The sequence below is a fragment of the Chenopodium quinoa genome, unplaced genomic scaffold (genome assembly GCF_001683475.1).
Source record: "Chenopodium quinoa cultivar QQ74 unplaced genomic scaffold, ASM168347v1, whole genome shotgun sequence".
Lineage (NCBI taxonomy): Eukaryota > Viridiplantae > Streptophyta > Magnoliopsida > Caryophyllales > Amaranthaceae > Chenopodium > Chenopodium quinoa.
In genome coordinates this window covers 2,806,303-2,872,960 of record NW_018744662.1, presented here as the reverse complement: position 1 = coordinate 2,872,960, position 66,658 = coordinate 2,806,303, and the positions used below count along the sequence as shown (strand labels likewise).

At 39.5% G+C, this 66,658-nt stretch overlaps 3 protein-coding genes and 1 long non-coding RNA gene across 5 annotated transcripts; 3 read left to right on the top strand and 1 right to left on the bottom strand.

Annotated features, from left to right (window-relative positions):
• Positions 1–20,634: 20,634 nt before the first annotated feature.
• Positions 20,635–23,868, top strand: LOC110702060 (chalcone synthase 3-like). The gene is made up of 2 exons (XM_021879702.1): positions 20,635–20,867; positions 22,531–23,868. The coding sequence occupies exons 1-2, from the start codon at positions 20,690–20,692 to the stop codon at positions 23,517–23,519; spliced, it is 1,167 nt and encodes a 388-aa protein (XP_021735394.1). The 5' UTR covers positions 20,635–20,689; the 3' UTR covers positions 23,520–23,868.
• Positions 23,869–25,505: 1,637 nt separating this feature from the next.
• On the top strand, positions 25,506–28,282 carry LOC110702057 (chalcone synthase 2-like). The gene is made up of 2 exons (XM_021879700.1): positions 25,506–26,041; positions 27,110–28,282. The coding sequence occupies exons 1-2, from the start codon at positions 25,864–25,866 to the stop codon at positions 28,099–28,101; spliced, it is 1,170 nt and encodes a 389-aa protein (XP_021735392.1). The 5' UTR covers positions 25,506–25,863; the 3' UTR covers positions 28,102–28,282.
• Positions 28,283–28,756: 474 nt separating this feature from the next.
• LOC110702059 (trans-resveratrol di-O-methyltransferase-like) lies at positions 28,757–33,495 on the bottom strand. The gene is made up of 2 exons (XM_021879701.1): positions 32,631–33,495; positions 28,757–29,295 (listed from the first exon to the last, which is right to left on the bottom strand). Exons 1-2 carry the CDS (start codon positions 33,426–33,428, stop codon positions 28,990–28,992), a joined length of 1,104 nt encoding a protein of 367 aa, XP_021735393.1. The 5' UTR covers positions 33,429–33,495; the 3' UTR covers positions 28,757–28,989.
• Positions 33,496–39,691: 6,196 nt separating this feature from the next.
• On the top strand, positions 39,692–42,483 carry LOC110702056. 2 transcript variants are annotated; one of them, XR_002507437.1, is made up of 3 exons: positions 39,692–40,354; positions 40,841–40,963; positions 42,180–42,483. It is a non-coding gene; the product is annotated as an uncharacterized LOC110702056 (long non-coding RNA). The 2 variants fall into 2 exon arrangements; XR_002507436.1 differs by having other exon boundaries at positions 39,692–40,374.
• Positions 42,484–66,658: the final 24,175 nt, after the last annotated feature.

Here is a 66,658-nt window from a genome sequence, read left to right as displayed (position 1 = left end):
GACCGCTGGGTCAAATGGTGGAAAAACAGATCTTGACAATGTCAAGGAGAGTGCGCCTGTTCAAGAAGCAGGCGACAAGAAGAGAAAGGCAGCCCAAACAGGGGCCACAAGAAAAGACAGAAAATAGCAATCATTGGCAGAGGAGCGGTCGGATGAATTCCGCCCTCAGCTGGCTGGTGAGCATACAGACCTGATCTTAGATGACTCGCGTCTTGACAGAACAATCAAGGTTGGGACGATTGCCCTAAGGGACTTGGGTGATGATTTTCACAAACTTTTGAAAGAATACAAGGACATCTTTGCATTCGAAGTCCATGAAATGCCAGGCATTAGTCCTGATCTGGCGGTACATAAACTGGCCGTGGATCCGAAAAAGAAGCCGGTACGGCAGAAGAAGCGGAACCATGGCGAAGAAAGAAGTCAGGCGGCAGCCGCCGAAGTTAAAAAATTACTTGATGCAGGGTTCATTCGGCAATGTTACTTCCCAGACTGGGTTGCAAATGCGGTGCTTGTTAAAAAGCCGAATGGCACCTGGCGAATGTGTGTAGACTACACAGACTTAAACAAGGCGTGCCCCAAAGACAGTTACCCTCTGCCTAAAATTGATAGCCTGGTCGACTCAACAGCCGGCCATGCTTTGATGAGCTTTATGGACGCCTACTCTGGTTTCCATCAAATTCCTTTATGGAAGAAAGATCAGGAGAAGACGGCCTTCGTCACTGATCAAGGGTTATACTGTTACACGGTTATGCCATTCGGTCTTAAGAATGCCCCGGCCACCTTCCAGCGAATGATAAACACTGTGTTCTTTGATCAAATAGGGAGAAACATCGAGGCATACATTGATGATATGATTGTCAAGTCTAAACTTCATAAAGATCATCTGTCGGACCTCCGAGAAACTTTCGCCACACTCAGGCGGCACCATGTCATGCTCAATCCCAAGAAATGTGTCTTTGGAGTTGAGTCTGGGAAATTTCTCGGATTCCTTATCAATCAGAGAGGAATAGAGGCGAACCCTGAGAAGGTGCAGGCGGTCATCAACATGCGGTCGCCTCGTACCATCCGAGAGGTTCAGAAGTTAACAGGTTGTCTGGCGGCCTTGGGAAGATTTCTAAGCCGATCAGGCGACAAATGCCTATACTTTTTCCAGGCAATTAAGAAGAAGGCAAGGTTTGAATGGGGGCCGGATGCTGAGGCGGCCTTCCAGAAATTGAAAGTTCACTTGCATTCCTTGCCGAGGTTGGTCAGCCCCCTACCCAAAGAAGTACTTTACATGTACCTGGCCGTCTCTGATCATACGTTAAGCGCTGTTCTCCTTGCTGAAAGAGACGGCTGTCAGCTCCCGGTCTACTTTGTCAGTCATGTACTGAAAAATGCCGAGTTGAGGTATCCCTTAGTGGAGAAATTTGGTCTTGCACTCTTCATGGCTGTTAAAAAATTGAAGCCATACTTTTTGGCACATGCAGTCATCGTGTATACAGACCAACCTATCAAGCGGCCACTGACCATCATGGAGTCGTCAGGCCGAATGATCAAATGGGCCATAGAAATACAGAGCCTCGAAGTTACCTTCGAGCCTAGAAAAGCAGTGAAGGGGCAAGCCTTTGCTGACTTTATTGTTGAGATGACTCGTCCTCCTGACTCTCAAGTTCCAGACCAAGTCTGGAAGGTATATGTGGATGGAAGCTCTACTTCAAATGGTTGTGGAGCAGGCGTCATATGTCAGTCGCCAGAGGGCGACAGGTACGAGTATGCTCTACGCTTCAGTTTTCAGGCCTCAAACAATGAGGCAGAATATGAAGCCTTATTAGCCGGAATCCGCATGTGCAAGGCGGCAGGGGCAAGAAAAATAGACGCCTGTTCCGATTCACAACTAATAGTGAGTCAGTACAATGGCGAATACGAAGCAACCCATCCGGCCATGATCAAGTATTTACAGGCGGTCCGACAAGCAGTCGTCTCCCTTGAGGATTTCCATCTGACCCAAGTGCCGAGATCAGAAAACAACCAGGCAGATGCACTTTCAAAATTAGCATCATCCGCCTCCTGTGATACTCCTCGAACTGTTTTTTGGGAAGTAATGGAGAGGAGAAGCATTGAGGAAGACCCTATTGGAATCTTAGACAGAAGCTCAACCTGGATGGATTCAATCAGGGCATATCTGACAAACGGTATCCTGCCGGATGATCATCAACAGGCGGCAGCACTGAAAAAACGGGCAACCAGTTTTGAAATAATAAAGGGAGAGCTTCACAAAAGAAGGTACCTTCAACCCTTCTTAAAGTGTGTTACTCCAGAAAAGGGACGAGAGATACTAGACGATCTTCACTCTGGTTACTGTGCTTCCCATATAGGCGGTAGGACGCTTGCTCAACGGGCAAGGCGGCAGGGCTATTTTTGGCCTACTTTAGAAGCAGATGCGATGGAGATGGTGAAAAAATGTGACAAGTGCCAAAGGTTTGGCAAACTAATTCACCGTCCGGCTACAAACCTCACTACCATTCATAGCCCACTACCGTTTGCTAAGTGGGGCATGGATATTCTGGGTCCCTATACGCCTGCTACAGGCGGAAGGAGGTACATACTTGTTGCAGTCGACTACTTCACTAAATGGGTGGAGGCGGAGGCTGTAAAGGGAATCAAGACGAAGGATGTAATTTCATTCATCTGGAAAAATGTCATCACTCGGTTCGGGGTTCCCATGTCTATGGTTTTTGATAATGGTCCCCAATTTGAGACGCCTGTTCTCAAAAGCTGGTTGGGTGACCAAGGAATCGCACACTACTTTGCATCTGTCGGCCGTCCACAAGCAAACGGCCAGGTAGAAGCCTTTAATAAAATCATCTCAGACGGTCTCAAGAAAAAGATTGAATGAGCAGGCGGCCTATGGGCGGATGAATTACCACATGTTCTCTAGGCCATTAGGACGACTGAGAAGGGGGCGACTGGAGAAACTCCATTCCTCCTAACTTATGGTGCGGAAGCTGTTCTTCCAATAGAACACTACGAGCCGACTCTTCGAGTAATGCTATATGACGAAGAAGCAAACTGGGAAGCCATGCGCCTGGCATTAGACTCACTTCCTGAAAGGAGGGGCAATGCTGTCTTGCGCCATGAAATTTACCGCCTGAGAATGACTAGATCGTACAACAAAAAAGTACACAGGCGTCCACTCAAAGTGGGGGACTTTGTACTTAGAAAAATGGAAGCAGTTGGAAGGGCTAATGAGTCTGGTAAACTAACTCCCAATTGGGAAGGACCCTACCGAATCTGTGAAGAAGTCAGGGACGGTACCTACCGTCTGGAAACACCAGACGGCCAACCGTTGCCTCGAACTTGGAATGTAGATAATCTTAAAAAATATTTCTTTTGAATGGTGTAAATAGTCAAGGGCTACTTAATAAAAGTTTGCCTACTTGATATTCAATTTAGTACTAAGAGGGGCACGCCTACTAACAAACAGTCGGCTACTCTCCATAGTTTTCATTTTTACTTAAGAGGGGCATGCCTACTGACAAACAGTCGGCTACTCTCCATGTTTAATTTTTATTCTTACTTAAGAGGGGCATGCCACTTGTTTCACTCAACCGGCTACTCTCCCATAATACAGTTCACCAAGAACTATCAAAGATCATGGCTAAAATGATCAGACCAGGCGCCAAGCCAACTGGTCCAATCTTTAAACCAATACGACCTGTCCCAACATCATAGCAGGCGTCCGACGGCATCCCTCCGGATAAAATTCGTCGCAGAGAGCAGCTCCCTTTGGGGTGGAACATTGCTCTATAAACTAATTACACGGCACCTATACGACTGCCCCCAAGGGCAACCACGTAGCCGTTTTTGAGACAAGGATAACTCTATTACTAACCAAACCAGTGGTAGCAGTTGACATCTGAGTCGGATGACCCCCTGTATTACTTGGGATAAATTCAGGGGGTACCTCTTGAGTTAATAGCCAACAAACATTGGTGAATCAAAAGGTTCAGCCGGCCTTCGCCGCCTGGTACCTTTACTACTCAAGCAGGAGTGACGGTGACTGAGTAACTCCCATGCTAACTCATAGTCACTCTCTTAAACTTAGTATGGAGCCTAAAAGGTATGATTCGCCCGCCTGTTTTTAGCAAACAAGGGCTCTCAACCACTACCCCTTCTAGGTTAACAACCTTTGAGTTAATAGCCAACAAACATTGGCGAATCAAAAGGTTCAGCCGGCCTCCGCCGCCTGGTACCTTTACTACTCAATTTAGAGAATGACGGAGACTGAGTAACTCCCATGTTAACTCATAGTCACTCTCTCAAACTTAGTAAGGAACCTAAAAGGTATGAGGAGTCCGCCTGTTTTTGGTAAACAGAGGTACTCGACCACTATTCTTACTAGTTTGTCTGTACTAAGTACCAAACTTAGTATATTGAACAGACGGCCTAGACGGCCTAAAGTCTCTAGCCTAAAAACATGACGAGTAGGAAACCACGTTCCTACTTGGTTACTTTTACAAATGACAGGACCGCCTGCCTAAAGGGGATCCGGTCTTGAAAATGGTTAGAATACCGATTGGATAAATGGCCGACTGATCGTCTAGCCTGGAAATAGACGACCAGTCGTCCAGGGGCATAGGTGGCGTGACTAACTATCCGTACCTATCTGCAACTATCGGCCATGTAAAGCAGTCGGTATAGTGTACAATTGGATATCTGAAAATTCAATACTTAAACAAATTTGAGACAAAACAAAAATATTCATTAAAAGAAAGCCGGTCATTAAAGACCGGCAAAATATTCAAAGCCCCGGCCCCAGGCCGGGTAAATACAACTAAACGGCACGCAGGCCGTGGAAAGAAGACATAAAGCTTAAGAAGGGGGCAGATCTTCAATATTAGCAGCTGCCGCCTGGTCAGCACTCTTCTTGCTGGACTCGGCTTTAGCTGCATCCTTCTTCGATGCATTACCCCCAAGCGGCACAAGCGCCACTACCGGCTCCTCCTCCTCCTCCAACGCCTCTTCCTCAGCAGCCGCCAGGATCTCTTAATTATATCTATCAGAACACTGGCGGTACGTTTTTTCCCAAGAGGCAAAGTCGGCATTGGGGAAGAGGCGGCCCCAAGTCATGCGCTGGATTTGAGCCGAGTCTTCCATCATCTCTCGGACCAGCTCTTTCTTTTCTTGCTCGGCCTTTTCCGAGAGCTCCTGAGTGAGACTCTTCTCCTGGGTCACCAGGCGTTCCTTTACGCTCGCCAAGGATTTCTCCAAGGTTTCGTATGAGGACATCTTTTGGCGAAGAGGTCTCAGCTCGTTCTTCAGGTTGTTGATGGTCGCCTCCAGCTCGCTACTCCTCTTTTGGGCCGCCTCTAACTGAGCCCGGACAGCGGCGGTAGCCTGCGCCTGATAATAAAGAATATCAATTGTCAGAACTTCATTTTGGGCAATTTGAAACATTGCCTTATCACAGTCAGAGGCGGCCATAGCTTTTGCAGCCTTTACCTCTTTGTTCTTCCGTTCAAGCGGCTTGCGAAGGCCGTTCACTCGGAGCAGGGCCTTAAGTAAAAAGGGGAACAGGCGTCAGTTTCCAAACAAAAAGAAAACAGGCGTCCTGGAAAAAGGGGAACAGGCGTCAGTTTCCAAACAAAAGTATACCTCAGCAAGGACCCCTGCAATCCCGTCTAGGTCAAGGGTGCCGACACCCCTGACCGCCTCCCTTTCAGCTGGAGGTACGGCCTTGATCATAGACTTGGCCATTTCGACCAAGTCAGGCTCCTGAGGGCCGGCTGCATCAATAAAAAACAAACAGATTAGACTTAGTAAAGAAGAGAGCAAGTCTAAAATTTACAAGGCCAATTTCATACTTCTAGGCGGCCCAGTTGGAGTTTTAGAAGAAGTGGCCGGCTGTTTCTCAGCCGCCGCATGTTTCCTGGCAGAGCCAGGAGAGCTCGCAACAGTCGTCCTCCGGACCTTGGGGTCCGGCTGTTGGGAAGAAGAAGCTCTTTGAGCGCCCGTCTAAAAGAGAAGAAAAGAGTCAATATATGCATGAACACAACTCCAAAAAGAGAGTGAAAGGTTCGAAGCCCACCAAGGGTGCCCCCTTGTTGGGGGAATCGGTTGAAGATTGTTGCATAATGGAGGCCCGCAACATGGCCGCCGCAGTCTTGGAGGCGGTAATTTTGCTCATGGCGTCCGCTGCAAAAACAAATAGCAAAGTTAATTAAAGTCCTAACAAGAAATGCACGAAACATTAGAGTATTCGACAGGTCGGCTACCTCTTGAGCACCGACTGCTGAGGCCACAGGCGGCCAAAAAGTACTCGTCGTAGAGCCACTTGAAGCTCGGGACGCAGTGCAGGGGTACTTGCTCTCGTACCCCTGAAGTAGAGTTCACCTTCGACTCTACTTTGAAGAGTCCTTTATCTAGGATCTCTTTCTTAGCCTTGGGGGGAACAGGCGGCATGCTACGGCCGCCTGCAAGAAGGGGCGGATTCCTGTTCCACCTGTTGAAGCGTCTGTTCAGCTCTGTGTCTGAACTCTCAATGATAAGAAAGGTGCTCCGCCAGTCCTTCCATTTGTTTGCTTTACCTCTTGTCATGAGGTAGCCCCCGTGGCTCGTCAATTGATACCAGCCGGTACCGCCTGTCTTAGGGGTCCGGCTGAGGTAGTTCATGTGGGCGAAAGCCTCGAAGTTCGGCTCCACCCCGTGCAGTTCGCACCCGGCCACATAGCCGAGTACGTTGACCCAGGAGTTCGGGGCTAACTGCCATAACCCCAACTCATACCCATCCAAGATCCGCTGAACAGCCGGATGTAGTGGGAAGCGCAGCCCAGCCTTGATGGCCGCCTCGTAGCAGCCAAAGCAGGCGCTATCGTAACTGGTACCAGCCGGCCAGACGACCGTGTCTTCTGGATCCGGCACGAACACTAAAAAGTCGGGGCCCATTGTGTGGTTTGCGATAAAGCTCTCCACTTTCTCTTGCATGGCCGTGATCCGGCCCCGAGGTACCGTGCAGTAGTAGGGGGTATTTCGCTCTCGGTGAGAGGCGGATGGCTCCGCCCAATCGTCCCCCTTCTCAACTGCGTGAGAAAGCCTCGCCTCTTGTAGGCGACTGTTTTTCTCTTCTGTGTCCAGAGAAGCATGGCCAGAAGAGCTAGACTCGGATTCGTCCTCTGACGAGTCCGAAGAGGACGACTCCTCCCCTCTCCTGGAGGGGCCCGCCTCCTCTCCTTTAAAAGGAGCAGGAGAAAAAGTAGAATTGCCGGCTTTCAAGCCGCTTTCTTTCACTTCCACATCTGGCGCCTGGTCAGATGTTTCACTAATCGGCACCCTGTGGGAGGAGCCGTCTGAGTTTGATATCCTGGCAGTCTTTTTTGTCCTGGCCATCATGCTCTGCATAGACACAGATACAGTCGGACTTTGTATAAAGGGCAAAGATGGGTCCAGAAAAGGGCAGGCGTCACTCCTAGTCCTAGATTCAGCCGTCCCCGGTGACCGGCTGATCACTAACCTAGGTCGTGTCGTGTGCTTCCGTGGTGCCATTTCAAAAAAGAATAAAGTAAAGAGAAAATTAAGAGTAAGAGAACCGACGGTTACCTGAACGAGTGACGATTGATGACGTTCTGAAAGTCCTTTGCAGTCGGCTTGTCAGAGCAGGCGGTAGGCAGAAAGGGTCCAAAATGTCAGAGCAAGTTCAGGGGTCCGAATGTTTTCTCACAAAGTTCTCAAGTGTGAAAATGACCGAAGTCAACACTCCTTTATATAGGCGAAGTGAGAAGGCGAGGGGTCACCTCCAGAATTCAAAATTTTGGCGGGAGAATCTCTCGGCCTCTCGCCGAGTGACACCTGTAGCGGGCCGTCGCCTGTTACAGGGCGACACCTGTCACAGGTAACACGTGACCAGTCACGTGTCACCTGTGAGGGGCAAATGATTAGGGGATTTTGCTCCCACCAATCGGAATGCGCCACGTGGGCCAATCAGGTCCTGCCAAGTGTTCCCCAGTTGGACCTCTCAGGGCTTGCCACGTGGCACACGCTTATTCGTCCACCCTGGACTTATTATGTCATGACACATGGCATACTCCATGCCTAATGGAGAAACCGGCCACCTAGGCCCAACTTCCGAGGGAAGCCCAATCAGCCCAAGGTTAACCTAAACCTAGATTGGCACGTTTCCCGAGGGTATAAATACCTCTCTTAATCCTCATTAAGAAAAAAAGAACTCAGATTACATACATTAAACACTCTCACCTAGAGAGACCCAATCACTTTAATTTCCGCATTAATTACTCCTTAATCAAGTACTAACTTGACCGTCGGAGGCGGATCTCCCATCATCCGGAGCATCCGTTTGTTTTGCAGGTACAGGCGTCCGGTTCCAGTCTCGGAATTGTAACTCTCCCGCAGGACATCAGAAAACCCCGAAACAGTAACCTTATTGGCATTAGAGACCTACTTGTCCAACGTACTACTTTTGGCCTATTGGATAAGATCCCATACATAGGTTATATCTCTTAAATATAAATACCTCTCTACCATATTATCAAAGATAACATAACATTTATTACAACAAAGATACTTGTTAGAACTTTTGTACCCTAATGTCATTCTATTAAGTTTACCATTAATGCGAGTTTCCTTGAACTATCACTAAGATAGTAAGCACGTATCATATTTGTGCAAGTGCAAAAATTAGAATAATAGATGTTTCGGGTGAAAACAATGGGACCTTGTCGAAGGTCCGATGAAGTGGAGAAGACTGGATTCGGTCCAAGTGATGTTGGGCCGAAGGTTTCCTGCACAGTAAACACACGTAAACTAGCCTCGGGGGTGTTGCCGAGGAAGGCCCCTCCGATGCTAAAGTCAGTACAGTGTGTAGAGAGAGAACACTATGCAAGAGAATTAATTGCTTGAGGCTTTGTTGAATTTATGTACAAATGTCATATTGATGGCTTTTATACCTTTGCATATATGGAGAAGTTGGGCCTTAGCCCAATTGGCTTGCCTTGAGGACTGATCTTTGACTTTAGCGCATTTGGAGAGTTGAACCTTGACCTTGGGCTTTTAATTGGATCATTTAATGACTAGGCCCAATTGGACCCAAACAACTTGCCCCCCAGACCCGATTTGGAAGGATGACGGGTCGGGTTTGATTTAATCAGAAAAGGAGGGAAGTGAATGATTTAATTAATCCAAAAATGTGAATTTAAACCGTAATTAAACCGTAATTAATGAGATAACAACGGTTAAGGCGGATAATTGTGGAAGTTGGACGGATAATGGGCGGTTTAATCGCAAGGTCGTGTGTTTAACGGTTACTTAGTGGGGTATTTAAGAGAAATTGAAACGCGGACTCCCCGAATTCCCATTTCTGGAGATATAATTAGAGGCGCGTCATCTCTCCTCACTTATTCACCAACACAACCCAGTATTCTCGAGAGAGCCCAAGAACCCGCATCAAAACTTCGCAAATTCCCCGAGCATTAAGCTTAGAAACTGAGACTCGTCACTACCAATTCGTAAATCGGCGACTTTCGCTTCAGATTAAGGTAAATTCCTTTGACTTTAGTTTATTTTTCTTCAAATTTGAACTCCTTCCCCTTTTTTCGACTTTTTCTTCGAAATTATCAATGACGAGAGGAGTTAGGGGTAGAGCCCGTGCTCCAAGAAGAGCAAGGCCAATTCCCGATCCCAGGGACAGGATTGGGACCTGGAATGGACGAAGAGCAGAGTCTGACCCTGCTGAAGGGATTAGGGCGACTCCCATTTCCTCGGCTCCTCCTCAGAGAACGGAGGGGCCGAGCGCTTCTGGGCGGGACGATGAAGTTCCCGCTGTCCTTTGGGATATCCTTCCCGGGTTTTCAGAGTGGGAGGATGCCGAAGTAGCTTCGGCCATGATAAAGAACCGCCCCTACTCATGGTGGGTGGAGAATGCCGAACAGTATCGGTTTGCCGAAAAAATTGAGTTGCATTACGGCATCCTTGAAGCTGATGGGTATTGGTGCCGAATGCCCGTGGCATCCGATAGAATCCACCGTCCACCCCCGGGGTATGTGGGGGTGTACACAAGACAACTTCAGTATGGGCTGAGGTTCCCTTTGGACGTATTCGTCCGAGACTTGCTGATCCATTACAATATTTCCCTATGCCAGCTAACTCCCATTAGCATCCGAAGGGTGATGACATACTTATGGGTCTGCAAGTTCTTCAGGTATGTGCCGAACCTGCACTGCTTCAAAAAGCTCCATCGGCTAGTGCCAAATATTCAAAGTGGGCACGGAAGTCATGGTTCTGGGTGGTACCGGATTGAGTCTCGGCCCCCGTACCTAACCATGTGGCCGAACGACTCTTCAGACAAGGACTGGAGAGGCCAATGGATTTGGGTTAGAGCACCCACGGACCCGAGCCACCCTTGCGTCTTCAGCGCTCCCCGGTATCTTGCTGAGCCTGATCCCGACATGGGAAGTTTAGGTCCTCCCGAAGATAACGGCCCAGACCCGAACCTTAATCAACAGAACATCTTCGGCAAGCTGCCGAACCGGGGGGCAGCGGCCGAATGCAGCATATCCCGGAGACTTGGCTCCCCGATACGCATTATGTTTTCCAAGAGAACATGCTAGCAGCTGTCGGCCTCAGCCGAAAGTTTAAGGATGGTAAGCTTCTTCGGCTGGGGCCGAGGCCTTTTAATTATCTCTTTTCCTCTTTCACTTCGCTTTTTTATGATGTGCCAACCTAACTGAACTGACCTTTCCCCTTTTCTTTTTCAGAGCGGGACGAGACCAACGTCGGCATCAACTACGCTCGTCTTGGCGTCAACCGAGAACGAGTTGTAACTGATCGGGCCCCCTCTATCACTGAGCCGAGGCACAAGGAAGCTCATCTAGACTCTTCCCACTTCCAAATTGAGGTTGTTGCTCTGTATCAGAGGCAGAAGCCTTGGTGGAAGAAGAGAGATCCCTGGTTTCAGCTACTGGACGAAGAAGCTGAAGCTGCCCGTACGGCCGAAGAGGTTGCACGGGTTATTGAAGCTTGTGAAGGAGGAGAAGGGTCCTCCAGGGCTGCTGAAGAAGAAGCTGCAGCTAGGGCAGCTGAAGAAGACGAGGCTTTGCTGAAGACCTCGGTAAGCTTTTAGACTTTGTCTGTTTCTACTGTTTTTTTTTTTTTTGTTGTTTTTGTACTCACATTCTCCCTCCCCCGACTTTTACAGTCTGAAGAGAGTAACAGACACAGAGAAGGGAAAGCCCCTGTTCGTCCCGAAGACCAGATACAAGAAGAGTCTTCAGACTCAGACATGGACGAGCAGCCGCTTCAGAAAAGGCGCCGAAGAATGGCCATCATCGGCCCGCATGACTTTCAGCGGAGGCCGATGACCATCGGCGTTGAAATAAGGGAACCCAAGGAAGTTAATGGATCGCCGAGGGTTCCCCGGCCACCACCTCAAGCACCTCTGAAGACCTCTCCGCCACCTCCCGAGATGGAGGTGGATTAGAAAACTCCCGAACCTAAGGGAGGGGTCCAAGAAGAAGTTCAAGAGAGTGCTGCTGAGCACAGGAATGAGGATGCCGTGATGCCCAGTGCTGAGGGTTTCACGGCAGACATTGCAAGAGAGGTTGAGGCCTTCGTCCTCACACCTGAAGAAGAAGAAGTCATAATAATTGACTCTTCTGAGAAGAAGGGGGATGCTGAGCCATCCAAAGTTAAAGAAGCTCCATCGTCATCCTTTCCTTCCTTCCAGACGCTGCAATCTGGAGAAATGGGTTTCTCGGCCCCCCGAATTCCAATCCCAGATCACATGTGGGACCTCATATGGGGTCGGAACCGAGAAGGTGCTGCAGCCTACTTCGGCGATTTTGCTGGCCTGTCCGAAGTAGATAGGGCAAGAATCTGGTCGCTGAAGGCCACTGCTGGGATGGGCGAATCCAGCAGATCAGTTCCTGACCCAGCCAGGTCTAACCAACTGCTGATGATGCAGGTGATTCTCCTTGCCTTTATTTCCTTTTAAATTCAGCTCTTCAATTATCATTATTATTATTATTTTTTATTTTAACTTGTGCTCCTGTTTTCAGTTCGTGCACAATCAGACTCTCACTGTAGAGCTGATAGATACCCTACAAGATAGGGTGGACGCTGCCGAGCACGACAAAAAGGTAGCCGAGCAGGAGTTAAAGCTTGCTCAGCTGAAGCAAGCAGCAGCTGAAGAGCAGCAGCAGAAAGGTGAAGAATATGAGAGAAAAGCTGCTGAAGCCCTCAAAACCTTCTGCGATGCTATGGAGAAGGAAGTTTTTCCCCCACTGATGGAAGGGGAAAAATTTCTCCAAGAGCACATGGGAGTGGACATCTCCAAATTCAAGGCCACCATTGAGAGCCGAATCCAGGAAGGAGCTGCTGCACAAGGTGAAGTGCAGCAACAGCTAGAAGCTCTTGAAGCCAGCAGAATGGCTGCTGAAGAGATGCTCCAAGCCAGGGATGTCCAACTCTCAGAGGCTGCTGCTGCTGCTGAAGCTCAGAGAGCTAAGCTCCAAGAAGCTGAGGATCAGCTGATGGCCAAAAAGGAAGAAGTGGCCCAGGCTCAGACTGAGGCTTCCCAAGTTCAGCAGGAGCTGAATGAGCTGAAAGGTTCCTCCTCCAAGCTCGCCGATGAGCTGAAGAAATCCAAGGAAGACTTGGAGGAGACAAAGAAGAAGTTGGCTGATGCTGAGGCTCTACTCAAAGTCCGCGTCTATACCCAGGAAGAATATGAAATGGGTTTCAGAAACGGGTTCAGAGTGTGCCGAATAGTTTGCCTTCATGCTGAGCCGAAGTTGGACTGGTCCAAATGTGCTAAATGGGTCCAGGATCCCGAAGACCCTCATATGAAATATGCAACTCCCATCGAAGCTGAAATCCTTAAGGCTGAGGAAGCCGAAGAAGAAGCTGAGAGAATGGAGTTGGAGGCTGAACAGAGGGAAAGGGAGGCTCGGCAGAGTGCAAAGCCTGCTTCTTCTGCCGCTGGGGCTGAGACCACCATAGGGCCCAACAATGCTGATCAGTCTGGTCCACGGGCTGAAGCATAGGAACTCGGGCAGTCGTCTTCAGAATCTTGCGGTTCATCATGCGCTCAACTTTAGACTTGCCGCTTTCTGAATTTTTGCCTTGTTTGTTTTTTGCTTCAGCTTGCCTTGTCGTACAAAACAACTTATTTTTTTTGCTTCTGTACGTATTTCGGCAGCTGTTATTTTCCGCTTGTGGGCGGCTGCCGATATAGTTTGTTAACTTATTTGAACTTGTAGCTCAATTTCCGAGCATGAATTATTAATTTGATGTTCTTTTCTTCAGCAGCTTTGTTTTTGAATGCTTTGCTGTTTCTTCAATTCTGCTGAACATAACTTGCACTGGTAGTGCTTCTGAAAATGGGTATCCGAAACACAGGGCCAACTGAAGGCAATGCTTCGGATAATGGCTTTCTGGGATACAAGGCTCAGTTAAGGCAATATCCCAGAATCGTCCATGAACTCATGCCTTTGGAGAACAAATCTTTCTGAAGCTTAACTTCAGCTGAAAGATTAGAGTTCTTTAAAAAGACGAGTTTTGTCAGCAATCTGAAACCCAGTTACCCGAAGGCGAAGGTTTCAGACGGGGCTGAATAAACAATTTCCAACTGTTGCTGTTATCCTTGATTTTCTGTCTATCATTGAAAAATGGATATCCGAGACACAGGGCCAACTGAAGGAAATGTTTCGGATAATGGCTTTCTGGGATACAAGGCTCAGTTAAGGCAATATCCCAGAATTGTCCATGGACTCATGCCTTTGGAGAACAAGTCTTGCTAAAGTTTGACTTCAGCTGAAAGACCAGTGTTCTTTAAAAAGACGAGTTTTGTCAGCAATCTGAAACCCAGTTACCCGAAGGCGAAGGTTTCAGACGAGGCTGAATAAAAAACCCTTAAAGAGTAGATAGACTCAAGAAAACTTGAAAGGATAAAAAGTTTGCAAATATTTATATAAATGGTGGCTCCAAGGCCTTGCATAAATTCAAAATGCACTTACAAAGATTGTTCTGCCCCGAAGGGTTTACACATGACATTTTTTCAGTATATCAGCGTTCCAGTGATTTTTCAACTCGGTTCCATCCAACTGCCGAAGTCGGTATGTCCCTGGCTGAAGCTCATCAAAGATTTCATAAGGCCCTTCCCATGCAGCTGAGAGTTTCCCATGGATTCGGCCCTTCTGGACTGCAGCGGCATTCCGAAGGACAAGGTCTCCAATTTTAAGAGGCCTTGCATGGACCCTTCGGTTGTAAAATTTGCTGATTCTCTGCTTATAAGCAGCCATTCTGTCTCGGGCTGAGTCTCTTACTTCGCCGAGGAAATCGAGAGATTCCTTCATTAGTCGCTCATTCTCAGCCGAGAAGTGGTGCACTCGTAGGCTCTCAGAGCCAATTTCCACTGGAAGAACGGCTTCGGCACCATACACCAGTTCAAAAGGTGAATAGCCCGTTGCCTCTTTTTCAGTTGTCCAAAGGGACCAAAGGGTTCTAGGGAGCTCCTCCAGCCACTTGGACTTTTGATCTTCCACCCTCTTTTTGAGGGCATTTAGGATCTGTTTATTTGCAGCTTCGGCTTGTCCGTTACTCTGCGGGTGGCATACCGCTGAATATGCCAGTTTGATGCCGAACTGATCTGTATACCGCTTCAGCGGTAAGTTATCGAATTGCCTCCCATGATCAAAGACAAATACTCTCGGAATGCCGAAACGAGTGATGATATTCTGCCAGATAAATTTCCTGACAGTTTGCTCTGTAATGTTCGAGGCTGCTTCGGCCTCGATCCACTTACTGAAGTAGTCAACACCAACTATCAGCCATTTTTTCTGGTACACAGCCTCTGGAAATGGTCCAAGTATATCCAGTCCCCATTGGGCAAACGGGAGTGGATTAAGGATCGGCTGAAGATCCCTTGCTGGCTGGTGGATAACTGGAGCGTATTTTTGACATTTTTCGCATTTCCGGACCAGCTCCTTAGCATCTGCGATCATGGTGGGCCAGTAATATCCAGCCCTCAATGCCTTGTGGGCTAAGGTCCTTCCCCCGATGTGGTTCCCACAGATGCCGAGGTGAATTTCCCGTAGGATATAATCTGCATCTGTTGGTCCCACGCATTTCAGCAATGGGGCTGAGAAGGACTTTTTCAGAAGCTCCCCCCTGAAGACAATGAACCTTGAGCTGGTTCTCTTCATCTTGGAGGCCAAAGCTCTATCTCTGGGAGTCTCTCCCCGAAGTTTGAAAGCCAGGATGGGATCCATCCAACTAGGCTCTGGGTCAGCGCAGCACACTTCGAGTGCTTCGTCGACACTTCTTACTCGACGTACTTCCACATATACAGATCTGTTCAACTCAGTGAGAGTTGAACTGGCAAGTTTGGAGAGTGCATCGGCTTGAGTATTCTGACCCCTTGGGATCAGCTGAACCTCGAAAGTTTTCAGCTTTGAAATGACTGATTTGATCTTGGCAAGATAAGCTATCATGGAGGGCTCTTTGGCCTCGTAGCTGCCGCTAATCTGATATGCAACTAGCTGAGAGTCTGTTTTCAGACAGACATGATCGGCTTCCAGGGAGATGCACAATTCTAGGCCGGCGATTGCTGCCTCATATTCGGCTTCGTTGTTCGAGGCCTTAAAAGAAAATTTTAGTGCATACTCGAAGGATTTGCCTTCAGGAGAGGTTATCACTACTCCTGCCCCCGAACCATTTTCGGTGGAAGATCCATCCGTAAACACGGTCCAGACTTTCTTTTCATTGTCTAGCGCTTCTTGGTATGAGCATTCGGCCAAAAAATCCGCTAGGGCTTGAGCCTTAATGGCAGCCCTCGGACGATAGCTGATGCTGAATTCGGTGAGCTCAAAAGCCCACTTGGCTAGCCTACCAGATTTTTCAACCTTGCCGAGAACTTTTTCCAACGGCTGATCAGTTAAGACCACTATCTGATGACAATCAAAATAGGGCCTCAGCTTCCGAGCAGCTACTACTACCGCAAAAGCGACTTTCTCGAGTAGAGGGTAGCGAGTCTCGGCATCCGTCTGTGTATGACTGACAAAGTAGATCGGTTGCTGACTTTTGCTTTCTTCCTTCAGCAGTACTGCACTGATGGTGGCCGGGCTAACGGCCACATACAGGTACAAAGTTTCTCCTTCTGCTGGGCTAGCCAGCGTTGGGAGTTGAGCCAGATGCTCCCGAAGCTGTTTAAAGGCTTCTTTTTGCTCTTTCTCCCAAACGAGCTCTTTTGTTTTCGGGAGTTTCAGGGCTTTGAAGAAAGGTAACCCCTTATCCGAAGCTCTGGAAATGAACCTCGAGAGGGCTGCCATTCTTCCGGTGAGCCGCTGAACATCCCGCTTTGTTTTCGGCTCAGGAAGGTCGAGCGCTGCTTTGACTTTGGAGGGATTGGCATCAATCCCCCTCTTGCTGACTATGAACCCAAGGAATTTCCCTGGCTTCACGCCGAAGACACACTTCTTCGGATTCAACTTCATTTGATGCTTTCTTAAGGTGGCGAAAGTTTCCGCCAGGTCTTTAACATGGTCCTCAGGTTTTTTGCTTTTGACAATCGAATCGTCGACATAGACTTCCATGTTTCGGCCCTTTTGGTCGGCGAAAACTTGATCCACAAGCCTTTGATAGGTTGCCCCCGCATTTTTCAATCCGAAGGGCATCATTTTGTAATTGTACACCCCAGCGTTCGTGACGAATGCCGTCTTTGCTCGATCGTCGGGGTGCATGAAGATCTGATGATACCCCGAGAATGCGTCCATGAAACTAAGCAAGGCGTGGCCACTTGTCGAATCGACTAGCTGATCGATCCTCGGCAAGGGATAGAAATCCTTTGGACAAGCCTTATTTAGGTCCGTGAAGTCGACGCACATCCTCCAGGTACCATTGGCCTTCTGAACCATCACCACATTTGCCAGCCATTCTGGATATTGGCAAGGCTCGATGAAGCCTGCCTCCAGCAATTTTTTGACCTCGGCTGCGATGTCTCGGTTCTTATTAGCGGAGTAATTCCGCTTCTTTTGCTTAATTGGTCGACACGTTGGGTCAACATTAAGCTTATGGGAGATGAGGTCTGGACTTATCCCGGGCATATCAGCTGCCGAGAAAGCAAACACATCTCTGTTGTCCCGAAGGAGCTGAATAAGTTCACAACGGGTGTTCGGATCAAGGTCCATCCCGATTGTTACACATTTCTCAGCGTCTCCTTCGGTCAACTCGACCGTTTCAGTCTGCTGGTCCTTGTCCATTGCTGATGGACTGGACTCTTCACAATCTGGCCTGCTGTCTATGTCAGCAGGCGTCCCAGACTTTTTGTTCTTCGGCTGGCTCTCTGAGTCTTTCGGCTCAGACGAAGAGCTAGCCTTTTCCCTTTCTGGCCCTTTTTCTCTAGGCACAGAACCTTGGGCCGAAGCACTTAGGCCTTTCGGCTTTTTTGTGCTGGGCTCTATTTCTTTTTCTTTCTCCTCATCCTTATCATCGTCATCTGGGCGACTAGTGGATGGCTTGAGGTAGTTGCACCTTCGGGCGTCCTTTTGGCTGCCCTGGATCCTTTCGGGGAAGCCGGCATCTGAGACGTAAATCATCAGCTGATGATAAGTTGAGACGACCCCTTGGATCTCGTGAATTATGGGTCTCCCCAAAATCACGTTGTACACTGAAGGAGCGTCAATGACCAAATATTAAGTCATGACATTCCTGGCTGCCTCATCGCAGCCGATGGTGACAGGAAGTGTCACCTTCCCATCTGGATAAGTTGAAGCCCCATTGAATCCGGATACCGGGTAGGGTACAGGCGTAAGGTGCTTGGGCTTCAGCTTGATTTGATTGTAGGCCTTTCGGAACAGAATGTTTGCTCCGCTGCCACCGTCAACAAGGACCTTACTGACGTCGTGGTTGGCCACCGTGGCGATGATCACCAACGGATCGTCGTGAGGGAACGTTACCCCCCGGCAGTCGGCGGCTGTGAACGTCATGTTCGGCACCGGCGACTGGGGAGACTGAATGTCAGCGTTGTTCACCTGGTGGGTCAAAGCCCTAAGGTGTCGCTTGTGCTCCCTCCGAGAGCATATTCCTCCCGAGATAACATTAATCGGAGAGAATTTTCCCTCTGGATTTTTACTGTTCTTTCGGGGGAAGTCGAGGTCTTGCCGAGAGTCCTTTGCTGACTTCTCGGACTCTTTCTTCTCGCGGTGATCCGCGATTTATTTTTTCAAGTATCCCTTCCGGACCATGTCCTCTATCTGGTCCTTCAGTTGGATACACTCCTCAGTGTTATGTCCCGGAGATTCGTGGAACTCGCACCACTGATTCTTATTTTTTCGCTGATACCACTCTGGGAGTGGTCTCGGCTTTCGGTAACTCTGCTCCTCCTTCGTCACGCTGTAAATTTTGGCGCGTGGAAGAGAGAGCGGAGTGTAGGACTCGTATCTGCCTGTGTATGAAGCAGATTTTTCCTTCTTTGGGTCGCTGGCCGTGGATTGCTCCGAGGCCTTTGACTTTCCCCTTGCCTTATGGCCTTGGCCTTCAGACAAGGGTATTTGTTTTTGCTTCCCTCCCCCGAATTGAGGTTGGGTTTTCGCTTTGTTCCACTCTTCGGCTCGGATGAACTTATCCGAGGCATTCAGAGCTTCCTCCAAGGTCTGCGGGGTATGCATGACCATGAAGTCTAGGAACTTCCCGGGCTGAAGGCCATTCTGCATTGCAAAAACGGCTAGCCCCTGGTCCAGCTGAGAGACACTGGATGACTCGTTGCTGAAACGGGTCAGATAGTCTCGGAGGCTTTCGGTTTCCCCCTGTCGCAGACTCATGAGTTTTGCAGTAGTCTTCTCTCGGCGGTTTGCCGTGGAAAACTTGCTCCTAAATTTGGAGGACAGATCATCCCACCCTGTTATGGAGCCTTGCTTTACTCCCTTTGAGATCCACGCTTGCGCGACCCCCTTGAGAGTGGTTGGGAAATATTTGCACCAAGTCGCTTCGGATCTGGGGCAAAGATGCATATGAGCCTCATACGAGGCAATGTGGTCCTTCGGATCCGAAGTTCCATCATATGTGATGTGCGACGGTATTTTAACCGTGGGCACGTGCTCTTCCAGTATCCACTGCTCGAATGGCGAACTGGCGGGTAGCATAACGGCCTTGCCCTTGTTCCTGGCCGAAGGGACCGCGCTCCGCCCTCTTAGAGAGGTAGGAGTGGTTTTCGTCCCTGGCTGGGAAGTCTGGGCCTCGGCCGCAGGGAACGAGAGGCGACTGTGCACGCTCGGTTCCTTGCCGCCGAGTCGGTCGAGGACGCTTCGGCGAACAGTCTCCGGTTGTTCTCGGTGAGCAGATTCTGGCCGAGAAGCTGAACTGCTGCTCTTATGCGTTCCTGATCGGGAGGTTGAGGATCCTCTGAAGAATTGAGGGTTCTTTTTCCTCTCTCTTTCAGTTTTCCAGGTATCCTCTTCCCACTCTTCCAGTTCCCGGAAGGAAGAAAGTTTCCCACCATCATGGTCTAGCTTCCTCCGCTGATGCCGGGTATGCGGGGGAGTTCGATCACGAGGTGGTGGCATATTTTGTGCCCTCATTGCCTCCATGAGCACTGCCAACGCTCTTGCCACCTCCTCCGAGCTGGGCCCCGTCAAAGGGGTCCTCGGCTGAGTATGGGAATGAGAGCGGACGGTCGATGGTTGGCTTTGGGGCACTGAATGCGTTCTATGATCGGATTGACCCCTGCTAGACCGAGAATGACTCGGCCTATGATGAGAATTATGAATTACGGGAGAAAGGGAATCCTCCCTATATGATCCTCGCCCCGAGCTGGCGCCCTTGGGAGAGTTCCGGTCCGATGAGGGTGATGGTGTAGGGGTTTTAGGCTTTTCGCCTGCTTCTTGACGGAGGCCTTTGCTCTTGCGGTTCTTAGCCATTGCTACTAAGATAATTGCAAGATGATCTTGGTTAGAAATTTGGCTTAAATATTTTTTGAAAGTCTTCCCCACAGACGACGCCAAATTGTTTCGGGTGAAAACAATGGGACCTTGTCGAAGGTCCGATGAAGTGGAGAAGACTGGATTCGGTCCAAGTGATGTTGGGCCGAAGGTTTCCTGCACAGTAAACACACGTAAACTAGCCTCGGGGGTGTTGCCGAGGAAGGCCCCTCCGATGCTAAAGTCAGTACAGTGTGTAGAGAGAGAACACTATGCAAGAGAATTAATTGCTTGAGGCTTTGTTGAATTTATGTACAAATGTCATATTGATGGCTTTTATACCTTTGCATATATGGAGAAGTTGGGCCTTAGCCCAATTGGCTTGCCTTGAGGACTGATCTTTGACTTTAGCGCATTTGGAGAGTTGAACCTTGACCTTGGGCTTTTAATTGGATCATTTAATGACTAGGCCCAATTGGACTAAATTGGACCCAAACAATAGATACTTTACCAACCCAAAACAATTCTCCAATCGTTACTCATATTACCAAATCCCAATAATAATATTGTGAAATTTAAGGGTTGGACGATTGGATCAACGGAATAATATAATTGAGTCAAAGGCTCTACCAACCAAAAACCACATAAAATAATGACTTACGTGCGTGGGACAGTATATGACATCAAATTTATATATAAAGCCTTGATTGTATTACCTTAAAGTCATCAACTTTCTCAACATTAACCAAATATATTATATCCTAGCTTCAATATAACCTAAGAGAATGGGTTCTATGTATGAAATTCCTATGCCTCCCAAAGCAGTTGGTCCAGCCACAATCTTGGCTATGGGCACTGCCAATCCACCAAATGAATTTATCCAGGCTGACTATCCTGAGTACTACTTTCGTAGTACTAATAGCGAACATTTAACCCGTCTCAAGAGCAAGTATCAGCGCATGTGTATGCCCTTTGCTTCTTATTTTCTATACGCTTTGATATTTTTACATGTTTGTAGATTAGATAGTGTGATTATTATGCCGTTTGAACTTATTTATTTATGATTTTTTCAAAGTAGGTCAAGTAGAAGTAGGGGTCGGATCGATGGAGGGATCAATAAGGGAAAACCTATGTTAATCAATTACAACTTTACAAGTAGTATTAATATTGTTCATGCAACATTGAAAAATAGTACAAAGATATTAGAGGACCAATTCAACCAAAAGCTTAAGCTAATGGTTGAGGCTCACCATACCTGGTATACGAATTAATTCCACTTTGAAAGAGGGGCGGATGAGATTCGAACCCGTGACCTTTGTGTCACACTGACTTTGATACCATGTTAGAGGACCAAATCGACCAAAAGCTTAAGCTAATAGTTGAGGTTAGGGAATATGTTTTTATACTGGAATAGTTTATTATATACTCTATAAAAAGAGTTTTTTAGTTTGGATTTTGTGAAAAAAGGCAATCCTAGGTTTTTCCACGACCATTCATCATACCCTAATTAATAGGCAAAAGGCTTGTTTAGTTCACCTTATTTTAGCTTATCTGAACTAATCTAATCTGGTTTTTGATCTGATCTAATCTGGTTATGATCTGATTGTCAGATTTAACTAAACTTTGATCGATCTTAATATACGATAATCTATAAGGAAAAGTTATATTAAGTGGAGTCTTGTTAGATTCATAATAATGCGTATTTTAGTAATATGTAATTTTCATAATTTTTTCATTATGAAATTAAAGATATTTAGCGATAACGAACTGCACATAAAATTATGATCTGATGTGAACTTAATTTTTTTTAATCTGATCTGATATGATCTAAACTTATTTTTTTCTAAAATAAGTAAAAATAAGTTGAATGAAACAAGGCCTAAGTTTAACGTGGTCGAGCTCTTTATTTTGGTATATATTATAGATCCTATATATATAATCCATCTCTCTTATTGATGAGGTCTTGGCCGGCCTAATTGAAAGTTTATGAATGTTAGGCCATACATGCATACATCTAAATTCCCTCACTCCCCCATTTGTAATTTATATCACCTATGTAACCATTTACAGAAATAAAATTTAATCTATCTATCCTTAATTAAATTTAAAAATACAATTATTTACGTCAGACACAACTTTTAATTTTAGCTAGGAAATGAATTATAGGACAGTGTGGTTAATTCAACATACATATCATAATTAAAATAATTTATTAATTAATGGGAAGTACGTAAGACAAAATATAACATGGGATTAAATGAATTTTGTATATTAAAGTGAGTTAAAAACAAAAAAAAATGGTACGGATGATCCTTAGCTTTTATGTTTGACACTACACACGCACAAAAAAAAACTTGTATTATTTTCGTATGGACGTAAATTATAGGAGAAATGATGTTTACGTTTTGGAATAATACAAAGCACATATTAAGGAAACACCATGCTTAGGTATGCTACTACTTCGAATACTCGTATAATATAGAAAGTCAACCACTTGTAAATTAAAGTTATGAAAACCCATTGATTTTCTCTAATTTATTTATTTTTTTTAATGCAAATTTCCTCTAAATTTGTACATGACTAATATATATATCTCGTGTTTATATTTTTTTTTACTTTTTCACAGGCGATAAATCAATGATTAGGAAGCGTTACTTGCACGTAACCGAAGAGATCTTGAAAGAAAACCCACAAATGTGCGATCGCAAGGCCTCTTCCTTATCAGCCCGTCAAGCAATCCTCGCCAGTGAAGTCCCCAAACTCGGCAAAGAAGCAGCCGATAAGGCCATCGCCGAGTGGGGCCAACCCACTTCTAACATCACTCACCTTATCTTCGGCACCAACACTTTCTGCGACACCCCCGCTGCCGACCAATACCTCGCCATGCTCCTCGGCCTTTCGCCTTCCGTTAAGCGCTTTGTTCTCCGCCAGGGTGGCTGCCACTCTGGCGGTACGCTCCTTCGTATAGCCAAGTCCATGGCTGAAAACGAACGCGGAGCTCGTGTCTTGGTCGTATGCGCGGAGTTGAGTACTGTTATATTTTACCATGCTCCCGATGACACTAATCTTTTACCGCACACCTTATTCGCAGATGGTGCTGCGGCTTTGATTGTAGGTGCTGATCCTGATGAGCCTCTAGAAAAACCTATTTTTCGGCTCGTGTCAGCCGACCAGACCACAATTCCCGGTACAGACGGGACTATACAGGCCCGTCTGAGGGAAGAGGGTATGGTCGGGGACATTGCTCCTGACGTACCTAAACTTATTTCCAAAAACATCGAAAGTTTGTTGATTGAATCTTTTGAGAGAATTGGGGTCAAAGATTGGAACTCCTTGTTTTGGATCCCTCACCCTGGAGGTCCAGCTATATTGGACCAGATTGAAACTGAAGTCGACCTTGAGCCGGGGAAACTGAGTACTACTAGGCACGTCTTAAGCGAGTATGGGAACATGTGGGGTGCAACAGTGTTGTTCATATTGGAAGAGATGAGGAATAAGTCGTTGAAGGAGGGCAAATCAACAACCGGAGAAGGGTTGGAATGGGGTGTGCTGTTTGGTTTTGGTCCTGGTCTTACTGTTGAAACCATTGTGCTTCAGAGTGCTTCACTTAATTAATTAATCACTTGGGATTAAATTAATGAAAGTTGGTTATTATATCAAAATATATACTTGAAAGTTGAAATTATAAAGTATAATAGAACTATTTTCTCGTAAAAAAATGGAGGAGGTAGAACTACTATATATACATTATACTGTGGGTGTAAAATATACACCAAAGTAATTTGATTTGTATAATTGTATGTGAATTGTTGTAATAACGGGTATTATTGTGTATACCCCAGTTCATTTTGCTTATAATTTTTTTTTTGATCAATTAGTTTGTACCATTTTTATTGGTTATGTTTCTAGTTTGTTGGTTGTACCATACGTATTGTATTAAAAAGATGTCATATAATTTAAATTATTTCTTCTGAATTTTATAATTGTTTCACTCTATTTCACTTTTCGCACTATTTTCAATGCAAACTCTATGTACAACATCTGTTTCTTATTAGTTGTAACAAAAGAATTCTTTATGTCTCACAATAAATATTTCTTTGTTGCAACTAATAAGAAACTTAGAATTAACATCAAAGTATATAATAATCAATTGAACAATTATTGCAATGGATATATATGTAAGCAACTGATCAAAATTTAGTACTTGAAACCTATAAAAAAATGGTAATAAAAAATGGGAAATGAGGAAGATTCTATACATGAATCTATACTCTTGCTCTAATAAATAATTAGAAATTTTGGTCAGGTTTAATTGCTGTGAATCTGTGATGCAAACATTATTACTCATAAGAAGCCATTTGTGTTAGCAGTTTAATTGATTTGCATAGGGAAATAAAGATTATTTTTTTTTTAAGCAAAAATATTTTCACAAGAGATTATTAGTATAAAAAAAGATGGTAATGAAAAAAAAATTGAATAGGAAGATCTTAATAACTTGTAAAGATAAAGTCGAAGGCTACCAGAGTACCAAGTCAAACTCCCATAAATAAATCTCATAAAACAATTTGTAAGCCTACAATATAAATCAAAAAATTGACAAGTCTTACAAATCACCTTCAAACTCAAACTTGAAAATAAAAAACTAGGGATAGGAAATCATACAAATTCAATCACAATCAAAGCCTTAATTCCGGAGATGCCCCAAATGACATTTTCGTAAATAAACTAACAATTTTTTTCAACTTTATTCAATTGTGTAGTCCACAATAATGAAAAAGTTGTTGATTTATTCATAAAATGCCCCTATGAGAAACAAATTTCGTTTCTCAATATGAGCCCAAATGATGACTATACGAATAATCATTTTTTATTCATGTATCTGACATCTCTTATGAAATTAAGGCCTTGATTGTGACAAAGTTTTACACTGGCTGCCACTAGCTTACCGTAACCCTCCTATCCAGATTTGGGATTCACAGCGGAAAATCTAGTGGCAGAATTGTTTTACAAATGAAAGAAAAATAACAACAAAAAAAAAGTATAGGAAAATAAAGTCTGTGTAAAGTACTAATGTAACCCGATTAGACGACCTACAATATTAATTAGGATTGGCCGTTGAATCAACGGAATGATATTTAGTTGAGCCAAAGACTACCAACACAAAACTATGGGGTTATTATAGGTACATACCCGATTAGACGACCTAGCAATCATACCGTGTTTTGCTACGTAATTGTCCAATAATTGACTCATACAAATTAAATATACATGCAAAATCTTTTCTAACACAAAAATAAAAATAAAAAAAACCAAGTAATATAGTTATTATACTGATATTTTAACTTGTAAGCCTACCATAATATATACTAAACAATTAAATAAGAAAATGTCAAGTATTACAATTGACCTTGAAAATCAAACTTGAGATTAAAATATTAGAGTCAAGAAATCATCAAACCAAAATCAAACAAAGAAAACTCACAAAACAAGCTAACTCTAGTAAAAGTCCATGCATACATAAAATTATCATACTTTGAAATATTATAGGAGTTAATTAATCGATTGGATAAGCAAAATAATAATATTTAATTGCTCAAGTCAAATTCTAGCAAGGCAGCAAAACTACGCACGAACATAGAATAAATTGAGGTGAATTGCATTAATGCATGCAAGTGACAATATTTGACGTTAAAAATAATTTATATATATTTATCATATACCGTACAATAAATTTATACTCCGTACTATATAAAGGCTTGATTGTCTTGCCATAATTTCATCATACATTAGCTATTTACTTGTTTAGCTTTCATAAATCTTAGCTTCAATATAATCTAAGAATTCCTTTGCTTTTTTTCAAAAAAAAAAAAAAAAAAAAAAAAAAGAAGAATTCCTTTGCTTTCATTTATAAATTATCCTAGCTAAGCTAGCTTCAATATAATTAACCTTACCTAAGAAAATGGGTTCTATTTATGAGATTCCAATGCCTCAAAAATCAAAGGGTCCGGCTACAATCCTTGCTATTGGAATTGCCAATCCACCTAATGAATTTAGCCAAGAAGATTATCCCGATTACTATTTCGGTATTACAAATAGCCAACATTTAACCCATCTCAAGGCCAAGTTTAAGCGCATGTGTATGTCTTATAGTTTGCTTTTTTCTTGTATTTAATTTTTTATACTCTTTTTATTTGTTTATATTGTTTTATAGATAGCACAGATAATTTAATTGAATATAACCAAGCTTAATGAAATTGGAGGATAATTTACCTTATGACTTTCGAGGTCACAAGTTCTAACCCCATCAACTATGCAGTAAGAAATCTAAGAAATTTCCTTAGGAGTAGAGAGATTAAGGATATAATACCTCCGTTACAAATATTAAATCGTTGCAAATAATATGTAATGGAGGTAGTATAATATTAGGTATTTTAGAAAAATTGAAGAAGTACGTAGATCCAACATGACTATTTATTTTATAATTAATGTATATATTATTATATTAATTAAAGAGGATATATATACAGTAAAAAATATACTTCCTCCGTTTCTATTTAGTTGACACGTTTGATTTAGGTACATATATTAGGGAAAGGAGAGAGAGTGAGAGAGAGTGAAAAAGCAAGTGGGGTAGCTTGTAAATGCAAGGTAAAAAAATTTACCTAAAAAGAAACGTGTCAACTAAAAAAACTTTCGAAAATGAATACGTGTCAACTAAAAAGAAACGGAGGTAGTATAATAGTGCGGGAATAATGGAAAAAACGAACGTTGTGAATAAAAGTTACATATATATAGTTTTTGCATATACGTGACTTAGAGTAACTTCAATGCTAAACTAATTGTCATTTTAGCTAATTTGAGCTCCAATGACTAGCTATGAGGTTACTAATAAATTTTAGACCCCACCTCTTTAATTATTTTTTTTATTTAGTCAAGTTTTTTTCCTTTGCTAATTTGCTTGGCCCAACTAATTGGATTTTCTAACTCTAGTATTCAAGCTAATAGCGGTTGATTAATTGCATTTTCTAACTCCACTATATGGTAAACAAGTCCTAAGCTACAATTATTGGAGTTGCTCTAATAATAATAATAAATTAAAATTGTACTTTGTTTAGCAGCTCTTGATTCTTTCCTATTTTTACAAAATCACTAGATTATGATGGACACTTCTCACTTACTTACATGCCTATAATTTCTTATTTCAGGCGAAAAATCAATGATTAAGAAACGTCACTTGCACGTAACCGAAGAAACCTTCAAAGAAAACCCTCAAATGTGCGATCGCAATGCACCATCCCTAACAGCCCGTCAAGCTATACTCGCAACCCAAGTACCCGAACTCGGCAAACAAGCGGCGGAGAAGGCCATCAAAGAATGGGGGCAACCCAAGTCCAACATCACCCACGTTATCTTCGCCACCAACTCTTTCGTCGACACACCCGCCGCTGACCAATACCTCGTCATGCTTCTCGGCCTTTCGCCTTCTGTGAAGCGCTTTGTTCTCCGCCAAGTTGGCTGTCACGCAGGAGGTACACTCCTGCGTGTAGCCAAGGCCATGGCAGAAAACGAACACGGAGCTCGTGTGTTGGTTGTTTGTTCAGAGATGAGTTCCACTATCTGTTTCCAAGCTCCTGATGAGACTAATCTTTTACCTCACGCCTTATTTGCTGACGGGGCAGCAGCAATGATCATAGGTGCTGATATTGTTGAGCATCTAGAGCAACCAATTTATCGGATTGTGTCTGCTGAGCAGACTACAATCCCGAACTCTGAGGGATCTATACAGGCTCGCCTAAGGGAAGCAGGGTTAGTTGGTGAAATACGTCCGGATGTACCTATACTTATAGGAAAAAACGTCGAAAGTTTATTGATTGAATCTTTTAAAAGAATTGGAGTCAAAGATTGGAACTCCTTATTTTGGATCCCTCACCCTGGAGGTCCAGCTATATTAGACCAGATTGAAACTGAACTCGAACTTGAGCCGAGCAAACTGAGTACTACTAGGCACGTCTTGAGTGAGTATGGGAACATGTGGGGTGCGACGGTGATATTCATATTGGATGAGATGAGGAGGAAGTCGTCGAAGGAGGGCAAATCGACAACCGGAGAAGGATTGGATTGGGGTGTGCTGTTTGGTTTTGGTCCTGGCCTTACTGTTGAAACCATTGTTCTTCAAAGTGTACCACTAATTATTTAATTAATTAAATAATTAGTTGGGATTAAATTGGAGAACGAGGTTTTGAAAAAATATTACATCCCTGTTACTTATCAGTCGAATCAATTAGAGACTAATAAAAAGTTTTCAATAACTTGTAATAATAATGGATGTAACTCATAAAATTATGCTAGTGTGTGTCGGTATTTATTTAATTTTTTGTATTATTAATTTTAATTTTACAAGTATATTTTGTTTATTTTGTCTTATCATTTTAAAATAAACATTTTTTCCATTTGAAATTAATATTATATTCACAAGTACTAATTAAGTAGCTTTTGAAATTCTTTCCAATATACAAGAAAATACGTAGTCATCAACTAGAGTTTTATTTGATTTATCTATCTCAATAACATACTGATAGATTATGTAAATCATCTATCTATGTATAGATAAATAGATGATTTACATAATTTATTTAAATTAAGTATACCAAACTTATAAGTTGTATTCTATGGTTTATATATCATAATTTCTCTCCTTTGGATATATTAACAAGTTAACAACCACTACCACTTCTTGGGAAGGGTAATGCAATTAAGGCTTTATAAACTAGCTAGATTAAAATATACATTGCATGATTTGCATCATGTTTCCAAAAGAACAATACAAATTGAATTAATTAAACAAACAAATCTCCCATCTTCATTCCACTTAGAATTATACTATTTAAAGTAAAATAACAGCATACAAATGTAAACACGAATATCGATCGTGTAAGTTTGGAAAAAAAAAAATTGCGAAACATGATAAAAAGAACACACAAGTGCAAACTTAATGTACGTAACCAAAAACTTGTTACACACCCATAAAACTTTATCAAAGAACAATCACACACAACGTAGATACCATCATCAACTCAAAATATTGTTATGCAGGAAAAACCTCGATAACAGACCTCGACCCTAAAATTGGTAAAATGACGTAGTCACAAAAACCAGCCTTATCAAAGAGAATTTTCCATTGTTGTTCAGTTCTTTCTTTTCCACCAAAGAGATACGACATTTGAATATCCGCAAGAAATTGAGATTTCGTGTGATTTTCATCGTCAGTTGGGATTCCGACGACCATATCTATGGTCAACAACTTTCCTCCTTTCTCTCTACTTGGAATTGCTTCTTTACACTTTTCAAGTATTTTTATGCAATTTTCATCGCTCCAATTATGCAATATCCACTGCAAAATTAAATTTTATGGGAACTACTTAGTCATTATATTTGTATGTATGACCCCTTTTTATTAACTAGGGTTGCTAATGCACACAATAAGAGCGCTACATCTAGCAATATTTGCTTTTGGTTTGGCTTTACGTCACAACTTTATTTGTTAGTAGCACTAGTGAAGGAAAATATGTAAACAAATAATTTTAGGGTTATAAATAATGTCCGCGCACTATTATTTAATTTAGTCTTAAAAAAGAGTTAATTAACATTAATGGGGGTATTTATGTAAATAAACATTTTAGAGATTATAATTGTCCAAACTATTCATGAGAGTAATTTTACCCTTTTTAAAACGTAGGGATGAATGAGTTGAATCCACAACGTCTCGGTTGAAAAAAATTATCATGCAAACTATGCAAATTCATTATGCATGCTATCACACCAACATGTATGATGTATCTAAATATGAAATTGGATTGGATTACATCCATACAATATACCCCCTCCGTAACTTTTTACTCGCAACAATTACTATTTTTAGCCGTAACACATTACTTGCAACAAACTTATTTCTTTTCTTTTATGGTAAATTTTTTTGTGTGATTTTACAATATTACCCTTACTTTTTTTTCCTAAATATCCTAATTAAACTACTGATTATAACTTAATAATTTAAACCCTAACATTAACTAACTTAATTATTTCCCCAAAATCATTACTCTCCCATCTAAATTCATTCTCATCTTTTGTAAAAAACAAAAGTTCTTTCTCATCTTGATTGGGAACCACCACAATCTCCATTCTTTGTTCATCACCCAAAAATTCACCTCATTACACCACCGTCGCCGGAAGTTGCTGCCGATGTCCCTTTTGTTGCGGCCGCCTCCGTTTTCTCTCTCTTCCTCTTCTTGTTGTTTTGTCATTGCGGTGAAGCACGTATTTGAAGGTTTTATGGTTAAATTTAACCATGAAAACTCTAGATCTGGAGTTTTAATGGTTAAATTTGACCAATTAAAGCTTTAATTGATGATAGAGAGTTGTGGGTTTCGGATTTTGGGATTGGGGGTTCGTGGGTTGTGGGTTGTGGATTTTGGGATTGGGGGTTCGTAGGATTCGAGTTCGTGGGTTGTGGATTTTGGGATTGGGGGTTCGTGGGTTGTGGGTTTCGGGGTTGTGGACTTGTGGGTGGTAGATTTGGGTTCGTGGGTTGTGGGTTTCGGGGTTGTGGGTGGTGGTTCTGGGTTCTTTGGTTGTTTGGTTGGTGGTTCGAATTTTCTGGGTTAGTGGGTTGGTGGTTCGAATTTTCTGGGTTCTTGGGTTGATTTGGTTGGTGGTTTGAATTTTCTAGGTTCGTGGGTTGGTGGTTCGAATTTTCGGGGTTGTAGGTGGTGGTTTTGGGGTTGTGGATGGTGGTTCTGGGTTCGTGGGTTACATTGTGGGTTTTGGGGTTGTGGATGGTGGTTCTGGGTTCGTGGGTTACATTGTGGGTTTTGGGGTTGTGGATGGTGGTTCTGGGTTCGTGGGTTACATTGTGGGTTTCGGGGTTGTAGGTGGGCGAAATCGGGGGTGGTGCTAGGTGGTGGTGGTTGCATGGTGCTAGGTGGTGGTGGTATGGTGCAAGGCGATGGTGGTGCTGGTGATAGGTGGTTGAAATTGATGTTTTTTTTTTTTTTTTTTTTTTTTTTTTTTTTTTTTTTTTTTTTTTAATTTGGGTTGGATTAATATTAAACACATGCCCTTATTTTTTTTGTTAATTACACTTACCATCTTTTGCCTAGGAGTCCGCAAACTACTAGTTTGTTGCGAGTAAAACGTTACGGAGGGAGTAAATAACTTTTATATTGTGCTAATAAGGAAGAAGGACGTGGACTGTAACCAAACCTTAGCCTTGTTCACGGTTTTTTTAATCTAGTATTTGCTGACCAGCCACTTGAAAGTACGGGTAGATAATTAAGGAGCATGTATTTGTAGTGGGCAGATTATTATATCCATTATATTTTAGATCGATTTAAACAAGTAGTTAACCCCCTTTGTTACGGATTACACATTTTCACACACACTACTAATCACTTGAAACGACAAAGTTACAATAACTAGGTGGACATTCCACGTAATATCACTTACTCCCTTCGTGTTTTTTTAAGTGTTACACTTTTTATTTCCGGTCGTGTTTTTTTTAAGTGTTACAGTTCCTTTTTTGGAAAAAAGCTACATTAAAATATTATACCTCTATCCTCTCATGGTCCCCATCCAAACCCACAAATACCTTTTTTTATTATATCTTTCCTCTCACATTCATTATTTTTCAATAAACTATTAACCCCACTATCTTTCTTTTACAATTTTTTAATACTCCAACTAACACATTTACTTTTTTTTTTTTTTTTTTTTTTTTTTTAAGTCAATTAAATTGCCTAAAACTATGTGCCGTCAAATTATAACACTTAAAAAAACACGGGAGGGAGTAATAAATTAACAAAAAAGCGCATTTAAAACGACAAAGTCAAATATACGAGTAGGTGGACATGTGGGACTGTCATCCATGTAAATATCACTTTATACGACAAAGCTATATAATATGTTAATAATTTACTTATAATATACAGGATGGTTTTTGTTGGGTTAGTGATTCAAACGTGTTAGTGCCAAGTTTTAAGGAGCGTGTGTGAGTAGCGTTTGGTGGTTTGTTCGAGTCAAAAAAGCATGCTAACATTAGTTGAGTTAATAATGTATCTTAGTGGATCCGTGTTTACTTACTAATAATTCTTATTTAGTTGAAATTATTTTTACTTATTTTAAAAAAATATAAGTTCAGATCAGATCAGATCAGATTAGATTAGAAAAAATAAGCTCATATCAGATCATTGTTTTATGCGAAATCGCTAAATATCTTTAATTTCATAATATAAAAAAAGTTATGGAAACTACATATTAATAAAACACACATTATTACGAATCTAATAAGCTCCCATTTGATGTATTTTTTCTTTACAGATTAACGTCTATTTAAGGTCAAAGTTTGGTCAAATCAGACAATAAGATCATATCAGACTACATCAAATAAGATTAGATCAGACCAAACTAGATCAGATTAGTTCGGATAAGCAAAAATAAGGTGAACTAAGCCTGGCTAAGTCGGTTCATTTTTTCTAAATTATAATTATTAGTTATGATGTATGTGTGTGTTATATATTAATAAAATATATATTATTACAAATTTAACAAGATCTCGCTTGAAATTTTTTTTATCTATAGATTATCGTAAACAAAAGGTTAAAGTTTGGTTAAATTAGATTATTTGATAATAAAAAAAAAATAGAGGGAGTATAATAAGAGACTTTATTTCACCTTGAGTAAGACGACATTAGCTTGAGGTATAGCTTTGAACATGTCACCAGCAACATAACTCAAGTTCCTTGTTTCATTTGGCTGCTCTAAATTGTTGACAACATGTGGTTGATCAAACAAGATACAATTCATCTCAGGAAAAGCCTCAGCAATGGCCTTAACCATAGTACCGGTACCACCACCAACATCAACGATGGATTCAATGCCATGGACTAGGCGTTTGAACTCATCATTAACCAGCAACAAGCTCGAAATCAATCGAGAGTCACTAGCCATGGCTAGGTTAAACAAGTCATTGAGTTTGGCATCACTAGGCATGCCTTTGTACAAATGCATGCCTTGAGCCACGTGAAAAGAAGACTCACAAGATTGGTCATGACTTTGAAACCAACTAGCAAAATTATGAGATGGTTCAGTTAATTGTGGAGTTATCCCTATTAGGGCTAAGGGTGCATGAGTAAGAGGGTGATCTTTTAAAAGGAGTTCGGAGTTTAGGGTAAGGTCGTATACTTGTTCTCCAGTAGTCGATAAAATTTGGGAAGTGTAGAAATTGTTGTGAACAAGAAGACGCATCATTTGATGCAAGGACGAAGCCTTGTTAAGGGGGATCGAAAGGGAGGTAGTTAAGTCATCAAGAGTCATGGGTTTGCCATGTTTTTTGATGGCATCTGAGATGCCTAGTTGAATGGCACACTTTAGAGCCATGGAATTTAGGAACGATAAACTATGGTTCCATATAAAACCAACTGCATCTAATAGCTCTTTTGTTTGTTTGTTGGAACAATTGTTTGGTTCCATTTTTTGTAAAATATGTTTGCTTAATTTACACAGTTCTACTACAAATTGGTATGAGAGAATGAGGTATATATAGGCGGAAAAATGAATGCTAGAAGCTCGGTCTTTTGAGAATAGATCAATAGAGTATTAAAAAATATAAACCCTCCCTATCTTTTTTTCCCCCCTAGGAATCTACCCTTTTTTGTTTAACTCACTTTAATTTATTTATTTTTGGACATAAAAGTCATACGACATTTACAAAGAAATTTGAATCTAACAAATACGAGTACACGATAACTGAATAAAACAAAAATGTCTTGTCAGCAAAGTAACTAAAGATCATATCCTTTTTGCAAATCATATATTCTTCGTACAGTATTTCATATCGTTGTGATTTATAGCCTTCTTCTTCGGTGAAGGGGTCTATCGAACGAGTGTAGGTGTGAAGAAAGTTTTCGATTCGTGAGATTATATTCGTAAGATTAAACACTAATATAGTAAATTATTTTTTATTTTTTTAAAAAAAAAAGTTAAGCCTATCTCCTTACCTTCTTATCCCTTTTTCCAACACTGAATACACTTTTTGCACACTAATTTTTTTGGAAAATTTGTCTAAAAAGTACAATTAACTTTGAACATATAAGTTCGTTCTTCACAAAAAAGTGAATATTTAAGTACCTTTCTAACAAATTTATTCACCATTTTTTAAAACATTTTTGCAATCACTCGCCTTATTCACTCTATATTTTATTAAATTGCATATACTAAGTATACGGTAACTGATTTCAGTGAAATATAAAGGAGTGAAGGCTAAGGAGTATTCCATAATCAAATAATAAATGTATTAATAACCTTTATAATGAATGTACAACTCCTTCCTTCGATCTTTATATAGTTGACACTTTTTTTTTTTAATCATGTTTTCTAATATAAGAACAAATTCAATGATTATGATCTCTAATTATCAACAAGTAAAATTTATAAACAAATTGATGTTATATAAATTGTCGAAATTATTTAAACAAGATCACAGATGACTAAATTTATTAATCACAAAAGCTAGTCACGTGAAGTTTTGTATATAGAGTCGAAATGAAGGAAATATATATTATGAATCGAAAAAAATTGGGTGAGTCGGACTTACGGTAAGTACAATATATTAATCTAATATTTGACATTAAAAAATCTAATACATGAGAAATCTAATATATGACATTAATAATCTAATAATCTAATGTTAGTTATTAAATTATTAATGTCAAATATAAAATTATATTATTAATGGTAGATATATTGGACTCCTGGTGAGTCCGGTTTCTCGCAAAATGTTTTCTCAAATTGGATGAAGTACAACATTGAATAAAATACATGATAATGAGATAAAAGTTAAAAGGTAATTTAAATGAATTGCATTCTAAACATATAACATAAAATGTCAAGTAAGTCAAAACTACTAGAAAGCCAACAATCCCTTATGCTCACCAAACTCTTTGCATTTAATTATTATTTTTTCATGATCTAAAATTCTGAATGATCCTAAGTAGATCCGGAAACCTAAGTACTTATTAGTAGAAGCTAAGGGAGAAAAAATAAAAAATATCTAAAAACAATTGACATTTAAAAAAAAAAAAAAAGAAAGAAAGAAAGAAAGAAAAAGAACACACAAAATTGACATGGCTCAAGTACTTCTAATTTATGATAGGTTAATTAGGATTGATAAACCACTAACTTACATGTTGAAATCTAGTACTTCTACTTTATGATAGGTTAACTAGGAGTAGTTAACCACTAACTTGTAATTTACAATTTGAAATCTAATACTTCGACTCTATGATAGGTTAATTAGGATTGATTAACCACTAACTTACAAGTTCAAACACATTTTACAATTTTAATATGAGGCTCACTAGAATTATATAGGGACTTGGTCTTGTTAATAAGCCAAGCTTGTCAACAATACTACTATCACTATCTCTATTTTTATATGCACCATGAACCCACTTTATGTGAGAGTTTTATGAGTCATATGGTGCAAACAAAAATAAAAGGATAGAGAGAGTATTAATTTCACTATACATACGATAGAGCAAATCAAATATGTTATTTTCAATTGAGACCTGATTAAACCATTACTTAATTGTAATTGATTGATTCTCTATACATCACTTGTCAATGATGTTTCTTTCACAAACAAGGTAAATACATATTTTAGCCGCAACATGTTTTAGACCAATGTATTTAACTTGTATGTGGATGAAGTAATGAAATAAGTGATGAGCTACACGAAATTCCAACAAGTGTAGCACAACTCCGTTGAACAATACTAATATACGAAGTACTATATTGTGTATTTATGTGTATGTTGAATCAGCAATAATTATTAATTAATTAATTACTGTTGATTACTAATGCAGTAATACAATAGTACAAGCACTTCAGCTGTTGACAAACATATACCAGAAAACACGTTTAGCACTATTGTGGATTAGTTTCACCAATAAAGCAAAAGTGAGAGATTTAATTAAAAAAAAAAAAAAAAAACGAAACAACCCATTTTGTACTTTTGTGTACAGCCACATGGCTGCTTGTACAATAACAAGTTATAACCAATTAAGTAACCCTGTAAATCTGTAATATTGATTGAGTAACCTCTATATATAACACTGACGAAGTAACCCATATAATATTGACTGAGTAATTCCTATAATATTGATGAAATAACCTCTCTGTAATATTGATTGAGTAACTCCTATATAACATTAACGAAGTAACTTCCATGACGGTTGGCCACACGGTGTGACCAGGCTATTTAAGAATTTGTGGAAACAAAAAATAGATTAAGATGTTTTTTAAAAAATTACTTAACTACTTCACGGCTTCACACAATAAGATAGAGTCATCCTTCAGTGAAAGTCAGAGCATTTAACTTTACTTTAGGATTTTCTCTCTCTCTAAGTTTTTTCCTTGGGATGGTTTTTTTTTGTTCCCTCTAGGGTTTCCCCTTGAGACTTGGGAGGGTTTTTCTAGCCTTCATTGCTAGTTTTTTTTTTTTTGGGAAGGTTTTCCTTCACTCTTCTCTACTTTCTTCTCTTTCTCTTCCATCTCTTTTCTTCTGATCTCAATTGTAAATTTTTATGAGGCTTCCACTAGTGTTTTCATCGGTGGTAAGCCCCAAACAACATTTTAATTGCTTTCAATAAATGGGTCCCATCTTTATGATGGTGCTTATTCAATTAAGCTTATTTCTTTTGTTTGTTCGTGTTCTAAAGATGAAAATTTAGGCTTTCATTGTCTCCGAGAGAATCTAGAAGGCCATATGAGTTTTTTCACCCAAACAACTACTCATCCGTGAATCTCAAGCCGAATTAGTGCTAACTTACAAATTGTATTGCTTCGGATGATGATTTTTATTAACGTGGCCATTGATCGAATCTGCGATGTGAGCGGTTCTAGCTAGAGTGATTTGTACTTGTGTTGGAAATTTAGATATCCTAGGAATTGTTTGTAACCGCCCCACTATCACTACTAGAAATAGGCTAAATTCTGACGGAAAAATTCCGTCAGAAACACCCTGAAATCCGTCGGAAGAGGTTGTCAGAAAAGCAGTTGTAGGAAAAATGAACTTTTCCGACGAAAATTCCATTGGAAACACTATTCCGACGGAATTTTTCGCCGGAAAAATATTTTCAGGTACTGCAACAATCCGTCGGAAAATTCCGACGGAATTTCCGTCGGAAATTGCTTTTCTGAAATTTATAAAAAATACGCCGCGCCACCATCGGCACGGCGTATCACCACCTCCAACCACCAAAAACCCCAACATTAGACACCGCCACAACCACCAACCCCTAACTCGTATCAGCAGTCCAGAACCACCCCACCACCCACAACCACCATATCTACCACCCTACCCACATGAAAGGAATGGTGTCCTTCGAACAAGTGTATTATTCTGATAGCGGGTTCAGAATTATTAGAAAGCTAATATATTCAGTAAGGTCAAGTGATCGGAATGCCTGGGTGGAGGCCGCTTCCGATCAGTAATATTAATATAATTAATATTACAGCTTAATCTTGACTGAACCCTTCGCGTTACACCCAAGCAAAATATACGAACCGACTCGACGAATTGATTCGGAAGAAATTAATTCATCGCCCGAGTGTTAAATATTTAGACGTCGGAAATTCGAGCTTAGAGCGTCGAAACCGAGCGTCGGAAGTCGAGTCAAAAAATAATAAAAAGGCGAGACGACAAATTAGTAATAAATCAATAATGACCAAAATACCCCTAGCATCGGAATCCCGAGTGCTTGGGGATTAGCCGAGCTAGCAGCCCGCACCATGTGCGAGACATGCTAGCAAGGCGTGGCTAGCAGCCCGCACCATGTGCGAGGCATGCTAGCACAGCACGGCCAGCAGCCCGCAAGCAGTGCGTGGCGTGCTGGGGTGCGCTGTTGCTAGCAGCCCACACATGTGCGTGGCTAGCTAGCAGCGCCCTCGGCATCAGCATCCCGCACTGATGTGCGTGGGCGTGCTGGGCCGAGCTGGCAGCAGCTAGTAGCCCGCATGGTGCGAGGCTAGTTGGGCCGTGGGCCTAGGTCGGGTAGAAAGGGGAAGCTAGTAAGTATGCTTGCTTTTTGGTGTGGACAAGTGTCACAAGGAGAGGAAGGAGTGGGGAGCAAGTATGGTCCCCTCCTCTCCAAGTGATCCATACTCCTCTTTACATATGACTAAGACACTTGTTGATTTATTACTTGCTTATATATTTAATTTAATTTAGCTTTAAATTAATTTGTGGAATTTCATGAATCTCACATTGATGGGATAGAAATTCCCACTCATACTTTCCTCTATAAATACCAACCTTGGGATTTAGAGTAAAGTGCTTGAGTGGGAGTTAGAAAGAGCATTCCATATTTTGGAAAAACTCTTAAACTCCATTAACACTTGGGTTTTGGTCGGACCTTGCTAACTCCAAGGTAGCGGACCTAAAAAGTCGTGTTCGTCCTTTGTGGGTGGATACCGTTGGAGGCACGGAATTTGCGGTGCTCAAGGCTTTCAAGTAAGAGCCCGTTTTGAGAGGGCGAAGCTTGCTTCAAGGGTATGATTCGTTCTTCCTTTTCTTGTGTTTATTTATTTATGCTTTATGGTTTTATTAATTACGAGTGGTTCCTTGGGTCGGGGTTGTTTCCGCGGTGAGTCGGACTCACCAAACCCCTACAGCGGTATCGGAGCCCTGCTCGTTTATTTTTATAATCATGTTTTTCAAGGTTTATTTTGGCTTATTTTTCTAGTTTAAGTTGCTAATTAGATTAGTAGCTCGGTTTTATTTATTTTAATCCCGTTTTTAATGTCAAATTTAGCCCAGAACCCAGATTTTCGCCCAAAAATAGTGAGTTTTGGGTGGAAAAGGTGTTCTAGAAGGTTTTTACCCCTTTGGCCTGTGATTTTAGCCAAATTCTGACCAGAAATGCCTTTTTCGAGGGATTTTTCGTTTTTGACGAAAATTTTTAAGTCTTTTCTAACCTTGAAATTAATGGCATAACTTGTTAATTATGTGGTTGATTATTTGCATTATTTTCTGCATTTTTAAGTCCCCTTAAAGCACACTTACTTGGTAGTATTGCTTAAAGGTTGATTTATTTTCACATAATTGCAAACTAATTGCTTTTTAGTGTGAAAATTTTTGTTTTGAGGCTTCCTAAGTGTTAAAGATTCAATCTTTATTTGTGATAAGTGATTGAAACTTTAAAAACCACTAAACTCCATGTTATTTTGTGTTAAACTTTGTTGTTTTAATCATTTTGAGTTGATTGGAAACATAAAGTTTCAATTTTTGTGATAGAAATTTGGTTATCTTCATGTTGGAAGATATAATTTTCAAGGATTCACAAAATTTAGATGTTGGAATTTTCATTTGAACATTAATGTTCATATTTTTCCAACTTCCCCTTACTTTGTCAAATTCTCAAGTTTAATTTAAATTGATTAAATTAAAAGTGAGATATTGCCTCAACTTTGTTATTGCACCAAGCTAAATCAATTTAATTAAGAATGGTTCTTGGAATTATTTTGGTTATTTTGCACTTTGAAATTTTATTAAGTTGGACTTGTTTAAAATTTTTTCATTTTTGCTCATTAAGTTAGTTCTAAAATTAACACTAGTAGAAAAATGCTCATTTGCGTCACTCCTAGAAACAAATGACGCAAATAATACATTTTAGCTTCACTATAAGTAATTTGCGTTGCACATTAACTACAAAGCGAAACAAAAGTCTGATATATTTCAGCTTACTCATATTTGCGTCGCTTTCATAAATAAAAACGACGCAAAAGATAATGTTATTTGCGTTGCTCATTTATTGACAGGTGACGCAAATAGCTTTGTGAGTAAATTGCGTCACTTCTTTCTTTATTGAGTGACGCAAATGACTATTACAATTACAATCCACTCAACACTTCCTCACATTCAATATAAAACACTCTTGTTGCCATGTCGCCGTTCGAACTTCAAAACCCTAGCAGCTTCAACTGAAAAATCCCCTAAAATTCAACATCAAAACCTCAAGAAATTCGTCTAACTAGCCGAATCTCCAGCGCTGCCTTGTTGTCGTTCGTACTGCAAAACCCTAGCGAATTCAACAGCAAAACCCTGATAAATTCGACCCCAAACCAACAAATTTGACCCCAAAATCAATAAATTCAACCAGTAATTGAAAACCCCGGAATATCCAAGCCAAAACCCCCCATTTTCAAGCAAATCCGAGGCAAAACACCCTATTTTTGAGCAAAAATCGACCAAAACCCCCACGAAATTCGAACTATTAAAACCGCTGATAGTCGAGATGAAATACTCTACATCGAGGCTAGCAAGGGATTGCTGCTTGTTGGTGTTGCTGTTGATGGTTAGCAGGGGAAGCAGTGGAGATGGTTGACAGTAATAAGAGGTGCGAAATTATCGTTTTAGGTAATAAGAAGTGCGAAATGATTTAATTTCGATTGATTTAAACTATTTTATTAAATTATCGTTTTATTCTATTGATTTATATGATGTTTTTAATTTTACTGTAATTAGAGTTGCGAAATGATTTTAATTTTATAAGGAATTTAACTTAGTAGCTAGATGATGTAGGGTCAAAATTTAATTTCATGAGTGTGTATTGATTTTGGCGTGAAATTAAAAAATTAATTTGGTGTTATAGTTGAATTTCTGTTTTGTTTGTTATATGTTGATTGGAATTTTGTCAGATTATTGATTTAGTGTAATAATAGATTCTTATTACAAAATTAGTAGATTTTCCATTATAAAAATAAAGTATTTGTTTCTATATCAGATTACTTCTAGAGTATTGCTTAATTATATTGACTTTTTCTTGTTTGATCGAGTGTTTGTATCTAGATATAAAGTTAGATTAGTGAATTACTTGGTGCAGGTATGCAGCAGGTGCTTGTGGTTGATGGTGAGTGCGGTGGTCTGGCCTAGTGTAGTGGGCAATTTGTTGCAGATAGCTATTTTGTTGTTGAGTTGTTTGTGAATTGCAGGGGATAATGTCAAGGTTTCTCTCTCTTATATTTAGATTAACTCTAATCTTATTGTTATTCAGTGAATTTTCTGGTTTAGTTGTTCTATAATTTGAGGTAATAATTAATTTCTTACTTGATTTCTCTCATATTAAAGGTAATTTAACATTACAATTGAAGGTTTTAAAAAAAAAAATTACAATTGAAGCGGCATAATCTAGTTCTTCATTACCGAATAAGAATTTTAAGAGAAGTATTCAAAATAATGACACAATGTTATTCCTTTGTTTTGTGTATGATATTGTTTACCTCAAATTGAAATGATGATGTTAATTACTACTTACTGATAAAGTGATTATGAGTTGATGGCATTCTGTTTTTGCATTTCGTATTTTAAGAGAATAATAGCACTGCAATTTTCATTTTGTTTTGTGTACGAGAAGACAGGTACAATGAACATGTTTAAGCTAGACATATAAACTTTGGTAAAACAGGACTAAACTTATTAGGGCCGTGATTAATAGCAATTGTAGCTTAAATTGGTCCATAGTTTTTGTGTATGTTATTAATCAAATAATGAAATAATCACCCAACCTTCCAGCAGTATATTAATTCTGTAGAGTTCTAGCTGAAATCTAATCTTTAGTAGTCCTCATCACCAAGTGTTCGAATCGAAGGTATCATGATCTTACTCTAGAGTCAATGAATGATGCTAACATTGTAAAGAATGCAAAATTCGAATAATACGTTACTAGAATTCCCATTAGTTACTGTAATAGTTGCAATTGCAGAATTTACAGGAAGAATTATTGAAGAAGATTGATTTTGATTTAATATATGTATGATCCTTAAATCATGGATATAAATTTATCAAAACTGAATATAATGGGTTGTTTTTCTCTTTAAAATTGTGAATTAAGTTCTAATCCGAGATGTTTTTCTCTTTAAAATGTGGTGAGAATGATATGATTAGTATTTTTATTTTTCATGCTTAGGTTTTATCTTGTTTGAAATGAGTTGAATGAGTCTATTGACTTTGTGGCTATGATGCGAGCGTGTAGTGTTATCAAAAATTGGGAGGAAGTGAGATGTGGCTACTATGTCGTGTGTTTGAAACAGTTTAACATCACCGTAGTAATGAGGATCTTGTTAGTATGTGTTGTCAGATCTTTCACTACTAATTCATCAATTTAGTTTAAATTGGCTACACTCTTGAATTGATTAGTTTTTGTTTTTGTGTTGTGTTAACAGGATTTTTCAAGAACAATACCTTATAATGGGGAGGAGATAAATGAGGTTCGATATATTTAGTCAAACTATTTCATGATCAACGTTGAAATTTAGATTTAAACTTAGCTAAATCCATTTGTTTGTTAGACTTTTTTTTTTGTTTTAGTTCTTAGGCTTGAAATGAATGTATTTGGGGTACCAACATTTTGGGTTGGTCTTTGTTCTTGTGTTGGTTGATGATATCAATAATTTTGAGTTGTAAAATTTTGAGACTCTGCCGAAATTTACATTTGCATTCAATAATATTGCATTTTAATTTCAATTATTAGCGTTAGCATATTACTTTATACCACTAGCAAGGAAAACAGGTACTACAAACATATACAAGCAATTATTATAATTAAAAAAAAATTCACCTCATTTGTGTCACTCATTAAACAAACAAGTGACACAAATAAAGCAATTTTGTATTGCCTAGTTTGTCATTTGCGTCACTCCTATATAAACAAGTGACGCAAATAACAAACAAGAAGTTGATCAGGCCAGCTATTTGCGTCACTCCTTTATAAAAGAGCGATGCAAATAAGAGTCATTTGCGTCACTCCTTTATAAAGGAGCGACGCAAATGAATCTTATTTGCGTCGCGCCTAGGAGCGACGCAAATGACTTTTAAATCATTTGTGTCGCGAGCAGTTGCGTCGCTCATAGAAGCGACGCAAATACACTATAAATGAGCGACACAAATGAGCCTTTTTCTACTAGTGTAATTTAGAATTAATTAATTATGTCTCGCGAAATGGGATCAAATTCCGAGGCCATGGCACGCAAAACGAGGCAAAGAACCACACTTGGCTAGCCGGGCTGCATAGCAGCCCGCATGTGGCTGCCAAGGTGGCTGCCCCGCCTTGCATGCGGCCATATGCGCGGCAGCAGCACACGGCCACAGCAGCCACGCAGCAGCAGCCATGGTTGTGCGTGCGTGTGCGTGCGACAGTGACAGCAGCTCAAGGCTGCTTGCCGCGGGCCGTGTGTGCGGAGCTTTTGTGTGTGTATGTGCTTGGTGTGGTGAGGCGAATGGTCGTAGTGTGCTTGGTTTGCACGAGCCGTAATTATTCGAGTTTCTTTGGCAAAACGCTTAAAGCGAAAGCCACTTGAAATGCGGTTGGCTTAATATTTGCCTATTTTGCCGTTTTATTTATTTTAATTAATTTTGTTTATTTTAATTAAAATTTTGGGAGGCTAGGCCTCGATTTTGAGCGGCATTGGCAAATTTTATTTTGACAAGTTTTGGTGCTACCGACTTAATTAATTGGATTAATTAAGGGAAATGCGGAATTTAGTGGGAGCTTCAATTATTAATGACCTCAATTACGTAATCGGTTAAACAACTTTGACTAGTTTTAATTAGGCGTGTTAATCGGATTAACCACCTAGATTAGTTACTAGTGCGCGCGTTGTTTAAATGCTTTTTACTTGTTTGATATTGTAAATTGCATGGGCCATTCACAAATAGTGAATGGATGAATGGAATTTATATTCTCTCTCACAGGTTTCATGAAATGGCAACTAGTGGGACCCGATTATGATAGAAAATATGGACTACGTGTCGTTATGTATTTTTGTAAATCTAAATACGATCTACGCACCGTTTAGTATTTTTGTACCTTAATATTTAGATTATTCCTAGTCGTAGACACTAGTATTTGCATAGTTTGGTTAAGTCTTGAAGACGGCGTATCTTGGAAGACAAAGCCTTGAATTGCAAATGAAGACCTTTTGAAGACTTGAAGAATTCAAGAGGTCATGCTAGTTGCCAATATGCATCTATAATTTCGCTTTATATTTTATGCTTATATATACATGTGAATTATTCGTTAGATGCATGTTTAGGTTTTCTTTATGTTGCGATGATTAGTTAAGTTCATTTAAATCAACCAACATAGAAATCCTAGGTCCCTAATAATATTGAGTCAAATTTGCCTTTCCAAAACAACACTTACCAACCGAACGAGGGTGATGGTAGGCTATGCCAAAGCGAGGTGCCATCACTACTCCAAGGCTCATAAGGCACACCGAGTGTGCATGTTGGTTTGGTTGAACTCATCGGTATGAGTGAGAGGTCCTCACATACCGTGGAAAAAGAGATACATCGTCAAAGATGCATTAGATGCGACGATTATCTAACCAAGAGTGTCTTAGAGCCATTAGCAAGGCAATGCTTACCTTAGAAGATTGAGTGTTAAGACAAGCCAAAGCATGCTTAACCACTCTTTGTTTCTTCGGATCTTAGAATCGCCTTATTTTCGCCAAATAGGGACAATTTTGATGCGTAAATAAGACGTTTAATAAGATTGAAATTTGCATGAATGCTATTAAATTTCAAACTTATTATGTTCTTGATAAATGGCTATACTTTGCACTTATATTTATAGTATTCTAAATCAAATAATATTGTTTCCATGATTGGTAAAGGAAATCCTTGAGAATAGTTCTCAAAGACAGGAAAAGCATTTCTAAAATACAATTCTCATAAATGACTTTTATAACTAAGTCCGAAAGAACGGTTGGACATCATGTGTTCAAAATACTAGGTAGTTTTGATAAAACATGAGGTATTGAGTTGCAAACTCAAGATTGTCAATGTTTGACAATTGATGTGTCTATTTTATATAGTATTTTACCCCCATCCCTTGGTCATAATTAGTAGTGTTTTTGGCTCTTTAGAGCCACTTTTATTACTAATTGGTGTTTTTTAGTGTTTTCGTAGATTTGGTTGACTTTTGCAGGGATTTATGCTTTTGGAGTATTTTCCCGAGATATTTTGGAGCAATCACGAGCATCGGAGAAACACGACCAGATTCCATAGCCCAGGGCCGGTTAGAGCTATCGAACCGGTGATTAAGGGCTCGGAATAGGTGATACCGGGGCATTTGGACCGAGTATTCAAGACCCAAAGGGGAAACCCGGATTGGCCCGAAGAATTGGAGCCCAATCGTAGTCCAAATAGTGGCCCAAGAGAGCCGCCTGGCCAAAAAGGCTGGCGCCCGGAGGCGCGCCCGGCCGGGCGGGAGAAGCAAAGGTCGATGCCCGGCCAAAGAGGCTGGCGCCCGGAGGCGCGCCCGGCCGGGCGAGAGAAGCAAAGGTTGGCGCCCGAAGGCGCGCCCAATCGGGCGGTGCCTCGCCCGATCGGGCGCGTGTATTGATTAGGAGACGATTAACGTCGTTTTAGTTTGTTTTAGTTTAGGATTTGTACGGAGTATAAATACTTCTCCGCAATACGATTTTAGGGGATATCTCTCTCTTTCCTCTCTCTCTTTTTACTCTTTCTTACTCTCTTAATTGTTCTTTTAGATTTATTTCTCTTAAACCTTTGTTCTTAATCTACTCTTAATTCTAGATTTATTTTGGTAACGATCACTAGTAGAAAAAACAATTCCCCACCAGTTCAAAACCCCCCTATGCCACCGGTTTTGAACCAGTGGTCATTTGGGGGGTGGCAATACTCAGTTTAAAAAGCCACCGGTTCAAAACCGGTGGCAAAAGCTATTCCCGCTTTATTTTTTTTTTGTATTACATATAAATGCCACCGGTTAACCGGTGGCAATGTACATTTATTAATTTTATTTTTGCCTTTTTCAAAAAGAAATATCATAGAATTATAACATCAAAATAAAAATCAAACAATATCAATAAATATAACCGAAAATTTACAATATATAATCCAAAAAATTTACAGTATAGATCGATAAAATCGATCAATTATTTCCTCGAAAAAAAATAAAAAAATCGATCAATTACAACATAAAAATAAAAAAAAAAACAATATTAATCAAAAAAAATTACAATCTAAATCAATATTCTTCGACTTGATTCTTCGATTTAAGATCTAATTCAATATACCTGCACCAATTAAAACAAAAAAAAATAAATCGATATGCATGTAGCCTTAAATCGAATAAAATCAGTTAAAAAAACCCAGAAAAATAAAAACAAAAACCCAGAAAAAAAAAACCAAATTTATGTTCAAGAACTCGGAACAGAAACCCAGAATTTAAAATCACCCCCAGAAAATTCCAAAATAGATTAAAAAAAAATTGATTTAAGGCAAAAAAATCAAAATAAATCACCCCCAGAAATAATAACAAAAACCCAGAAAAAAAAAACAAATTTATGTTCAAGAACTCGGAACAGAAACCCGGAATTTAAATCAAATTCAAATCGATTAAAACAAAAAAAATCGAATTTAAATCGATCAAAATTACCCCCAGAAAATTCCTAAATAGATTAAAATCAAAAAAATCGAATTAAAATTTCAAAATCACCCCAGAAAATTCCAAAATCAATTAAACCCATCAATTCTGAACAATATTACAACAATCAAACCCAAAAAAATCAAGACATTAAACAAAAATAATTAAGCCCAGAAACCCTAACCTCGAATAATTAAACCCAGAAACATTGCATGCACTAAGCGAGGGTGTTGTTGTTGATGTCGGAGTTGGTGGCGGCGGTGGTTAGTGGTGGTGGTGGTGGTGAGACGAGGGAGAGAAGAGAGAAGGAGAGACGAGAGAGAAGGAGAGACGAGGGAGAGGAGAGATAAGAGGACGACGGTGGTGATGGTGGTGGTGGTGAGACGAGAGAGCAGGAGATCGAGAGAGGGAGAGCAGGAAGATCGAAAGAGGGAAGAGCAGGAAGATCGAGAGAGGGGAGAGCAGAGAGCAGGAGAGAGAAGGAGTGAGGAGGAGGGAGGCTGGTGAGTGCGTGAATGATGGTAGCAGGGTAGGGTTAGGGTTTATATATGGTTTTTTTTTTTTTTAATAAAATGCCACCAGTTCAAACCGGTGGGAATAATGGTTTTCCCACCGGTTTGGTTTAAACCGGTGGGAAAAACCACTCCTCAAAATCCTGCCTATTTTTCTCCATATTTTCCCCACCGGTTTTTTAAAACCGGTGGCCTTGGGGCGGTGCCAATCTTTTTTTTTTCACCTAGTGGATTTCTCTTCTCTTAATTTTAGTTGTTTATTTTATTCCTTTCATGATGTCTTGCTTTATTGATTTGATTAGTTTAATTTCTACTATGTGTGAGTAGTTTTATTTCTAGGGTTTATGGGGATCCATAAATAATATGAAGGGGTAATTTATTGTTGTTAATTATCAATGCTAGATTAATTTCCTATTGATTGATTTAATACTCTGTGACTAAATTAGGCCTGATCTTTTATGCATGAGTTTGACAACATTGATTCGAGATTCGAGAGATGAGAATTGATGTTTAGGTCTAGTTTCAATAGGCAGGTTAATTTATAAATGGTGAAGTCGAGATTCGAGAGATGAGATTTAATACCGGTAGATTAATTCTGTGATTGTAATACGTAGCGAAAGCCCTTTACAATCTAGTTAATTGTTGCATTGATGATTGAATATTATTGATTATTGGTATTGCATGATGTAGGGAATAGTTTCAAGCCTTTAAAATCCCACTAGCTTGAACCCCACTGTGATCATACACTAAAGTACAGTGGCGTCCAAAAGGGAAGAAGATAGAGCAAAAGAGTCGCCAACAAGTTTTTAAGGAACTTGTAAACCGTTCACGAGGTGAAGGTTACACCCCTTAACAATCCAAGAGATCATCAACTCCATAAGGTCATGAACCAAATAAGGGTTCGGGGATGAAGGTACAAATCCAACCTAAAAGAGATTGAATCTGCCCTAATAATAGGCCTCTACTTTATTCTGATCGTATTCATGTGCGCTTTCTGACTAACATGCAATCAATAGGATTAACCCTAAACCTGTTTAATCTATGTTGGTTGAATTTAATGCACAAATAAACTATTATGGGCGATCACTTGAATTATAATCAAAGTTAACCTAACAAGATTATGAATTATCTTATTAAGCGTGATTGCAAGTACCAAATTCCCTTTAACCTGCAATAAAAGGTGATCAAGCAATAACAATATACAATAATATGCATATCAAGCAACATAATGAATAATCATCATCAATCATAATCATAAATGTTAGAAAGAACATAGGAAGCATCATATTCTTAATCATGCTTAATATTAAAAACACCCTAGACATGATACTAGGAATATCATAATAATAATATAAACACGATGTCTACATCATAAAATCAATAAATCAATAAAGTACTTACTTGGATGCCTCGTACCTCTTTCTAATAACAAAATACACACGTTAGTAACTTCAAGGAAAATAATAATCAAAACAATTAAATTAAATAATTTAAAGAGAGATTTGGGACCAAACCCTCAGAAATTAAAACCTTTCACGTCTAGGGCGAAGGCAACTTCGAATATGGCTAGGTGTATCAAGATCTTGTGAATGCGGAATTTTGTATAAAAAATCAAAGTATTAGAAAAGAAAGAATGAATGAATGTTGATGAAAGTTGAAGAAAAGAGATGAGTGAAAAGGATTATTTGACTGTAGATGAATGCTAATTGGTGAATGATGAAGATAGTTGATGAAGACTTAAGAATAAAGAGAATTGGTGAATGATAGATGATAATCCGTCTCCCAAAACGGAGTTTTTGATACGATATTTATAGAGAAAATCAGCCAAAAAAAGATAATTTATCAAAACAGAGTCTGAAGATCGCAAAACCACCTTGGCGCCAGCCCTGGCTCATTGGCGCCAGGACCAGTGGCTAGCGCCAGGCGCCAATGGCTGGCGTCTGGCGCCAATCCTGATTCCAGGCGCCAAGGCCTGGGGTTGGACGCCAAACCGGCTTTTAACACGTTTTCGAAAATCTGATAATTTTACCTTACTGGAAGATAAAATAATATAATTTCAGTCGAAAATGCTATTTGATCTAATTAAAACTCTAAAGAATCCTAATTGAATTAAGAATGATAAGAACCTTCTAGAATGTTCTAGAAGACCAAAACCATTCCTAATTACATTAGGAATGATAAATCATATTAGGCCCTCCCCTAGATCATTGGGCCGTACTTAAAACTCAAACCGGGCCCAGTTTAGTAAATTGGCCATAAATTCCTCAATATTCATCAGAATTGGGCTTATAATATATCGTTGGAAAGGTCTTTGCAAGCCCCATCCAACTACACCACTATTGGACCCATATCATGGACCAACCAAACTGGATTGGCTATTTTCTTAAAATAAAGTTTTCAAAAACAGAGAGAAGAGAAAAGAAAAGAAATAAAACTTTCCGCAACACTAGACCTTTCCACACTTTCGTTTCATTCGATTATGATTCGACGTGAAAGGTACTCATCACTGGGTTTGGTTTTGGGGAGACACAAATGGGTGTCTACACATGATAATTTCTTATTGAATTGTTTTAACGTTTTACAATTACGGCTTGTAAAAGTATAGCAATATTGAATTGATGAATCGAGCAGATGTTAATTTGATATTAAAGGCTATTTTCAATAAGAACTTAGATCTAGTAAATTGCGAGAGCCTGTTAGATCTATGTTGATTAATAAATTGCCAGAGCATGTTAATCGTGTTATTTATGCAATGTCAATGATTGATTACTATGTTTTACCCTGGAGTATTATTTATTGGTGAACCTATGCCCTAGATCCTTTTATATATTGTTTTCTCCTTATTCTTGATCTCCGTAGTTTAGTTTATTATTCAAATATAAATATTGGTTACCTCATAATCTAGATTATATTAGTTAATTAGGAATAGAAAGATCCGTTTCTTTGTGGATTCGACCCTACTTCCCTATCTACATTAGTTAGAAGATTTAGGAATTACTTTTGATTTGGGGATACGACTTTACCCTGTCAAAATTTGGCGCCGTTGCCGGGGACACGGTTTTATTTTTATTTCTAATTATTATTAGAGTCTAGATTATTTTTAATTTATTTTTTTTATTATTATTTTTTTTTAATTTTTAATTTTTTTCTTATGAGTTGAAAATATCCATGCTTATGTCACTACAAGAATTATATAATTTTTATGCAGCACCTAACTACTGTAGTTGTCAACGTCTTTTTCATGAAAATCCTGAATGCCCTTATAGTGAGTTTTTTGTGCGTGCTCCGGATGATTTTAGAGTCTTTCCATATACATATGATCATATTCGGAAACGATTAGTTGCTAATGAAAGTTATTGGAAGGCTCTTGATGAAAAAGTTTACGGACACTATAATAATATGAATGTTATTGAGGATGAAGAACCATCGGTTATAGAATTTGTGGTTGAAAAATCATTGGTTGACGAATCGATGATTGAAAAATCATTAGTTGTAGAAACGGTGGTTGATAATTCCTTTGTTGATGATGAGGTTATTTGTGAGGGTAAAATTTTAAAGTCATTATTGGATGATAAAGACAATGACTACCTCCATGTTCGTTCTATTAATTCTAAATTTTTAGCAGAGGAAGTAGAAGGGTGTGGTGTATTTTCAACTCCCTCTTTTGATTTTTCTTTCTACCTTGAGTTCTCTTTATGTGCTGCTAACCTTTTCTTTGTAGGGATTAATGTGCTTGCAATTAAGCCCTATATAGTGCTTAATGAAATGTTTGCAGGAGCGTTTGATAAGTTACTCAAGGCATTGAATTCTTCCGATTGAGAGAAGGAGTATGGTCGAGCGGGACCTTGATAAAATAGCGCTTTGCGGGAGGCAACCCGTATTTTGTTGCTTTTTATTTAGTTTTTTATTTATTTATTTGTTTGTGTGTTTTCTTTTTGTTTTGTTTTAGAGAGGTAGAGGAGAGTATATCTTATATTTGTGGGAGTGTGATTTTGTGCAGAGATACTAGAAAAGTCGAGAAAAGATCGAAGGGATAAAGGAATCCTGGGGCAATTAGCAGCAGCAAGCTGCCCCGTCAAATCAGTAGCACGGGCCCGATCGGGCGCGAGTACGTGTCTGCAAACTTTGTCAACTTCGACAGGCCATAACTTTTGCGTTTCTTATCTGATTTTTGTGTGTGACATGTCGTTAGAAAGCTCTTCAAGTCTAGTTTCCAATGCAATTAGAATTACTGTATTATTATTTATATATCAAAAGTTATGATCAGAATAGTGCACCTGACTCAAATTTGAACTTTTTCCCACTAACACTTTGTTTCTTTCTTGCCCAATTTTGTTCCAAAGAGATGCATTGCAATCCTCGAGGCTTTGGTGAAATTGATGTGGTGATGATGAAGAGTAGTCACCTTGACTACTAGCTTCCCTTTAGGACAATGAGGACATTGTCTGATTTAGCTTGGGGGGAGGTTCTCGTGTTTGTATGGTACATCTTTCACTCTCTCTCTTCTCTTTTTATTATTTTTTTTCTTAGTATAGATTTTTTTACTTTCTTAGGTTAGTTTTGTTCCAATGAATTGTAAATTATGCTTCCCTGTGCCCCTTACTTGAGAAAAATTGTTTTGATTCCTGGTATTTGATGATAAGCATTGTGGATTAGTTGATCATGATTTGAAGTTTGATTGCCCTGAAACCTTAACACGCGTCAATTTTTCCCAATTGCTTGTGAATATAGTGCTTGACTAGTTGATTTGGTAAGAAATGTGTGATAGTTCCATAGTTCCTGGTATGTCAATGAATTTGAGTATTCGTTTGCAACTATAAGTAATGTTTATATGATTCATTATTATGCACATTGTGGAGGACGAAGACATTTGTTCTTTTAGGTAGCCTCCAGATGATTGTAGATACATTTGTTCCCTTCTTGCTACCCATGTTGTTGCCTTGACTTTTTGTTGTTTTATTAGCCATATTACAAGCCTATTTTGCCCCATTGGTTACTAGTCTCAAGCTTGGCTTGGGGGAGCTATTAGTGAGTGAGGTGAGGGAGTTTGTAGTGTGCTTATTATTTGCACAATTTGGGTGGGCTTTTGAGAAGTTGTTTTGTTGTTATTCATGTTTATTTTTGATGAGTTTAAGAGTTATATTTTCTTGAAAAAAATAAAGCATGGTGTTATGAAAAAAAAAAAGAGAAGTTCAAGAAAAAAAAATGTAAAAAAATAAGTGAACTTCAAAAGAAAAGAAAAAAAATGTTCAAATGTTCTAGTTGGAGGTTGATCAAAAGGAAAAATAAGAGCTTCAATGGAAAATTCAAGTTTGGAAAATAAAGTTTGTTTATTCACTCCACTTCTTCATTATTATATCTTATGAGTGATATGTAAGAGTTGGGATTGTTTATTATGATTGGAGTATATTAGGTTGATGTTAGAGTTGGTTATGTAGGAGATGTTGATCATTATTTATTTTGATCATGGGTTTTGATAGGATTTGGCTCCCTTAAGCATAACTTTTCTCTCACTTGTTCCCAAATTATTCCTACCCTTTACCCTAGCCTTACATTACAAGCTTTAAAGACCTTCCGACCTTTGTGCGTAGAATTGTATGAATGTTAAAGTGTTGTTTATCAATGCAAGTTATGATTTGGCATATTTCGAGTCGACTAGTAGGATTGAGCGTTCATTGTTTTATACACGCGAAAGTGTGAGTTGGGAGGGCATTGTTCACATAAAGGGGTTGGATAGAGAGCAATCGAGTACATCTTTTACTCACCACAAAAATGAGAGTTGAGTGCGTGAGCACTAGTCTTGAATTATATATGCTCTTGTGGTTTGCTCTGTTTGACAATTGTTAGGGAAGATTGGTAATTAGATGGATTTGATTGGTTGACTTTGAAGCATGTTTATTTGATTTACCCTGGATCGTTTGTGCTTGATTTTTACTTTTGGGGTGAAGCATATTTATTGATTCATTGATGAGATCTTTGCTTGGGGACAAGCAAAGGTTTGGCTTGGGGGAGTTTGATGTGTCTATTTTATATAGTATTTTACCCCCGTCCCTTGCTCATAATTAGTAGTGTTTTTGGATCTTTAGAGCCACTTTTATTATTAATTGGTGTTTTCTAGTGTTTTCGTAGATTTGGTTGACTTTTGCAGGGATTTATGCTTTTGGAGTATTTTCCCGAGATATTTTGGAGCAATCACGAGCATTGGAGAAACACGACCAGATTCCATAGCCCAGGGCCGGTTAGAGCTATCGAACCGGTGATTAAGGGCTCGGTATAGGTGATACCGGGGCATTTGGACCGAGTATTCAAGACCCAAAGAGGAAACCCGGATTGGCCTGAAGAATTAGAGCCCAATCGTAGTCCAAATAGTGGCCCAAGAGAGCCGCCCGGCTAAAAAGGCTGGCGCCCGGAGGCGCGCCCGGCTGGGCAGGAGAAGCAAAGGTCGGCGCCCGGCCAATCGGGTGGTGCCTCGCCCGATTGGGCGCGTGTATTGATTAGGAGACGATTAACATCGTTTTAGTTTGTTTTAGTTTAGGATTTGTACGGAGTATAAATACTCCTCCGTAATACGATTTTAGGGGATATCTCTCTCTTTCCTCTCTCTCTTTTTACTCTTTCTTACTCTCTTAATTGTTCTCTTAGATTTCTTTCTCTTAAACCTTTGTTCTTAATCTACTCTTAATTCCAGATTTATTTTGGTAACGATTTCTCTTCTCTTAATCTTAGTTGTTTATTTTATTCCTTTCATGATGTCTTGCTTTATTGCTTTGATTAGTTTAATTTCTACTATGTGTGAGTAGTTTTATTTCTAGGGTTTATGGGGATCCATAAATAATATGAAGGGGTAATTTATTGTTGTTAATTATCAATGCTAGATTAATTTCCTATTGATTGATTTAATGCTCTGTGACTAGATTAGGCCTGATCTTTTATGCATGAGTTTGACAACATTGATTCGAGATTCGAGAGATGAGAATTGATGTTTAGGTCTAGTTTCAATAGGCAGGTTAATTTATAAATGGTTAAGTCGAGATTCGAGAGATGAGATTTAATACCGGTAGATTAATTCTGTGATTGTAATACGTAGCGAAAGACCTTTACAATCTGGTTAATTGATGCATTGATGATTGACTATTATTGATTATTGGTATTGCATGATAATTTCTTATTGAATTGTTTTAACGTTTTACAATTACGGCTTGTAAAAGTATAGCAATATTGAATTGATGAATCGAGTAGATGTTAATTTGATATTAAAGGCTATTTTCAATAAGAACTTAGATCTAGTAAATTGCGAGAGCCTGTTAGATCTATGTTGATTAATAAATTGCCAGAGCCTGTTAATCGTGTTATTTATGCAATGTCAATGATTGATTACTATGTTTTACCCTGGGGTATTATTTATTGGTGAACCTATGCCCTAGATCCTTTTATATATTGTTTTCTCCTTATTCTTGATCTCCGTAGTTTAGTTTATTATTCAAATATAAATATTGGTTACCTCATAATCTAGATTATATTAGTTAATTAGGAATAGAAAGATCCGTTTCTTTGTGGATTCGACCCTACTTCCCTATCTACATTAGTTAGAGGATTTAGGAATTACTTTTGATTTGGGGATACGACTTTACCCTGTCAACAACCAATGTATCTTTTCGCATCATACATAATTGAGTAGGACTCATTGATGTAGTAATTCGAGTAAAAATTAATGGAAAAGATGGAACTTTGTTTTACGGCGCACTAGGTGCTTGATTATGCCTAACAAAGTATAAGAGTCAAGGTACTTAAAGAAATAATTCTTAAAGTAATATTATGAGATATTGTATGATAAGAAATATAGGAAAGAAGGAACAAAGAAAAGGAATTAGATTCCATTTCAACTCATGAGTTCATGTTATTGTAGTTAACTTAGCAATTCGTTATCTTCACAAGTATCGGATACTGCTTGAGTGTTCCACTATGATAGTGACCTCAAACTATTGAAGTTAAGCTAAGTTATCGACTTACAAACTTAGAATGAAGCAAGAAGAGCTACATCAGTTGTAAGGTCGTATGTTTTGTTTAAAGACCTTTTAAGCCAAAGGCTGGAACAAATAATGGTTATTATGTTCCATAATCAGCAATTGATCCGTTTACACACGGAAAGACTCACATTCAAAGTAATGAGCAATAGTTGCGAGATTTATTTGAATGGAATGGTTATCCAAGCGTTGAGTCAAGAATGCTTGATTATAAACAAACATTTCCCTAACATGATTAACTCACTAAGTTCAAGTCATGGGCTTGATTTGCGTTCCAAACATCTTTAGCAATGTCATATCGACAAGAACGTACTCAAGATTCTATTAGATAGGCTCTTGATAGTTGCTCGATTTGGAATCATTCTAAGACAAGCAAGTCTTAGTTGTTGAAACCGACAAAGCAGAGAGCTATTGTTCTTAGTATAGACAATTGACTCCGAAGGCTAAAGAGGAATCAATTACTTCAACCTTTCACAAAGAATTTGAAAGGATATGGCTATATTCATCAAATGTGAAAAAACTTGACCTGAGTAGCTCAAGAGTCCAGTGAAGTACAGAATCGACTTGGCAAGATATCAAAACTTCTAGATTAGATCGAGCAATGTTTTCTTGAGCCAAGCGTGACCATCTCAAAGTTATGAATGGAAATTTTCATAAAGAACTCCACAAAGACCATAGTGTGTCCTCACGGAGACCTCGATGTCATTGGAAAATGACTCAAACGATGATGGTTCACAACCCTTCCTATAAAGTTCTTAAAGATTTGCACAAATGACTAATGTTACACTAAACAATATGTCGAAGCTAAGAAAGGACGCCATATTCATTTATGGATAGAAATAACTTCTAAAAGTCTTTTCAAGTATATGTCTAAGGCTCTTAGTCTCGGTGGGAGTTCACTAGCTCAGTGGGAGCTAAGTGGCTCAGTGGGAGCTAGGTGGCTCAGTGGGAGCTAAATGGCTCAATAAAGACTAAAGATAGCTCAAGTGGGAGCAAACTGTTTGTTTCACAACGAACTTTTACCCAAAGACAATATACATGTCTCTTTGTAAGCATTCAAGTGAGACTACGGGCATTACCTCCACATCCTAATTGAGAACATAATGTTTGTTGCTTTAAGTGGTGTCTTTCTGGAAAGTAACACGTTTCTAAAACGACAAGTGGGAGGAAAATGAACTCGATTCGATGACCATCGAGCTTAGCAACAAACTAGAGCTGAGAATCTCGGAAGACCTTAAAAGACTTCATGAGAATGCTTGATCAAGAATACTCAAAAGGACTTTACAAGTTCCTTAAAAGAGAATTCATTACTCACAAAACATTAAAAATGTTGGAGTAAGATCAACATAATAAAAGGGCTTTGAAAGAGCCTTAAAACTCAGTGTTTGATGCAATTACCCCGTATAGGTATAGAATTCACCAAAGGCTTGGATTGAATCCTATAAATTTTCTATTAAATTAGAAATAAACCTAAGACTTACAAGAAAAGGAATAATGTCTTGTAAGATAGCTACGACAAATCCAAATTCCGAATGATGGTTAGAGGCCATGAAAATCCGAAATAGACTCCATGTTTGAAAATCATGTTCGAAAATTGATTAATTTGCATGAAGGATGAAAGATCCATCAATTGCAAATAAGTTTTCAAGGAGAAAACTAACAAATGTGGAAATGTATATGCATACATAGTTAGATTGGTTGAAAAGGATATAATTAATTTCAAGGAGTTGATTTTAATAAAAACCTATTCACCAATCGGAATGCTTAAGTCTTTTCGTGATTGATCTAGCAAAATTGCACATATGAAATATGGCAAAATAGATACCAAAACCACCTTCCCAAAATAGGATCTTGGAAGTGACTATGGAATAGTCAAAGGGTTTTGAAAATCTAAATAATGCTAGATTTGAAAGCAAGCACATGGAATCCGTCATGGGATTAAAGGAAGCATTGCATGAAGGAATTGGAACGTGTTTTCTCATAAAGTTAATAAGAGGATTGACTTATGGAGAAACATAGAAATTCTGATGAACAAGAAGTTTAGTGGGAGCAAAAGTAAAGGTCAAACGAGAAGTTTACGAACTCTATTGTGAAACAACTATCAAATGCTAAATGCTTAGATTTGAAAGTATTTTCGACAATGGACCAAGCTAAAGACGATACTTAGTACATGTTGGGAATTAAGTTCTATGGTATAGACTTAATTAAATGTTTAAATGATTAAAGGAATTTACCATGTTAAACATGAAGGACTTTGAAAGGCTTTCGACCCATATATGTATGAAGCTAAGTAAATGTTTGAACTAAGTATAAGCTAGGCTAAATACTAAGTCAACCAAGAAAGACTCTAGGAAGAGACTTTCAACCATATCACATAGCGAACATTTTGGCTAGACTCAGTGAAACTGAATGAGCTAAATGTCACATGGATGGAATAGAATTGAGAATCATTCTAGAATTAAATCCATCATGTAAAGCTATGACATGGAATCGTCAGACGACTTACTTGCTTAGAGCATGTGAAGTACGTATATAATACCAGTCGACATTAATCTAAGTATTAGATCATTAGATTATAGTCAAGAACATCCATATCACTTAAATAAGTAGTTGGATGAGTTCTTGACGCATGGAAACAAATACAACTTGAGTTTTGATGTTGCAAGCACAAACCTTAACAAGGATTAGATCCTTAGCAAGGAAGCCATTTATAAGCACGAGGCAAGAAGTGTCGTGGCTTGAGAATGGTAACATGGATATGTGCCACTACTACAAAAAAACCCCTATCGAGTCGCCTGTAAATGACCAAACGAGTCGCTTTAAAGGCAACTCCATAGCCACCGACACAATAGCTTCCAACTTTAGGAATCGCCTCTGAGGCGACTTGATAGCTTTTATATAAGTCGCCTATTAGTTGTTAGGCGACTCTATTTGTCAAGCTATTGTGTCGCTTGTGTTGAAAGAGGCAACTCTATAGGTTAATCTATTGTGTCGCTTGTGTTGAAAGAGGCGACACGTAAAAAACCAACATTTTTTCCAACTATTTTTATTAGCTCATATAATGTCAGTGTTTATGACACTCAACATGCTTGATCTCTGGTTCTTTGCCTGGAAGCTAAGGTTGAAGTTCTTGACATTATGCCAAAGTTACTTTTCATATATATATGATATTGTAACTATTTTATATACATTTTTAGAATTAACCTATCAAGTCACGTCTTACATATTAGGCGACTTATTAGGTAGTGGTCATATAATAAAGCACCTAATAAATGGGACTTTTAGAGTCACCTATATATAAGGTGCGACTTGTAAACATATCGAGTCGCCTCATACTTATTAGGCGACTTGTTATGTTGGGTTTAAAATCAACAAAGCACCTAATGAGTCGCCTAATATACATGAATGTCGCACCTTATGTACAGGTGACTTTGAAAATCTAATTTGAACCACCTAATAAATCGGGTTATAGAGTCACATGCATATATGGTGCGACTTGTATATTAGGCGACTCATTAGGTGCTTTGTTGATTTTAGGCGACGCATTAGGCGACTCGTTAGGTGCTTTGTTGATTTTAACCCCAACTTGACAAGTCGCCTAATAAATATGAGGCGACTCGATAGGTTTATAAGTTGCACCTTATGTACAGGTGACTCTAAAAGTCCGACTTATTAGGGGTTTTTTTGTATGCATCCATGTATAATGTGCGGAAATTTAAGATAAATTTCCATGATCGTAAGTGATTTGAGTATTCCAAATCATTGTGAGTCGTTTGGAGTGAAATCCATGCAAGGCATCATCGGAGAGTCTACTAAAACATATATTGAGAATATTGTTGCCTTAAAGGCAATAATAAGATAGATGTTAAATGGAAAAGTTCGTTGTTGAGCATTGATGATTGTAGGTTGTCAAGTAGAAGGTCTCAAATCATGAAAATGAGTGGGAGCCATTACTTGGACAATAAATCCTGAATCACATGTAATCCATTAACACTCTCAAAATTTTATCATCTTATTATGGAAATGGTGGATAATGAAGATGCTAAGGTTTGCAAAGTAATTATAACTAAACCTATGCAATAAGTGAACGACAACATTCATAATTGCATGAAAGAAATCAAGCATATCAAATATGAGTGTGACTTCTATGAATGTTTTATGAAGAGTACTACTCTTAAAACATTTGGGAAAAACCATTTATCATAAGATGAAACATTGTGAAGTTTCATAGTGGAATAAAATATTTCAAAGTATTCCACAAAACTATTGAATTGTGGTTTAGAATTAAATAATGAGTCCATTCGATTTTAATAAATATTCAAAATAGGGTATCAAGTCAATGGCTTGGATAAAGAAACACCTATTAAGTGAACATTGAATATTTTAATCGAAAATTATCCCTAATCAAGGTCATATTTTTTGTGGACGATTAATGACCATTAGAATGATTTATAGCACCGTTTCTTGTGCTATGAGGATATAAATCATTTTCACAGGTATTGGTTTAGAACCATATTGGATCGACCTATGAGAATACTTTAAGAGATTTAAAATTGTCATAAGTATTTTTCTCATTATTATCGAAACTCTTTTCCTTGACCATGAGTAGTGGGAGGTCTCTTGTTTGAGTACTAGTCCGCTTTGGTATCCGCCAAATGTCTGTCGTAACTGGGGATTATAACGACAGATATCCGGCGGCTAGGTCCTCTTAGTAAGAGAAGCTATATTACAAGACTGGAAATGTCCCCCTACTAACAATAGGGAACATGTCTTATTGTTTACAAGGCCTCTCGAAGAGCGAGACTGTGAAAATGCATGGCCGTGCTCAGATGGATTTTAGAAATCATCTGCTTATTGACAGTCAAACTCGAATTTCGAGAAACACTTCTGGACGTAACAGAGATGACGAGTAATCTTACTCTTTAGTTCATGAAGAGACATAGGAAAGGGGCTATACACTAAACGCACACTTGTCCGGAAGGACAAGTGGGAGATTGAAAGGAATGGTGTCCTTCGAACAAGTGTATTATTCTGATAGCGGGTTCAGAATTATTAGAAAGCTAATATATTCAGTAAGGTCAAGTGATCGGAATGCCTGGGTGGAGGCCGCTTCCGATCAGTAATATTAATATAATTAATATTACAGCTTAATCTTGACTGAACCCTTCGGGTCAAACCCAAGCAAAATATACGAACCGACTCGACGAATTGATTCGGAAGAAATTAATTCGTCGCCCGAGTGTTAAATATTTAGACGTCGGAAATTCGAGCTTAGAGCGTCGAAACCGAGCGTCGAAAGTCGAGTCAATAAATAATAAAAAGGACGAGACGGCAAATTAGTAATAAATTAACAATGACCAAAATACCCCTAGCATCGGAATCCCGAGTTCTTGGGGATTAGCCGAGCTAGCAGCCCGCACCATGTGCGAGACATGCTAGCAAGGCGTGGCTAGAAGCCCGCACCATGTGCGAGGCATGCTAGCACAGCACGGCCAGCAGCCCGCAAGCAGTGCGTGGCGTGCTGGGGTGCGCTGTTGCTAGCAGCCCGCACATGTGCGTGGCTAGCTAGCAGCGCCCTCGGCATCAGCAGCCCGCACTGATGTGCTAGGGCGTGCTGGGCCGAGCTGGCAGCAGCTAGCAGACCGCACGGTGCGAGGCTAGCTGGGCCATGGGCCTAGGTCTGGTAGAAAGGGGAAGCTAGTAAGTATGCTTACTTTTTGGTGTGGACAAGTGTCACAAGGAGAGGAAGGAGTGGGGAGCAAGTATGGTCCCCTCCTCTCCAACTGGTCCATACTCCTCTTTACATATGACTAGGACACTTGTTGATTTATTACTTGCTTATATATTTAATTTAATTTAGCTTTAAATTAATTTGTGGAATTTCATGTAGGGCTGGCAAAAACTGACCCGACCCAAAAACCCGACACGAACCCGGCCCGAAATTAGCAGGTTTGGGTTGAGATTCATGACCCGAAAACTTAAAAAGGTCGACACGAACCCGACCTGGTAATTAAATGGGTTAGGTTAAGGTTGAATTTTCAACCCGAAAATGACCCACTTAACCCGAAATGAGTTAAATAGCCAAAAAAAAAATTGCTGAAGTAAACAGTAAACTAGCCCAAGCCCATATTAAAGTTCTATTAAAAACTAAAACCCTAAATCCTTTCACACTCTCAATCTTCTCCCAGCAGCAGCCGTAAGAAGCCCTTTCTCTCTCCTATTTCAAGTTTCCTCTCAATTTTCTCTCTCTTCAATTGTGGAGATTCATGATTCCATATTGCAATTCAAGAGGAAGGCAACCAGTTCCCAGACTTCCCACACATTAAATTATGGAAGAATGAGAGGTGGCGGCAGCGGCGACACTACTGACGATATTACAAGCTAGTAAATGTGATGAATCTGATGATGTTTGTTTTTTTTTCATATTTTTGTTATTGACCTTGTAATTTATTAATTTTTATTTTTATTTTTATTACTCGCTCGTTCATAAAGCACACTTCTTTTAGTTAGTTTTGGTTTCAATAAACTATGTTGTTTATGGAGTATTTTGGTTTCAACTAAATCAATGTGTCTATGAACTTGAGTGTTCGTTTGATAATATCAAGGGGTTTGATAATAAAAGTTATTAGAAAAATAAATCAGGCTAGTTTCAGGTTGAATAATCTGATTAAAAGTTTAAAACCCAAAAAAAAAAAAATATCAGGTCAAATAAGGTCAATTTCGGGTTGACCCGAACCCGAAAATATCAGGTTCAGGTTGGGGTTTTCAACCCGAAAAGTTAAATGGATCAGGTTAGAGCTCGGGGGTAGCTGACCCGAAATCAACTGACCCGAACACAAACCCGACCCGACCTGATCCATTTGCCAGCCCTAATTTCATGAATCCCACATTGATGGGATAGAAATTCCCACTCATACTTTCCTCTATAAATACCAACCTTGGGATTTGGAGTAAAGTGCTTGAGTGGGAGTTAGAAAAAGCATTCCATATTTTGGAAAAACTCTTCAACTCCATTAACACTTGGGTTTTGGTCGGACCTTGCTAACTCCAAGGTAGCGGACCTAAAAAGTCGTGTTCGTCCTTTGTGGGTGGATACCGTTGGAGGCACGGAATTTGCGGTGCTCAAGGCTTTCAAGTAAGAGCCCGTTTTGAGAGGGCGAAGCTCGCTTCAAGGGTATGATTCGTTCTTCCTTTTCTTGTGTTTATTTATTTATGCTTTATGGTTTTATTAATTACGAGTGGTTCCTTGGGTCGGGGTTGTTTCCGCGGTGAGTCGGACTCACCAAACCCCAACACCACAACCACCAGATCTACCACCAAACCCAAAAAATTAACAAAAAACAAACAAAAAAAATTAAAATGAAAACTTAAAACCCGAAAAAAATGAAAACAGAACAAAAAAAAAGAAAAAAATAAACAAAAAATGAAAATAGACCACCGCCACCACCCACCTAGAACCACCGCCGAAACCCACCTATAACCACCGCCGAAACCCGAAAAAATTAACAAAAAAAAGAAGAAAAAAAAATTAAAATCCCAACACCTAAACCCGAACTTCAACAGCCACCATAACCACGTATTTTAGATCTAGTAAACTTGAAAATCGAAAAAAAAAAAGAACAAAATAAGTTGAAATTCAGACCAAAAAACTTACCACAACGATTCAAAGTCTTGAAATTGGTCTGAAAATTGGTTATATAAGGCCAAATTTGACCATGAAAACGCTAGACCTAGCATTTTCATGGTCGAACTTTACCTTAAAACCATAAACGTCGGGAATGAGGTCGGGAATATGGTCGGAAAAGCTTCGTGGGCTAGCTTTGGTAATGAACAGCAAATTAAAGGAGATCGAGAGAGGAGAAATAAAGAGTAGAGAAGGAGTACGTAGCAAAGGAGATCGAGAGAGGAGAGATAAAGAATGAAGAGAGAGAGAGGGAGTGCGGCGCGGAGAGTGAAGGAGAAAGGGAAACTGAAATGGGGGGTTGGTTTTAGGGTTAGCTATTTATACGAAATTTTCTACCTTTTAAAATAAATGTGGTCAGATGCTTTTCCGACGGAAAATTCCGTCGGAAATTATTTTATTTCTGACGGATTTTTCCGTCGAAACATACTTTCCTACGAAATTTCCGTCAGAACTGTTTGAAATCCGTCGGAAATTTTTGACGGAATTTTATTCCGTCAGAACTTTCCGACAGAATTTTTTTCCGTCGGAAATTTTGTGATTTGCGACGGATTTTCGTGTCCGTCTGAACATTTCCATCGGAATTCGGCCTATTTCTAGTAGTGTGTGGCTCATGTTTTTATGTATGGTGGTGATTCTAGGAAAAGAAGATAGAGACAGAAGAGTCGCCAACAAATTTTAGGAACCTGTAAACCATTCGCGGGTGTGAAGGTTACACCCCATTCACAATCACGAAGATCGCTAAATCCATAGAATGGTCCGAAACCATGACTGGATGTTCGAGGATGATGGTACAAATCCAACCTAAAAGAGATTGAAATTGACCTAAATAGGCCTCTACTTAGTTCTTATAATATTCACACTTTTAGAAAAATGGAGATGTTCATCGGTTCAAAACCCTCATTTGCCACCGGTTTTGAACCGGTGGGCATTTGAGGGATGCCAAAAACAAAACAAAAAAAAAAAAAAAATACCACCGGTTCAAACCTGGTGGCAATTCTTTGAGTTGGCACCGGTTAACCGGTGGCATTTCCTTAATTTTGGCACCGGTTAACTGATGGCGATTATGCAATAAAAAATAATTTATTTTTTTTTCATTTCTTTAACTTAAAAATCAGGAGACACTTACATACATAGTCATAATATACATAAATTACATATATACATTCATCAATAAATTGTTAATTTACAATTAAAAAAAAAGTCATCCTTTAAATTGCTTGAATCTGCAAAAAATTACAAAAATTAAAACAAAATTGTAAATTAACAAAAAAATTAAATCTAAAAAATTAAAACAAAAAAAACCATCCACAACCCATGACCCACGAACGAGCCACTCCACAACCCACCTAAAACCACCCCACCACCCACCAAAAACCACCCCACCACCCACCTAAAATTACCGGACCACCCCACCACCCACCTAAAACCACCGCCTCTGCAAATAACAACCCAAAAATTAACAAAAATAGAAAAAATTGAAAAAAAAAAATTAAAAAAAGACACATACCTTCATTCGACCACACAAAACATTGAAATCGAGTTTACAAGGAAAAGTTCGACAAGAAAACTCTAGATCTAGAGTTTTCATGGTCGAATTTGACCTGGAACCTATATTTTCATCACGAAGAGGGCGACAGTGGTGTTGTAAGTGAGCTTTGAGGGTTGTCAGTTTTGGTGGCGGTGGTGGTTAGTAACGGTGGTGGTGGTGGGCTTTGAGGGGAAAGAAGAGGAGAGCGACGAGAGAGGAAATAGAGGGGTGAGACGAGAGAGAAGGAGAGGGATAGGAGAAAGAAGGAGAGAAAGGAGGGGTAGGGTTAGGGTTCTTAGGGGGGCTTTTTTTAATGAATAGGGCACCGGTTCAAATCGGTGGGATTATTATTTTTCCCACCGGTTTGGTTTGAACCGCTTCCAATACCCTCCCACTAGTAGAAAAACGGTAATTGGCACCGAGCAATGGCCATCGATTTTTAAAAACCGGTGGGGAAAAAAGGGGAAAATGGGCGGGATTTTGAGGGAATAGTATTGACACTGGTTCAAACCGAACTGGTGGAAAAGTTAAAAAAAATAATAAAAAAAAACCCAACTTTATAAACCCATAACCCTAGATAGCCTCCTTCCTTCAATTTGTCTCTCTCTCTCTCTCTCTCTCTCTCTCTCTCTCTCTCTCTCTCTCTCTCTCTCTCTCCTCTCCCTTCTAAGTCCTCTATCTCTTTAATCTCCTCTCTCCTTCTCTCGTCTCTCCCTTCTCTCTCCTCTCCCTACTATCCCCTTAGATCGATCTTCTATCCATTGTTCCCTCTTCATTCTTTCCCCTCCTTAGACCACCGTCGCCGCCACCACTTAACTTCGCCGCAAAAGCACCAAATTTTAGGCTTTCAAGTCAAATTCCACCATGAAAAAGCTAGACCTAAAGTTTTCATGGTAGAATTTGACTTTTATGACCCAAATTCAAGATAACTTTGGGGGTTTTTTTGGTGGAATTCGAGGTAATTTCTCTTTTTTCTTACTTTTATTTTGTTTTTTGTTATTTTTGGTGGAACTCGTGGGTTTTGGTGGTTGTGGTTATGGTGGTGGGTGGGTTCGGTGGTCTGGTGGGAGTGTTAAGGTGGTGGGTGGGTTCGGTGGTCTGGGGGGAGTGTGGTGGTTTCAATTTTTTTTTTTTGAGGAATTCGAACTGCATGTTTATTATTTGCTACTTTTTTTTTGGTTCTATATTATTGGTTTTTTATTTTTTGTTCTATAATTTTTTGGGTTTGGAATGTTAGTTTATTATGGGCTTTTATTAATTTTGGGGTCCAAATTTGATGCAGGTTTTACGCTCCACACAGAAAAAGGATTCAAGATGATGTTAATTTTGGAGTATAGATTTTGGTGTTTTAATTCGATGTTGCAATTTTTGTTTTTTTTTTTTAAATTGTAAGTACATAATTTATTTGAGGAATATAGTATATATATGATTATTGTATACTTCCCTCAAAAAAAAAATGATTATTGTATACTTGTATTATGTTTTTAATATAATTTTCTGCTAATTTTTAAGTGAAAGAAGACAACAAAATAAAATAAAATAAAATAAAAAATAAAAAAAATAAAACAATGTCTTGTATGGTGAAAGTGAAGTACTGGAGTACACCTACAAGGTTCCTATAGAGAGAAGGATCCTTCATTGGCTCACCATCAAAAGGCCCAAGTTTTGACTTAGTGTCGACGGGCGTAACAACCGGTTTGCAACTGTCCATCTTTGCCATGTGAAAACTTTCCTCTACATACTTACTCTAACAAAGAAACGTAGAGTGCTTTGTTCTGCCTGTAGAAATTCCCAAAAAAATAACTTAGCTTTCTCAAGTTCAACATGGAGAATTCAAACTTAAGAAAAGCAATAATATCACACTTGATTTTTTTCTAAGGAGAGCTGTAAAAACAATGTCATCAACATAAAGCAATAGATATGCAACATTAATTAGCACCATGTTGCAAAATAAAGAGAGAGTTATCACTTTTGCTTCACACAAAACCAATGTGCAGAAGATAATCAGCAAACCATTGATACCAAGCCCGAGGAGCCTGTTCAAGGCCATACAAAGAGTCCGAAAGCGACAAACATATGCTGGAGCATTGGGGTTCACAAATCACGGTGGTTGATGCATAAATATGGTCTATTAGAGATCACAACGAAGGAACGCATTTTTAACATCTAACTGTAGGATGGGCCAATCTCTCTCCATAGCAATGCTCACAAAGCGTGCGAATATATAATCATCGGTTTTACCACAGGACTAAATGTCCCATCACAGTCAACAACAATCTATTGAGACTTGCCATTAACAACAAGTCTCGCCTTATCATCGGTTTCATGATAATGTGAACAAAGTCTTAGGAAATGGTTCCATAGATCCATTGCTTCACGATAGCATCTACTCACTTCCACGTAGCATCATCAATCTCTGACGGACGAGAAACGGTAGCATCTATATGATCGATAGCATTGAAAGCACATGCTTGAATCTGAAAATATTAGGAAAGATAATAT

Coding starts and splice junctions, on each gene's coding strand:
- LOC110702060 (XM_021879702.1), top strand. CDS start 20,690: ATGGGTTCTATGTATGAAATTCCTATGCCTCCCAAAGCAGTTGGTCCA. Junction 20,868..22,530: donor GAGCAAGTATCAGCGCATGT/GTATGCCCTTTG, acceptor ACTTTTTCACAG/GCGATAAATCAATGATTAGG.
- LOC110702057 (XM_021879700.1), top strand. CDS start 25,864: ATGGGTTCTATTTATGAGATTCCAATGCCTCAAAAATCAAAGGGTCCG. Junction 26,042..27,109: donor GGCCAAGTTTAAGCGCATGT/GTATGTCTTATA, acceptor TTCTTATTTCAG/GCGAAAAATCAATGATTAAG.
- LOC110702059 (XM_021879701.1), bottom strand. CDS start 33,428: ATGGAACCAAACAATTGTTCCAACAAACAAACAAAAGAGCTATTAGAT. Junction 29,296..32,630: donor CTAATGTCGTCTTACTCAAG/GTGAAATAAAGT, acceptor TTAATTTTGCAG/TGGATATTGCATAATTGGAG.